Source organism: Lepidochelys olivacea (genome assembly GCF_965140295.1).
Source record: "Lepidochelys olivacea isolate rLepOli2 genome assembly, chromosome: 13".
Classification (NCBI taxonomy): Eukaryota; Metazoa; Chordata; order Testudines; family Cheloniidae; genus Lepidochelys; species Lepidochelys olivacea.
In genome coordinates, this window is record NC_140423.1 from 36889674 (window position 1) to 36956270 (window position 66597).

The 66597-nt window shown below is 51.1% G+C and overlaps 2 protein-coding genes and 1 pseudogene across 3 annotated transcripts; 1 reads left to right on the plus strand and 2 right to left on the minus strand.

The window, feature by feature from the left end:
- Positions 1 to 4995: 4995 nt before the first annotated feature.
- On the minus strand, positions 4996 to 8894 carry LOC311529914 (granzyme B-like; annotated as a pseudogene). Its single transcript has 4 exons — positions 8823 to 8894; positions 7376 to 7523; positions 6495 to 6630; positions 4996 to 5142 (listed from the first exon to the last, which is right to left on the minus strand). The product of its transcript is annotated as a granzyme B-like (transcript).
- Positions 8895 to 41654: 32760 nt separating this feature from the next.
- Positions 41655 to 44423, plus strand: LOC311529764 (mast cell protease 1A-like; the record flags this gene model as incomplete). Its single annotated transcript, XM_084645964.1, has 5 exons — positions 41655 to 41749; positions 42078 to 42225; positions 43153 to 43288; positions 43377 to 43646; positions 44262 to 44423. The coding sequence occupies exons 1-5, from the start codon at positions 41686 to 41688 to the stop codon at positions 44421 to 44423; spliced, it is 780 nt and encodes a 259-aa protein (XP_084502090.1). The 5' UTR covers positions 41655 to 41685.
- Positions 44424 to 50739: 6316 nt separating this feature from the next.
- LOC311529759 (duodenase-1-like) lies at positions 50740 to 60393 on the minus strand. Its single transcript, XM_084645958.1, has 5 exons — positions 60183 to 60393; positions 59072 to 59216; positions 56794 to 56929; positions 56253 to 56507; positions 50740 to 52082 (listed from the first exon to the last, which is right to left on the minus strand). Exons 1-5 carry the CDS (start codon positions 60373 to 60375, stop codon positions 51936 to 51938), a joined length of 876 nt encoding a protein of 291 aa, XP_084502084.1. The 5' UTR covers positions 60376 to 60393; the 3' UTR covers positions 50740 to 51935.
- Positions 60394 to 66597: the final 6204 nt, after the last annotated feature.

A 66597-nucleotide genomic window follows, 5' to 3' on the forward strand; every position in this document is an offset into this window, starting at 1 on the left:
AGGAGAGGCTGAGGGAACTGAGATTATTTAGTCTGCAGAATCATCATAGAATATCAGGGTTGGAAGGGACCTCAGGAAGTCATCTAGTCCAACCCCCTGGCTCAAAGCAGGACCAATCCCCAATTTTTGCCCCATGTCCCTAAATGGCCCCCTCAGGGATTGAACTCACAATCCTGGGTTTAGCAGGCTAAACCTCAAACCACTGAGCTATCCCTCCCCTCCAAGAAGAATGAGGAGGGATTTGATAGCTGCTTTCAACTACCTGAAAGGGGGTTTCAAAGAGGATGGATCTAGACTGTTCCCAGTGGTACCAGATGACAGAATGGGGAGTAATGGTCTCAAGTTGCAGTGGGGGAGGTTTAGGTTAGATATTAGGAAAAACTTTTTCACTAAGAGGGTGGTGAAGCACTGGAATGGGTTACCTAGGGAGGTGGTGGTGGAATCTCCTTCCTTAGAAGTTTTTAAAGTCAGGCTTGACAAAGCCCTGGCTGGGATGATTTAATTGGGGATTGGTCCTGCTTTGAGCCGGGGGGTGGACTAGATGGCCTCCTAAGGTCCCGTCCAACCCTGATATTCTATGATATTCTATTCTATGATTTGTATTTCAAATGTAGTTACACCTGGGTAACGCCAACTAGACATGATGTTTCCAGTCTAGACAGTGGGTGGGGAAGGGCCTGTTCGGGGCGATGGACCATTAGGAGAAAAAAAAGCAATGGGCCTTAGGAGAAGCTTTTCTCCCACCTGGGGAGCCTCCCTGAGAATGCTATAGACAGCCTCCAAATAATGGCTGCTATGACTCTGCAAAAACATGTGATGAGACCACATGTCTTTAGACTCCATCTTGGGATGTCTGTCTTTTTCCACAGACTGGTCTGGGAACCCAACTTTGAGAACAAAGGGTTCCCGCCATATGCAAAAGCTATATAAGGCAGGAGATTGACATCATTGGGTGTTCTTTGCTCCCTACTCAAAAAGACACCTGGAAACACCTGAGGGACAAAGACTGAACTGGGGGAAGTACTGGACCCGGGCTAATGGGATTTTTAGCCTGTGAATGAAACACCTGGGGATTCCAAGCTGTAAAGCAAGTGCAGCTGACCCCTTAAGAATCTGCAGCCTGCTTATATCCTCTCTTAGGGTGAGAATCTGCTATTCATATCCAATCTATTTAGCATATTAAGTTTAGTTTGTGGTTTTTGCTTATTTGCTAAGGAATCTGCTTTGATCTGTTTGCTATCACTTAAAATCTATCTTTTGTAGTTAATAAACATTTCCTTTATCTAAACCAATGAGTTGGAGAGAAGTGGAATCATAACTCAGGGGAAAAAGGCTGTTTCATATTCCTTTCCACATTGAGGGAGGGGGAGAATTTTATGAGCTTGCTTTGTACAGAGGGAGTGGATGCCTGTGGCGCTGGGAGTAGCCTTCCCAGGCAGGGGCTGGTCAGAGAGCCTGCATATAACTGCAGCTGGGTCTTCCCCTTCCTGTATGAATGCCGGTGAAAGTGCAGGCAGGAGGACTTTGCAGCTGTCACAGCAGATATCCAGGGAATCACATGGCTTGGTGACAGCCCAGTTCACATGGGAGAGAGCTGTGAGCCCTCCCTGGCTACCCAGTGATGGACTACACGGTGTGATGCTGGCAGGCCTAGGCAGATGGCATTAGCTAAGAACTAACAGACTCGTAGCTAGAGAAGAAACCTGTTGACCTGTGTGTTTGCTTTTCACTCAAAATAGGGATGAGTCTTACAAAAACCCATTTAGTGTTCAGACTCTGTGCAATGCTTGGAAGTTGCTGCCTGCATTAACCTCCTGTGCAACGTCTGTATTCTGGGCCATAGGCGCTGACTCCGTGGGTGCTCCGGGGATGAAGCAGCCACAGAGAAAAATTAGTGGGTGCTCAGCACCCACTAGGGTGACCAGACAGCAAATGTGAAACGTTCAGAAGGGGGGGGGGTAATAGGCACCTATATAAGACAAAGCCCCAAATATTGGGACTGTCCCTACAAAATCAGGACATCCAGGCACCCTAGCACCCATCAGCAGCCAAGCTTCTCCCTCTCCTCCCTCCCCCCAGCACCTCTCGCCCACCGCCAGCCCTGCTGATCAACTTCTCCCCCTCCCTCCCAGCACCTGCTGCAAACATCTGTTTCGCAACATACGGGAAGGAAGTGCTGGAAAGAGGCAGGGTGGTGGCAGAGCAGGGGTGGGAAGAGGTGGGGCAGGGGCTTAGGGTAAGGGGTGGAGTGGGGGCGGGACCTGGGGCAGAAGCGGGGGGTGTTGAGCATCCCCCGGCTAGAGAGGAAGTCGGCGCCTATGTTCCAGGCTATGGGAAACATGTAAGATTTGCTTTATAACATTGAAAGTGTTTGCTCTGAACTTGGGAACCCAGACCAGATTCCAGGCCTCAGCTCAGATGCTGCAGCATTAACTGAGCTTTTGTATCCCATTCCCTGACCCCTGAGCCAGCCAGTCCCCAGCAGCCAGTACCCAGATGGGAAAAGCCCCGTCTCACATTCCCCAATGTGACAGCACAGGCAGATGCAAATAGAGTAGCTGGATCCTAGTAATTTGTTGTTCCTTCTGCCCTGGTTTGACAGACAGTTCAGACTGCCAGGTTCAACCTCTGAGTGGCTGGGGCTCCCCTTGCCTGGATGACAGAGATCCAGGAGGGAAGGAAACACTCACAGGGATGGGATTTCATAAAACTCTGTGCTGATTCCAGAGGCCACAAACCACCATGTGAAATTAACAAGTAAAGAGGGCAGATGGAGAGGAGGGGACTTTAACTACCCAGACATCTGATGGAAAAGTAATACGGCAAGATACAACATTTCCTATAAGTGTTCGACCTTTTTCTGCTGGACTGAAGAAGCCATTATTAAATATTTGTTCCTCATGTAGGTACTTATAGACTGCAATCACATCACCCCTTAACCTTTTCTTTGTTAAGCTAAATAGATGGAGCTTCTTGAGTCTATCACTCGAAGGCAGGTTTTCTTATCCTTTAATCATTCTCATGGCTCTTTTCTGATCCCTCTCCAATTTATCAGCACCTTTCTTGAATTGTGGGCCCCTGATCTGCGCACAGGGTTCCAGCGACAGTCGCACCAGGACCAAATCCTAAGGTAAAATAACCTCTGTGCTCCGACTCGAGATTCCCCTGTTGATGCATCCCAAGATCACACTAGCTCTCTTGGCCACAGTATTGCACTGGGAGCTCATGTTCATCTTGGCCCCCAAATCTTTTGCGGAGTCCTTACTTCCCAGGAGACAGTCTGTAAATCTGGCCAATATTCTTTGTTCCTCGATGGATACATTGACATTTAGCTATATTAAAATGCATATTGTTTGCTTGCTCCCAGCTTACCAAACAATCCAGATCACTCTGTGTTGGTGACTTGTCCTCTGCATTATTTATCACTCCCCCAATTTTTGAGTCATCGGCAAACATTATCAGTACTGATTTTAAGTTTTCTTCCAGGGCATTGATAACAATGGTAAATTGCATAGGACAAGAATGGATCCCTGAGCCCACAAGAAACACATCCATTTGGTGATGATTCCACATTTACAATTACATTTTGAGATCTATCATTTAGCCAGCTTTTAACCTATATTATGTGGGCCATGGTAATTTTACGTAGTTCTAGTTTTCTAATCAACATGTGCAGTACCAAGTCTGATGACTTAAAGAATTATAAGTATATAGCATCAACACTGTTACCTTTATCAGTCAAAGTTGTAATCTGATCAAAAGGCAACAAGATCTGTGAGGTGATATCTTTTATTGGATCAACTTTTGTTGGTGAGAGAGACAAGCTTTTGAGCTTACACAGAGCTCTTCAGGTCTGGGAAAGGTTCTCAGGGTGTCCTAGCTAAGTACAAGGTTGAACAGATTGTTTAGCATAAGTATTTAGTACATATTTCTCTCCTTGCTCTTCATCAGAAGCAAGCTTTGCCCAGACCAGGACCCACCAACTCAAAGTAGTATCAGACCCTGCCAGAACAAAAGATGCAAAACTTGCAGACCTATCTCCACTGTTATGATGACAAACACCCCCTCCCCACAACGCATCTTTCTAGATACATGGGTCCTACGCATACCCATCAAAACATGTGGCATACCTTATCCAGTGCACTAAATGCCCCAATAACAACTAGATGGGTGAAATGAGACAACCACCCTTGAATGAACTCACACAGAAAAATTATGAAAGACAAAAACATCTTATCACCTGGGGTTGAACACTTTTCACAAAATGATCACTCCATAGCTGACCTCTCAGTCCTCATCCTCAAAGGAAACCTGCACAACACTTGCAAAAAAGTGAGCCTGGGAGCTTAAATTCATAACTTTGCTAGACACTCAAAAAACATTAAGTGAATAGATACACTGGATTTATAGCTTATTACAACAATCTGTAGCCCACCAAAACTCCTTCCCCACACCTTTCCCACCCTCTTTCTCCCCCTGTGACTGGAGAGGTGTTAACAGGCTACTTCAGCTTGAATGGTCCCTTGAAATATGTGTTAACGTCTTATGTTAAACAATCTGTTTCCACCTTGCATTGAGCTGTGACACATAGAGAACCTTTTCGGATGTAAAGAAGAGCTCTGTGTAAGCTCAAAGCTTGTCTCTCTCTCTAAGAGAAATTGATGCAAGAGGATATCACCTTTTCCCTCTATGGGGTGCTGGCTCCAATACCAGTCTTTCTATATGGTTTTTCTGGCACCATCCTATAGGGTTTAATAGAGGGAATCTGATCCCTGCTCTAGAATCCCATAGGATATTTCAAAAACTCATAGAGACACACAGGGGTTTTATCCCAACATCTATGAACTCCTTCCCCCACCCCCAATCCATTTTGAGACCAATCAATTTATAGCATTTTTCTAAAACTAATGAAGATAATCTGCATTTCACATGCAAAGCCTAATTAGCCCATGGCTGGTCTAGCCATGCAAAGAGCCAGGAAAATAGGTATCTCCTTTAATGCTGTTTCTGCAGAATGTTCTGGATCCAGGGAATGAAGGTGGAGAGTCTTGTAAACGCGCTTGGCTCACACAAATGCTTGTCAACGTATGAAGCGATGCCCTGGGCCTCTCCCTCACATACCAAGGGGCCACCAGAATCACCCTGGGATTAAGAATAACCACAATTACATCTTGCATATCTGTAGCATGACTGTTCATCTGCAGATCTGATTGCACCAGAGTAGGGGAGGTTTCAATATTTGGCACTAGTAGGGTTAGGCAGAGTTTGGTAGAGTTGAATTTGGGTTGGGTAGAATTGGGTAGGGTTTGAATTGGGTGGATGTGGGTAGGGATGAGTTTGGGTAGAGTTTAGTAGAACAGGGTAGAGCTGGATAGGACAGTGGTTAAATTTAGTAGAGATTGGGTAGTATTGGGAAGAGTTGGAGTTGGGGACAGTTGTGCAGGACAGGTTAAGTTTGTTAGAGTTGGGTAGGATTGTGTTGGGTGGAGTTTGAGGAAGGGTTGGGTACAGTTGTGCTGGGTGTTTGAGTTTTGGATAGTGTTGGGTTGGACTGTGTTGGGTGGGGTTTGAATTTGGGGTAGGGTTGGAAGGGTTGTGTTGGAGGCAGTTGAGTTTGGGGTGGAGTTGGTAGGTTTGTGTTGGGGGGGTTCAGTTTGAGATAGTGTTGCATAGGGTGGGGTTTGAGTTTGGGGTAGGGTTGTTTGGGAAAGGGATTGAATTTGGGGTAGTGTTGTGTTGGGGGTTCAGTTTGTAGAACAGTTGGGAAGGATTTTGTTGGGGAGGGGGGTTGAGTTTGAGGTAGAGTTGAATTGGGTTGTAGTGGCCGGGGTTTGAAATGAAAGAACATCAATAGCCGTGTGTAATAAAAGATCTTTGCCAAGCTAGTAGGAGCTGTGCTGAGCTGGTCTCACTATCGCTTCACCCTCTGGGCCAGCCTGATGTCTGCATCAACACTCCATCTCCTGAGTGGGGCTAGGTTAGTAGAGGATCACTGTGAAATTAGATATTTAGCCCTGGAAAACACCTCCCCATTCCCTCCCAGCAGTGACCTCCTGGAACCAAGGAGCCTCCAGGTCAGCAGGATACTTACCCGATAAGGTAATTTCCCCAGGCCGGGCTTCCCCACACACAGCATTGCTGAGGGGTTGTATCTATGGTTCCACTGACACATGTTGTCAGTCATGACCTCGAGGCCCACCTCATGGAGGGTATCAGTTCTTGAGTTCCTGCCAGTCCAACCCCATCCAGCCACTCTGCACATGGATCCTGGCCTCACCCTGGACTTGGCATTTGGCAGGGGGATGAGACGCACCCAGTTATTCAGCTTTGCGTTGTATGACAGCTGCCATGGAAGTGAGGGAAAACAGGGAACCAGATCAGCCCAGGGAGTGGAGCTGAAAGGGACCAACACGTCCCAACAGAGGAAAATAGAGATGTGTCTAGTGCGTTCATGTGAAGTCACTGGGGGCGGGGTGATGGGAAGTGGATGATACCTGCAGGAGCATGATGTCATTGTTAAGGGTCTTCTTGTCATATTGCTGGTGGGGGATCTGGTGGTGCACAGGGATATTCTGTTGGCTCCATTCCTGTTCACTAATGTTATGGGCTCCCAACTTGACAGTGATCTTGCTGTAGAAGTCAAGAGCAATACATGGGGCGTTAGGGGCAGGAGTGTACATGAGGTGACGGATGGGCACATGTGGGTCTCACTCATGAACAGTGATATGGAGGGGACAGGGCAGCCTGGGGCTCTCAGGCCAAGATCTTGGACTCATCTGCCAGCGTGCAAAGTGTATATATATACACACCACTGTATACATTGCCCACTGCGATCTGGCCCCGGGCTGGGGACTGGCTGGCGCAGAAGGCTAGGAAATGGCACAAGGGGCCTTTCCCCTCAAGAGGGTTCCTGCCCAGTGGCAATGTGGTCCTAGCCTGTGTCTGCACCAGCCCCTCGTGCGGTTCCCCTGAGCTGCTTCACTCCTCGTTGTCCTCGCAGCACCTCGCTCTCAGCTCCTGTCCAGGCCAGTGACCCCACCCCAGCTAGATCCAGACAGTGGGGTCTATGCCCAGCTCCCCCCATCCCGGAGCCCTGCAGAGCTGTCCTGGGGCTGTGAGCCCCTCCCTGCCCTGATCTGGGCACTGGGCCAGGCCCCAGCTTGATTTACCCAGGGCGGGATCTGGCCATGGTTTGCAGAGGCCCCTAGAGACACTGCAACGGCCCCTGAGCAGATCAGACCACTGGGCTCTGCTCTCCCAGCCTGTCACACTAACTGCTCCTTCCCTGCAACCTACGACAGCGCCAGAGCTCCCGGCTCCCCCATCACCCGCTAACCCCGACCTGCCCCGACATCCCCAGCACAGAGGCGCTTACTCTCCCTGGCAGTGAGCGGCCGTCAGCACGAAGTTTGTCTTCACCAGGAATCCGCCACATTTTTTTTTAACCTGCCCATCTTGTATTTCCAGATAGGCCATGTAGCGTCTGGAGTGGGGCTTGGCTTCCCAGCCCCCGATGATCTCACCTGTGGGGAGACCAGGTTCATATAAAAAACCCATCATCTCCCTGTGCCGGGCTGGGATCAAGTTCCCCATCCCGAAGGGGAGTCCCCACAACCTCAACCCCCCACCCCTTGGGGGATCCCTGTGCCTGGAACCCTGCCCCCTGCTCCGCTCTCCCTCACAGACACCCCATGGGGCCGGAAGGTAAATCTGAAGTTTATCTCTCGCTGGGTGGGGAATCGGTACCAAACACACTGGGAGTTGGTCAGTAATCGCACTGCCTTGAGGTAATGGCATTAGCGATCAAGGTCACCCCAGATGAGGCCAGACAGCCCCCAGAAGGAAACTGAAAGGTCTCCTGTGGATGCTTCTCCTTCTCCATTAGTCCACAGTGACCAACCAGGGCTGGTCCAAGACTGACCTGCCAGACATTTGGTCCAATGGAAAACTGTAGGTTTTACTAATAGTATTTGTTCTCAGAAAGCCTCGTCTCAAACCTGTCTGAATTATTATGGTGCAACTGATTCTTTCTCTCCAGCTGTGGGTAATATTTAGGTGAGAACTTTCAGGTTTTGGTCATTGTAAAAGAAACACTTTTGATGGTTTTTCCCATGGAAAAATAAAAAACGTTTTGTGATCAGCTCTGAAGAAGTCTCCACCCAGGTGGGTGGGTTGTTTGGAATATCCCACCTTTAACACACTGCTGTTAGTTACATTAGGGTGGCACCTAGGCTGAGATCCAGGCCCCCATTATACCAGGTGCTGTGCAGATCCCAGCCAAGATCAAGACCCCCTTGTGCCGGGCTTTGCACAGACCCCCAATCCCTGCCCCAAACAGTGTCCAGTTCAGACAGACACATGCATAATCTTTTCATTGTACAGATGGGGAAACTGAGGACCAGTGAGATTATTTCTAGACCTACCAAGGGATTTGGGTGCTCGGTTCCTATCAGCACTGCATGAAAATCCCAGACCCAGGGAACAGCCCAAGGTCCCCACAGGGAGCCTGGCCTGAGCTGGAAACAGGTCCCAAATTTCTTGGGTTCCAGGCCTGTGCCTTAGCCCCATAGCCGGGCTCCCTGTCTGGGACATGGATTGGCAGTGGGGTCCCAAAGGAGCCTGGGGGTGGGAATAGGCCACCCAACCTCTTGGGCTGCTCTGAGAGCCCCATCCACACTCAGGAGAGGCTGAAGGGTTCACTATAGCCCCTTGGCCCCAGCAGGATTGCGGGGAGACCCTCACAGCTGCTCACAGATCCCCCTGCTGGGTCAAGGTCCTGCTCCGCACAGGCCCCAACCCCCTTCCCCCCAGCAATCACCAGCCTAGGCCCCGGGGATCAGGAGAAAGGCTGCAGGGAACAGGATCAGGATCAAGAGCTGCATCATCAGAGCCATCCAGGCAGGGCACGGAGCCTCTGCCTGAGCCCTGGGGGGTATATGGACCAGGCAGAGGGAGGAGAGGGCAGGACCTGGCAACCACAGGGACACGTACGCTGTTGCCCGGAAACCCCTACCTGGGATGGGCCAGGGGCAGAGATGCCCACTGAGGAAAACTCAGGTCACAGACACGCCCGCGTCGGGGGCAGGGGTCTCCTTGGCTATGGTGCCCACCCAGCCTGGCTGGGGAAGTGGCTAACACTGCTCAGCCCTACCACTGGTGTAAGAAATGCTCTGGGGCTTCTCTGCACCTAGATACCCAGCCCCAGAGATTTCAAGGCCAGGAGGGATAATTGTGACCTTCCAAGTTGGCCCGCTGGATACTCCAGAGCCAGAACCCACCCAGCCACTCCACCACGGCCCCAAATCAGTTGTTCTCCTGGTTCCATGTTTAATGTTTGCATATTAGTCTTAGCCAGACCTTTGCTGACTCCAGCTCCCAGCCATTGGGTCTTGTCCTGCCTTAGCCAGTGAGGCTGAAGAGCCCCCTGCTCTCAGAAACCCCCACCCCATGGAGGTTCCTACATACGGGGGATGAGTCCCCTCTTCGCCTCCAATACCCTCTGGAAATCACTCTCCTTGGAGCTCTCCGCACGACTCAGGGTCTCCAAATCTTGGCTTGTTCTTATAGCGCTTTCCAATTTGCCAACATCCTGCTGGAGGTGTGGACACCAGAACTGGACACAGTTTCCAGTTGTGGTGTCTCACCAAGGCCATATCCAGAACTGACCCCACCTTCCCTGGCTTACACACCCAAAGATGGTGTTCAGCATCTACTTATCTAGAGCATTGCACCAGGAGCTCATATTGGCTGGTTTTCAAGGTTTAACCCAACCCCCAACAATAGCATTGGCCTATCTTTTCCCTAGGCGCTGGACCCTCTGGTTTCAGATGAATGGTTTCATCTCCGAGATGCCTCTGACAGTCTTGGCCTTAAGACAATCACCCCCAAACCCAGAGTTAGCCTGTGTGAACCCCAGAGGACAGCCTTGGGAGATAAAAGGAAGAATAGATCCGCTGGGGTTTAGTTGACAGGCCCCTGCCTCTGTCAGTGATGTGGAAAGTTCATGCTTTGGAAAGCCACATGGTAACAGCTATGCAATGTCTGGAACCCAGCACAACTGGGCTTCCTGTTTTCAATTTTTGATACCTGAGTTGCTGGAAGCCTTTCACCTCTAGGGGCCGTGGGCTCTGATATGGCCCGAAGGCAGGGGACTGGCTGGCTCAGGAGGTGAGGAATGAGACACGGGGTCTTTAGCCTTGAGGGCAGCTTGCTGCTGCTGTCACTGTTCCAAAGGATTATTTTTACCTTTCCCCAGCTCTTCCTTACATGGGCTGTTGGTGACACTGATCGGTATCAGTGCTGTGTGAGACTATATGACACAATCCCCTGTGACAGTCTCTACCCCTGTTTTCACCCCTTTACAGGACGGTGATAAATTTCATAGAAACTATGCCTCATGAAAAAAAGCTAATGTACTCAATGCTTTTTTTGCCTCTGTTTTCACTAACAAGGTCAGCTCCCAGACTGCTGCGCTGGGCATCACAAAATGGGGAAGAGATGGCCAGCCCGCTGTGGAGATAGAGGTGGTTAGGGACTATTTAGAAAAGCTGGACGTGCACAAGTCCATGGGGCCGGACGAGTTGCATCCGAGAGTGCTGAAGGAATTGGCGGCTGTGATTGCAGAGCCATTGGCCATTATCTTTGAAAACTCGTGGCGAACCGGGGAAGTCCCGGATGACTGGAAACAGGCTAATGTAGTGCCAATCTTTAAAACAGAGAAGAAGGAGGATCCTGGGAACTACAGGCCACTCAGCCTCACCTCAGTCCCCGGAAAAATCATGGAGCAGGTCCTCAAAGAATCAATCCTGAAGCACTTGCATGAGAGGAAAGTGATCAGGAACAGCCAGCATGGATTCATCAAGGGAAGGTCATGCCTGACTAATCTAATCGCCTTTTATGATGAGATTACTGGTTCTGTGGATGAAGGGAAAGCAGTGGATGTATTGTTTCTTGACTTTAGCAAAGCTTTTGACACGGTCTCCCGCAGTATTCTTGTCAGCAAGTTAAGGAAGTATGGGCTGGATGAATGCACTATAAGGTGGGTAGAAAGCTGGCTAGATTGTCGGGCTCAACGGGTAGTGATCAATGGCTCCATGTCTAGTTGGCAGCCGGTATCAAGTGGAGTGCCCCAAGGGTCGGTCCTGGGGCCGGTTTTGTTCAATATCTTCATAAATGATCTGGAGGATGGTGTGGATTGCACTCTCAGCAAATTTGCGGATGATACTAAACTGGGAGGAGTGGTAGATACGCTGGAGGGGAGGGATAGGATACAGAAGGACCTAGACAAATTGGAGGATTGGGCCAAAAGAAATCTGATGAGGTTCAATAAGGATAAGTGCAGGGTCCTGCACTTAGGACGGAAGAACCCAATGCACAGCTACAGACTAGGGACCGAATGGCTAGGCAGCAGTTCTGTGGAAAAGGACCTAGGGGTGACAGTGGACGAGAAGCTGGATATGAGTCAGCAGTGTGCCCTTGTTGCCAAGAAGGCCAATGGCATTTTGGGATGTATAAGTAGGGGCATAGCGAGCAGATCGTGGGACGTGATCGTTCCCCTCTATTCGACATTGGTGAGGCCTCATCTGGAGTACTGTGTCCAGTTTTGGGCCCCACACTTCAAGAAGGATGTGGATAAATTGGAGAGAGTCCAGCGAAGGGCAACAAAAATGATTAGGGGACTGGAACACATGAGTTATGAGGAGAGGCTGAGGGAGCTGGGATTGTTTAGCCTGCAGAAGAGAAGAATGAGGGGGGATTTGATAGCTGCTTTCAACTACCTGAAAGGGGGTTCCAAAGAGGATGGCTCTAGACTGTTCTCAATGGTAGCAGATGACAGAACGAGGAGTAATGGTCTCAAGTTGCAGTGGGGGAGGTTTAGATTGAATATTAGGAAAAACTTTTTCACTAAGAGGGTGCTGAAACACTGGAATGCGTTACCTAGGGAGGTAGAATCATAGAATCATAGAATATCAGGGTTGGAAGGGACCCCAGAAGGTCATCTAGTCCAACCCCCTGCTCGAAGCAGGACCAATTCCCAGTTAAATCATCCCAGCCAGGGTTTTGTCAAGCCTGACCTTAAAAACCTCTAAGGAAGGAGATTCTACCACCTCCCTAGGTAACGCATTCCAGTGTTTCACCACCCTCTTAGTGAAAAAGTTTTTCCTAATATCCAATCTAAACCTCCCCCACTGCAACTTGAGACCATTACTCCTCATTCTGTCATCTGCTACCATGGTAGAATCTCCTTCCTTAGAGGTTTTTAAGGTTTTTAAGGTTTTTAAGGTCAGGCTTGACAAAGCCCTGGCTGGGATGATTTAACTGGTTATTGGTCCTGCTTCGAGCAGGGGGTTGGACTAGATGACCTTCTGGGGTCCCTTCCAACCCTGATATTCTATGATTCTATGAGATCTCTCATGTTTCTGCAATCATGCTGGCTGAATTGCCTGTAATCAGGATCCCTTTCCCAGTACAATGTTGCTTCCTTTGTACTTCTGGTGTTGTGAATGACGTGGGTAGAGAGAAAGGGAGACATCATTTGGGGCGTCTGCTCCCCCTTCTTCTAGTTCTTTCTCTTCTTCGAAAATCATCTCCAGCTGAGGTTCAGGAGACTGAAAGTCTGTGCGGCCAAGAACCCAAGGTGTGTCTTTGACAAGATGTAAATTTTTCACCCATGTCCTCTTTCCTACCCAAAAATGGCCACTTAACTAGGTGATGGTCCATTTGAATACACTGACACCTGGCTGAGTTGTCGGTTGGCGTTTTGTCTCTAGGGAACTGTTTTGTGGATGCTCCCCAGACTTGGAACATGTTGTAGTAACACCATACAGTAGAAACTTATAACTTTACACACCACACATATTTTACCAGGACAATAATGATTAGCAAATTATGAGTTTTTAGATGATACCTCACAAGGCACGCGTAGTATAAAATGTATCATAGTCTGGTAAAAGGGGTGAACATAGGCCCCTCGATCCCACTCTCTGAGCCCCATCTTTAAGACCCTGCCATTGAACTTAAAGCCTCAGGGCCCCCGATCCCAGTCGTACTCACCAGCCCAAGTCCCGGAGGGCAGGAGAAAGGCCATGGGGAGCAGGAGAAAGATCTGTATCTGCATGTTTGCAGTCAGTACAGGGATGGTGCATTTGCCTCAGCCCAGGGGCCTTTATAGACTCAGCTTAGGGGAGATCAAGGGGGCAGGAAACCTCAGTGTCACCCACACACTCATCTAAATGCAGGGCTCAGGCCTCTCAGTTTCCAAACACAGCCAACCACATGGGCTGGGGGGAAGTACAAGCCGTGCGTCAGCAGGGGATCCTGCACAGCTGCCTGGATGCTACACAGCTGGGTCCCCGCACAGCTGGATGGATGATGTACCACTGGATGGAGAAGACCTTGGTGGGGACGTGTCTAGCAGGATCCAGGGCTACTCTGGGTGCTGGCTCACAGCTGGGCACATCTGGGGCTCTTAATCACCTGGCTCCATCCACGCTCAGCACCCTGCCCAGGTCTCTGTGGTGGGGGGCCGTGGGTGACAGCGACTGATCTCAGTGGTGGGTGGGATTGTGGCCTTGTGATCTTTCTCATGGTGGCCCAGCGTGAGCAGGGTGGGGCTGGGCAGAGCAGTCATGGGCCCCAATCATGGCGACTGCAGTGGGAGGGTTTCTGAGAAGCCCCACGGTGGGTCTGTGACCATGCAAAAGGGATGCGGCAGCCTCTGTGACACCGTATAGCTGGGAGCTCTGACTGTGCAGCAGCAGAGGGGAGATGACACAGCAGAGGCAAGGACAGAACCCAGGAGTCCTGGCTCCCATCCTCCTGTGACCTGTTGGTGCCAACCAGCAAAGTGTTCACTGTCCTTCACAAACCACTCCAGTCTCAGACCTGACAAACTCACTACACCTCAGACACCCCTTCCCTGGTATTTAGCCCTGAAGAGTGGCATGTGAGGGCTCTACTGAAAGCTTGTAACTTGTCAAGTCTCATACTCCCCACAAGCCACACATTTGGGTACCAGTTCAGGGCTAGCGTCCCTATCTTAACACCTATGGCTAGTGGGCGTGGAGTGACCGCCCAGCAAATCTCATGGTTTGGGGACAGTCTGTTCATACGAGAATGAAGTGTCAGTCCTCCCTGGACTACACCAGGGATTGGCAACCTTTGTCTTGCGGCTCATCAGGAAAAGCAGCTGGCAGGCCGGGACAGTTTGTCTACCTGGAGCATCCCCAGGTTCGGCCGATCGCAGCTCCCACTGGCTGCGGTTCACCATTCCAGGCCAATGGGGGCTACAGGAAGCGGCAGCCAGCACATCCCTCGGCCCGCACTGCTAACTAACTAGCTCATAGCTGGAGACCAGACGGTTCACCCGTCTGTTCATTTCGCTCAAAAGAGGGATGAGTCTTGCAAGAATGTAATGAGTGCTCAGACTCTGTGAAATGCTGCAGAGTTCCTGCCTGCAGCAACCTTGTGTGCAATGTCTGTGTTCCAGGCTACAAGGAAACATGGATGTTTTGCTTTGTAACGCTGAAAGTGTGTGCTCTGAACTTGGGAACCCAGGCATGGGAATTTCCCCTCCACCCCCTTCCCCACCCGTCCGGAAGGACCATCCGGATTAGATGGGCCAGCGTGAGCTGTCACTTTACAAAGGATTGCTGAATTGCCCTCTCCCTCCTGGAAACGCTGCCTGCAAGGAAGTGCTGTAGGCTTGCAAGCTGAATGACGAAAATAAAAGGAAGTCACAGGTCGATTTTTTAACCAACACAGGCTCTTTTCTTGATTGCGGTTTCTTGGGCATCGAGTAAAGTCTTCTGCAACCATTCCTGCTCCGAGGGGAATTCTGTGCCAGGGAAAACAAATTATGTGCTAAAAAAATTAAAATTCTGCAAAATTTTGCATATTTTATTTGTCAAAATAAAACAATGTAATCACGCCAGTTTCAATTATTCTGGTCATTCAGAATATTGGTCGGCCAGTAGGTCTCTAACAATACAGACCAAAAAGAAAAGAGTCAGGGAATATTGTTTTGGACAAATAGATTCCTTACTAGGCATAGTAATGCAGACCTGTTTCCCCTCACCGAATGCACGCTGCCCCCGAAGTGCTGCAGTTCCACCCTTTGACCACCAGAGGCTGCTGTGGTAACAGACCCGCCGCCTACATTCATGCCGCGGGCTGTTCTGGCACCAAAGCGGCCTCTGGTGGGTGAAAGGTGGAACTGCAGCACTTCTTGGGCAGAAATGTATTTTCTGCGGGGGAAAAAATTCCGTGGGATGCATGAATTCTGCCCGTCCACAGATGCGCAGAATTCCCCCAGGAGTAAATTCCCAATTAGTAGACACATTTTTCTGGTTAAACACTTGCAGCTGATTTGGCTCAGAATTGTTTTCAGCTTTGTCAAAATGGCCCTCTAAAAGCAGGGCACACTCATGTCACTGCTCTGGACTTTGCTCTGATTGCACATTATAAATGTGATCAAGCTGTGATCATCCGTACCTCAGGTATCACTAATTTCTAGTTCTGCGATCAGTTCCTCTTTATCTGTCAAGTCAAGGCCCAACACAGACTTCCCCCATGGTGAATGCAACAACTTTCGAGTTAGGAAATCACCATCTATAATACTTATTAATTCTGAGGATATTTTAGTGCCGGCAATATGAGCTCTCCAGAAAATGCACTCCAATTGAACAAAGAGTCTGGTGGCATCTGAAGAAGTGGGTTTTTATCCACGAAAGTTTGTGCTCAAATAAATCTGTTCGTCTTTAAGATGCCACCGGACTCCTGGTTGTTTCTGTGGATACTTCTATTGAAGTCACCTAGGGTGACACAGCTTTTTAAATACTCGTTATAGACAAATGCAGAAGCAGCTATTCATCCTCTCCCATGGTGTGATGTGGTTCTCTGTAGCAGACACCAACTAATATGCCCTCTTGTGCTTTATCTTCTAGGACATTGATCCGTAAGCATTAAGGGTCATTTTCCTCCATGGTATCTATGACTTGGAAACAGGTGGTGCCATTTTTAACATAGAGTGCCCCTCCCACCATCCTTTTGTCCACATGATCCTTCCTGAATAGGTTATAACCATTGATTTTGACCATCCAGTCATGGGAATCATCCCACCAGGTTCCAGTCATACCAACTAGCCCAACCTAATGCTCATAGATGAGCAGTTCCAATTCCTCATGTTTGTTCAACAGGTGTAGAGGCAAGTCAAGAATTTTTTCTCTTCAAGTCCTTGGGTTCCTTGATTAATTTTTTTCTTGATTTTGTGCTCGGAGCTCATTTCTTCCCTCTTTTTACCCTCCCCTTTGGCTATTTAGTTTAACCCCCTCTTGACTCGTTTAGCCAGCCTGTCCCCAGGGAGATTGGTCCCTGTCAAGGTTCCTTCCCCACTCTGAATTCTAGGGTACAGATGTGGGGACCTGCATGAAAACCAACCTAAGCTTACTCTTACCAGTTTAGGTTAAAACTTCCCCAAGGTACAAAATTATTTTACCCTTGGATTTCCACTGCCACCATCAAACTTTATCTGGGTTTACTGGGAAACGTGGTTTGGATGCGTCTTTCCCCCCGAAATCCTCCCAACCCTTGCACCCCACATCCTGAGGAAGGTTTGGTAAAAATCCTCACCAATTTGCATAGGTGACCACACACCCAAACCCTTGGATCTTAGAACAATGAAAAAGCATTTAGTTTTCTTACAAGAAGACTTTTAATAGAAGTAAAGGAATCACCTCTGTAAAATCAGGATAGTATATATCTTACAGGGTAATTAGATTCAAAACATAGAGAATCCCTCTAGGCAAAACCTTAAGTTACAAAAAGACACAAAAAGAGGAATATCCATTCCATTCAGCACAGCTTATTTTCTCAGCCATTTAAAGAAATCAGAATCTAACACATATCTAGCTAGATTATTTACTAAATTCTAAGACTTCATTCCTGTTCTGTCCCCGGCAAAAGCATCACACAGACAGAGAGAGAAGCTTTGTTTCTCCCTCCCCCCAGCTTCTGAAAGTATCTTGTCTCCTCATTGGTCATTGTGGTCAGGTGCCAGCGAGGTTATCCTAGCTTCTTAACCCTTTACAAGTGAAAGGCTTTTTCCTCTGGCCAGGAGGGATTTTAAAGGTGTTTACCCTTCCCTTTATATTTATGACAGATGGGCACTATATTTGCCCTTTTCCAGGCTTCTGGAATCCCTCCTGTCTTCCATGACTTTTCAAAGATAATCGCTAATGGCTCAGATATCTCCTCAGTCAGCTCCTTGAGTATTCTAGGATGCATTTCATCAGGCCCTGGTGACTTGAAGACATTTAATTTGTCCAAGTGATTTTTAACTTGTTCGTTCCCTATTTTAGCCTCTTCTGATCCTACTCCATTTTCACTGGCATTCATTATGTTAGATGTCCAATTGCCACCAACCTTCTTGGTGAAAACAGAAACAAAGAAGTCATTAAGCACCTCTGCCATTTCCACATTTTCTGTTAATATTTCCCCTCCCCCTTCCCCCGCATTGAGTAACGGTCCTACCCTGTCCTTGGTCTTCCTCTTGCTTCTAATGTATTTGTAGAATGTTTTCTTGTTACCCTTTATGCCTCTAGCTAATTTGATCTTGTTTTGTGCCTTGGCCTTTCTAATTTTGTCCCTACATACTTGTGTTATTTGTTTATATTCTTCCTTTTTAATTTGACCTAGTTTCCACTTTTTATAGGACTCTTTTTTGAGTTTTAGATCATTGAAGATCTCCTGGTTAAGCCAGGGTGGGCTCTTGCCATACTTCCTATCTTTCCTATGCAGTGGGATAGTTTGCTCTTGTGCCCTTAATAATGTCTCTTTGAAAAACTGCCATTGTCTTCTATTGTTTTTTCCCTTAGATTTGCTTCCCATGGGATCCTACCTACCAACTCCCTGAGTTTGCTAAAGCCTGCCTTCTTGAAACCCATTATCTTTATTTTGCTGTTCTCCCGCCTACCATTCCTTAGAATCATGAACTCTGTCATTCATGATCACTTTCACCCAAGCTGCCGTCCACTTTCAAATTCTCAACCAGTTCCTCTCTACCTGTCAAAATCAAATTTAGAACAGCCTCTCCACTAGTAGCTTTCTCCACCTTCTGAAATAAAAATGGTCTCCAATACATTCCAAGAACTTGTTGGATAATCTGTGCCCTGCTGTGTTATTTTCCCAACAGATATCTGGGTAGTTGAAGTCCCCCATCACCACCAAGTCCTGTGGTTTGTATGATTTTGTTAGAGGTGGATGAGGCTTTCTTTAAACAACTTCTTCCTGGTTAGGTGGTCTGTAGCAGACCCTACCAGGACATCACCCTTGTTTTTTACCCCTTTTATCCTTACCCAGAGACTTTCAACAAGTCTGTCTCCTATTTCCATCTCAACCTCAGTCCAAGTGTATACATTTTTAATATATAAGGCAACACCTCCTCCCTTTTCCCCCTGCCTGTTCTTCCTGAGCAACCTGTACCCTTCTAGACCAATATTCCAGTCATGCATATTATCCCACCAAGTTTCTGTGATGCCAACTATGTCACAAGTGTGTTTATTTACTAACTTTTTGAGTTCTTGCTTATTCCCCATATTTCTCTCATTAGTATACAGACTTCTAAGATACTGATTTGATTCCCCCACCTCCCCAGTTCTGTCTTGTCTCTCCTTTATCCCTGCTATAACAGCCCATACTCTCCCCAAATTCCAAATCTTCTCCCAGGTCTCCATGTTCTTGATTTACCTGTGGGCTTTGGTCACCTGCCCCCTTCGAAGCTAGTTTAAAGCCCTCCTCACTAGGTTAGCCAGTCTGTATCCAAATATGCTCTTCCCCTTCCTCAATAGGTGGACCCCATCTCTGCAGAGCAGTCCTGCTTCCTGGAACAGCATCCCATGGTCAAGGAAGCCGAAGCCCTTCTGGCAACCAGCCAGACATTCACCTCCAGGATGCATCTGTCTCTGCCTGGGCCCCTACCCTTGACCAGAAGGATCAAAGAGAACATCACCTGCACCCCCAACTCCCTCACCCTTACTCCCAGAGCCCTGTAGTCACTTCTGATCTGCTGAGGGTCATACCTCACCGTATCATTAGTGCCCACATGAATGAGTGGCATGGGGTAGTAGTCAGAGGGCCGGATGATCCTCGACAATCCCTCCGTAACATCTTGGATACAGCCCCTGGCAGGCAGCATACCTCTCAGGATGCCATGTCAGGGCGACAGATGGGTGCCTATGTCCTGCTCACAAAAGTCACCAACCACCACTACCCTACGTTTCCTCCTGGGAGTGGTGGCTGCAATCCTCCCAGCCTTGGAGGTACATGGCTTCTCCTTCTCCTCCTTTGGGGGTGATTCCTCATCGCTCGTTTCCAGGGCAGCATATTGGTTTTCCATCACCATGGTGGGTGGGTTGGGAGTAGGGGTGGAGCACTGCCTGCTGCCAGAAGTAACCAGCAGCCAGTGTCCTCCCTGTGACAGAGCCATACCCTCCTCCCCCAGAGATGTGCCAGCAGTCCTCTGTAGCTGGATAGCTTCCTCAGCCTTGGATGTCTCCATATGAATATATTCAAGGAATTCCTCATGGGCACGGATGCTCCTCAGCTTAGTCACCTCCTCCTGTAGCTCACTCACCTGCTTCCTGAGAGATTCCACCAGCAGGCACCTCTCACACTGGATGCTCCCCCCAGCCTGGGTTTCTGTGAGTGGGAAATGCAGGCCACAGTCTCTGCAAGTGCACATCAGGATCTGGGTAGAGGCATCCGTGGCCAGGTTCTCTGTCTGGATGCAGGCGGAGACAGACACAGCATTGGCACTGGTGATATGGCCTTTCCTACTATAGTGGTTATATTACAACTGCCTCCTACAAACTCCCTGTTTGCGGTCCCCTGGTTGCTAGCTCCCCTTGGTCATTTAGCCTCTGGCTTTTAAGGCCTTCTCCCCTAGGTCAGCCCTACCCCCTCATTAATCACATATAAAATCCTCTATGATAAAGTTTGCAGATGACACAAAAATTGGGGTAGTTTTAACTAATGAAGAGGACAGGCCACTGACCCAGAGACATCTTGATCCTTTGGTAAACTGGACACAAGCAAATAATGTGTTTAAATATGGCTAAATGTAAATGTATACATGTAGGAATAAAGATTTCAGGTCATTCTTACAGGATGGGGGATTCTATCCTGGGAATCAGTGACTTAGAAAAAGATTTTTGGGTCATGGTGACTATTCAGCTGAACATGAGCTCCCAGTGTGACGCTGTGGCTGAAAGGGCTAGTGCGATCTTGGGATGCATAAACGGAAACCTAGAGTAGGAGCAGCAAGGTTATTTTACCTCTCTGTCTTACTGGTGCAACTGAGGCTCAGATACCGTGTCCAGTTCTGGTGTCCAGTTCTGGTGCCTACAGGTTAAGTAGGATGTTGAAAAATTGGAGAGGGTTCAGAAAAGAGCCATGAGAATGATTAAATGATTAGAAAACCTGCCTTTCAGTGATAGACTCAAGGAGCTCAGTCTAAAGTTTAAGAAAGAGACAAGCCCAGTGGCATTAGCCATAGGTGTCAGGATAGAGGTAAAAAGAAAAGGAGTACTTGTGGCACCTTAGAGACTAACCAATTTATTTGAGCATGAGCTTTCGTGAGCTACAGCTCACTTCATCGGATGCATGCCGTGGAAACTGCAGCAGACTTTATTTATACACAGAGAATATGAAAAAATACCTCCTCCCACCCCACTGTCCTGCTGGTAATAGCTTATCTAAAGTGATCATCAGGTGGGCCATTTCCAGCACAAATCCAGGTTTTCTCACCCTCCACCCCCCCACACAAATTCACTCTCCTGCTGGTGATAGCCCATCCAAAGTGACAACTCTTTACACAATGTGCATGATAATAAAGTTGGGCCATTTCCTGCACAAATCCAGGTTCTCTCACCCCCTCACCCCCCTCCCAAAAACCACACACACAGACTCACTATCCTGCTGGTAATAGCTCATCCAAAGTGACCATTCTCCCTACAATGTGCATAATTAAGGTGGGCCATTTCCAGCACAAATCCAGGTTTTCTCACATCCCCCCACCCCCATACACACACAAACTCACTCTCCTGCTGGTAATAGCTCATCCAAACTGACCACTCTCCAAGTTTAAATCCAAGTTAAACCAGAACATCTGGGGGCGGGGAGGGGTAGGAAAAAACAAGAGGAAATAGGCTACCTTGCATAATGACTTAGCCACTCCCAGTCTCTATTTAAGCCTAAATTAATAGTATCCAATTTGCAAATGAATTCCAATTCAGCAGTTTCGCGCTGGAGTCTGGATTTGAAGTTTTTTTGTTTTAAGATAGAGGTATTATCCCTTAACTAGTAGCCGTGGGCACGTCTCACAGCGAGCATGAGGCTTGACAAGTTATCAGCCTTCAGTAGAGCCCTCACATGCCACCCTTCAGGGGTAAATACCAGGGAAGCAGAGCCTTAGGTGTAGTGAGTTTGTCAGGTCTGAGACTGGAGTGGCTTGTAAAGGACAGTGAAGCCGTCACTGGTTGGCACTAACTACCCCTGCCTTTGGGAGGGCAGTGGGGTATAGTGGTTAGAGTGGGGGGGTCTGAGAGTCAGGGCTTCTTGGTTCTATCCCTGCCTCTGCAGTGCTGTTTCCCCTCTGGTGCGGCACAGTCAGACCTCCCAGCTATATGGCATCCCACAGGCTGCCACATCACCTTCGCGTGGTCACACACTCAGGTCAGGGCTTCTCAGAAACCCTCCCACCACAGTTGCTGTGATCGGGGCCGATGGCTGCTCTGCCCAGCCCCACCCTGCTCACGACTGGGCCACCCCGAGAAAGATCAAAGGGCTACGTTCCCACCCTCCCCACCGACATCAGTCGCTGTCATCCACAGTCTCCACCACAGAGACACGGGCAGGGAGCTGAGCAAGGATGAGGCCAGGTGAGTAAGAGCCCCAGATGTGCACAGCTGTGAGCTGGCATCCAGATCAATGCTGGATCCTGTGAGACATGTGTCCTCCAAGGTCGTCTCCATCCAGTGGTGCATCATCCATCCAGCTGTGCAGGGACCCAGCCATGCAGTATCCAGCCAGCTGTGTAGGATGTGTGGCTGACACACGGCCTGTCCTTCCCCCCAGCCCATGTGGTTGGCTGTGGTTGGAAACTGAGACACCTGAGCCCTGCATTTAGATGAGTGTGTGGGTGACCCTGAGGTTTCCTGTCCCCCTGATCTCCCCCCACCCCAAACTGAGTTTATAAAGTCCCCACGTCTGAGGCAGATGTGCCATCCCTGTACTGACTGCAAACATGCAGTTACATATCTTGCTCCTGCTCCCCACAGCCTTTCTCCTGCTCCCCCAGAACTTGGGCTGCTAAGTATAACTGGACTCAGAGACTCATGGTCTTTGAGGTAAAAGGGGGGTCTCAGGGATTGGGTTCAGTGGTTGGTATCTAGGGGCCTGTCACAGTCAGTCCTGTAAAAGGGGTGATCATGGGGTACAATGATTAAGTGGCCACTCTTCATCGGGGAAAGGGGATATGGGTGAAAAATGTACATTTTCATCAACAAAGAGCTTGGGGTGCCTGTCTATGGAGTTTCTGTTTCCTCAACCCCAGCTGGAGACGTTTATTGAAGAAGAGAAAGTACTATCAGAAGGGGGAAAAGCTGCCCCAAATGATCTCTCCCTTTCTCTCTACCCATGGCATTCACAACACCGGAAGTACAAAGGGAGCAGCATTGGACTGGGGGAAAGGATCCTGCCTGAAGGAAATTCAGCCAGTAAGATTGTCATTGCCCATATGGGGGCTACCTGGCCTAATCTGGAGTGACTTTGGCCCCCATTGCCATTATCTTAAGGCAGTGCGATTACTGACCCACTCCCGGTGCGTTTGGTACTGATTCTCCACCCAGCCAGGTCAGAGTTTCAGATTTACCCTTCGGCCCCATGGGGTGTCCAGTCTGGGGGAGAGCTGAGGAGAGGGCAGAGTTCCAGGCCCAGGGATCCCCCAGGGAGAGCATCAGAGGGGGTGGGTTGAGGCTGTGGGGACTCCCCTTCGGGATGGGGAGCTCGGTCCCTGCTCGGCCTAGGGACACAATGGGGCTCTTTGTATGAAACTGGTCTCCCCCCGACTAGGTGAGATCATCGGGGAAAAGAAATTGAAGCCCCACTGCAGACCCTACATGGCCTATCTGGATATATGAGATGAAGATGAGAGTTACAGCTGTGGAGGGTTCCTGGTGATGGAGAACTTCGTGCTGACGGCCACCCACTGCAATGGAGAGTAAGCGCCTCGGTGCTGGGAATGTCGGGGCAGGTCAGGTGTTACTGGGTGATGGGGGCGTTGGGAGTCCTGGCACTGTCGTAGGTTGCAGGGAAGGAGCAGTTAGTGCGACAGGCTGGGAGAGCAGAGTCCAGGGCTCCAATCTGCTCAGGGGGCGTCACCGTGTCTCTAGGGGCCTCTGCAAACCATGGTCCAGCTTCAGCACTGGGTAAATCAATGGAGCTACAGGCATTGGCACCAGGTGGGGTCTGGCCCATTGCCCAGATCAGGGCAAGGAGGGGCTCACAGCCCCAGGACAGCTCTGCAGGGCTCTGGGCTGCAGGGAGCTGGGCATAGACCCCCTGTGTGGATCTAGCTGGGGTGCAGGGCAGCAGAGATCCAGGGGCTGGGAGGACAATGGGGAGTGAAGGAACTCAGGGAAACAGCAGAAGGGGCTGGGAGAGACACAGGCTGGGACCCCAACACCACTGGGCAGGGACTTTGTGCCGCAAATGGCACCCTCTAGCGGGGAGAGGCCTCATGTGCTATTCCCCCTCCCTCCCTAAGTCAGCCAGTTCCCAGTCCTGGGGCTGGATCTCAGTGGGCAATGTATACGGTGGTCTTTACGTTTTTCCAGGCCAGCGGCTGAGTCTGGGATCATGGCCTAAGAGACCCATGCTGCCCTGTCCCGTCCATATCACTGTTCATGTGACAGACTCACATGTGCCCATCCCCTGTCTCACATTCACTCCTGCCCCTGCTGCCTCATGGATTGTTCTTGGCTTTAACAGTGAGATTATTGTCAAGCTGGGAGCCCATAACATAAGACTAGGGGAATGGAAAAGACAAAAGATCCCCATGTGCCACCAGATACCTCACCCGCAGTACAACGAGGAGACCGATGACAATGACATCATGCTGCTGCAGGTACCGCCCCCATCCCATCACCCCCCCCCCCACACACTGAGACCATGGTTATGGGTTTTGTTGGGTATTGGGGTGTGTCTCTGCGTCCTTGAGTGCGACCTTCACATTGATCTTCATCGGTCTTGTGTCTCAGCTGGCAAAGAGAGCGAAGTTGAATAGACGAGTGAAAACCATTGCCCTGCCCCAAGCCAGCGAGAGAGTAAAGCCTGGGACTGTGTACAGCCTTGCTGGCTGGGGCAGGACTAGGTCAAAGAGTGAATCGACTCTGGCCATGCTCCAGGAGGTGGATGTGGTGGTGATGAAGGATGCCGCATGTCCAAAGAAACGTAATGGGACATATCATGACTATAACGCCTCAACGATCATGTCGGGGGGGGGATCCAAAGACTAACAAAAACTGTGCAAAGGTAAATGTGCTCCTGGCTTCAAGCATCCAATCATTATTATTAATGAGGCTGTTGGTGTTGCAGTCGAGCCTACAAGTGGCTATTGGGGATCAGTCCCCACTGCACTAGGAGCTGTACAAATGAATGGGAAAATAACTGTGGCTTGTTTCATTTCACAGGATGACTCTGGGGGTCCCCTGGTGTGTGGGAAACAGCCCAGGGCATCGTCTCTTGGGGAGCCCCCTGGGGTGTACACAAGTGTCTTCTCCTTCATCCCCTGGATACAGGAGACGATGAAGAGGCTGCAGCCCTGAGCTGCTCCAGGAATCGCTGCACTGGCCAGAGCTGCACCGCTTCTGTCCTTTGGAGAGGCCCAGACATAGGGCCGCTTTGCAGAAGGGCTGCATCCCCTCAGGCTGAGCCTCCCCCAGCCATCGCTCCGCTCAGGCAGCGCCCATTCCATGAGCATCAATGCAGGGAGCCTAGGGGATTTAGGAACCAGGTTCAAGGCCTGCTCCTGTCAGTTCCCTTGGGAATCCCAACCCTTAGGCTGCCTCTTCACTAGGGAATTAGCTGGTTTATTTCCCCCAGGGTAAAGGACATGGGCCAAACCCTGGAGCAGACCCGGTGGTTTGTAGCTCTCACCCAAGTCACCCTGTCGAGTGACCGTGTATGGGAGATCCTCGTCATTACCCGACCTGCTAAGTCGTGTTAAAACTGCAGCCTGCCCTGTCCTCACTGGGCCTTTCCCGTGTGTTAGTTCCCCCTGGGGGGCCACTTCCCATTCCAAACACACCTGTTCCCAGTGTGGACAAGGCCAGTGGGAAGGGAACACAGTGAAGGCTACCCTGAACGGATTGCAGATCAATCCCCGGCGCTGATCGCCTATTTCCTACCTTCCCTGCCCCACCCTGCCATGCGGCCTGCTGCGTTTCATTCACTGCTACATTGCCAGCAATGAATAAAAAAAGTTAAAAAAAAAAAAGTGATTCTGGGAGTGAGCGATCAACATGAGCCTCGATATCCAGAGCAGCTGCTGCATCTGCCAGGCCCAGGAGGGAATTTACCCCTATAGGGAAAGGTTGGGCTTGTGGTAAATGCACTGGCCTCGGACCTAGGGCACTTGGGTTCAGAGATTTCACGCAGCATGTCATACCGCTGGGGGAATTCTGCGCACAACATTTCAAAATTCTGGATATTTTCTTTGTCAAAACAACAAAATAGAATCACACCGGTTTCAATTATTTTGGTAATTGATTTCAAAATATGTGGCAGTATGTATATCTGTAACAATACAGAGACACACAAATTGTCCCCCAGCAGTAGAGAGTTAAAGCAACCCCTACAACAACCCAATTCCTGTTTCTCTGCCCCCTCCTGCCCAGAGCCCAGAGCGGGGTATCCCCCCAGCCCAGACAACCGCACCCCCTCCTGCCAAAGCCCAGCTGCGTGGCACCCCCCAGTTCAGACTCCTGCACCCTCTACCCCTGGAGCCCAGCTGTGGGCCCCCCAACCCAGACAACCCCCTCTTTCCCCCCAGAGCCCAGGGATCCAGAGGGGGAGACAGCCTGATGCTGGGTACTGGGCTTCTATGGAGTTTCCTGCCTGCTGCTGCCTTCCTCCAGGGCGTGCTGAGAACTTCAGCTGCCTGGAACCCTCCAGCTCCCTCCCCTCCCCCGGGCCGTGTCTTCTTTGTGCAAGCTGGGCTCTGCGGGGTCCAGCGCCTCCTTGTGGAGGCCAGCAGCTGTGCAGCCCATTTCAGGGTGGGGCGGGGCGGGAGGGGGAGAGAATTCTGTGCAAATATAAGCGGGGGAATAGTCCCGCTCTTGTGGGGAACTTTCCTGGCTTCTGCACTACCCTGGTGAAGTGGGCTAGCAAAAGGATCTGAGTCCTCGCTCCCACTTCCTTTACCCAGTGGCCTCCCTGCCCTTGAGGACTCCCCTTCCACTCTCCTGTCTGGCAGAGTCCTCGTAACCCCAACAAGGCTGGGCCCAGGATTCCTGGGGGGCTCGACCCCCAACCCTGCTGTGGTCACCTAGGACAGGGGCTAGGGTGTCCCCACTCCGGGGTACTCTCTCTGCACTGGGCACTTCTCTGACCCACTGACCATTACATACAAGTTAAAGCAAATGCAAGATATTTAATCAACAATTAATTTTAAAAAGAATCAGGAAAAATGGGAAAGGTTAAAGGAAACACATCAACCCGCTCTGTGGCAGGGAACATCACAAACAGTGTCTCTTGAACGTCAGGGCAGTTCACAGTCTGTTCCTTGTATGTCCCAGGCCTCCTGCTCAGGCCCTGGCTGTGCTGCAGGGATGCTCTGGGTTGGACACTTGCTCTGGTGGTGGCCACACGCTCTCAGGCTCTAAGTGGTAGGACCCTTCTTCCCAGTGTCGCCCCCACCCTGTCGGGGTTACGATCCAAGTCTGGCCTGCAGAGCCTCTTGGCTGAGGCGTCTCCCTGTGCTGGGCCCGCTGCCCAGGGTCCCCCTCGCTCTCCCCAGCTGCTCACCGCACCCGGCTCCGGACTGCTCCAGCCCCAGCCCCACCACTCGGTCTCTGCACTGCTGCTGCTCTGCCCCCAGCTCCCTGGGCTGCTTCTCTGGCCCCTCTGGCTCTGGTTGCTGCAGCTCTGCTCCCAGGACAGGTCTGCTCCGCAGGCTGCTTCTGTGACTCTGCTCCCAGCACTGACCTGCTTCCTGGGCTGCTTCTCTGGCCCCTCTGGCTCTGGCTGCTGCAGCTCTGCTCCCAGGACAGGTCTGCTCTGCAGGCTGCTTCTGTGACTCTGCTCCCAGCACGGACCTGCTTCCTGGGCTGCTTTTCTGGCCCCTCTGGCTCTGGTTGCTGCAGCTCTGCTCCCAGGACAGGTCTGCTCTGCAGGCTGCTTCTGAGACTCTGCTCCCAGCACTGACCTGCTTCCTGGGCTGCTTTTCTGGCCCCTCTGGCTCTGGTTGCTGCAGCTCTGCTCCCAGGGCAAGTCTGCTCTCTCTGGGCTGGGCCTCTGGCTTTGGGGCTGCAGCTCTGTCCCCCAGCTCAGCTTGGGCCCCTGCTTTCTCCTCAGCTCAACCCCACTCTGTCTGACCCAGGCAAGTCCAGCTCACACAGAGGACGGGACCTCCCTGGCCTCCTGACTCCGTGATTAGCCTGCCTGCCCTGTCATTCAGGCTGACCTGGAGCATTGGCCTCTCCCCATTGTTCTTGGGGGCTGTCAGTCTCAGGGTCCTGATTCCCCATCGACCCTTCCCCCTTTTCAGAAATGGGAGCTAGCCAACCAAAACACCCCCACTGAATGTTAGTAAGGGGGCAACAGTCCCCTTACACAAACAACATTAATTTCTGTGCAAATTCAGTATTGGATAGTGATACAGAATTCCCACAGGAGTAAGAATGAGGATCTGATGGGTGCCAGGAGGGAATTAACCCATTCAGGGCTGGACGAGACCCTGCTTGCTGGTACAGAGATGCAAAGTGTAAAAGCTGCCTAGGAATCAGCTGTCCTGACACCAGAGGGTCAACTTCTGGGACAAAAGTGGGACAGGTTTGAAACTATTCTAGTGACAAAATATCGAGCTGCCTCTTGCCATCCTCATCCATCTATCGTGACAAAGTTCCTCCTCTGCCTTGGTGGGTCCTGCGCTTATTGGGGGATTTGCTTGCCTCAGGGATTCATGGCAGCCTTCAGGTTGGCCACTTTTGCTAGTGGCTCAAACCTGCTGTTCACTCAGCTAACCTCATCACTGGCCAGCATGGGGAAAAGGAAGGAGAACAATCCCCACAGTCTCTGCTGGTCCACCCAGTGGGTTGGGGGACAGGCTAGAGACCTTCCCCTCTGGTGGGACTCACAGTCTAGGTCAACTCCTCCTGTATCCAATAGGGAATTGAGGATGGGGGGAACTCGGGCCCGCCCTCTACTCCGGGCTCCAGCCCAGGGCCCTGTGGATCACAGCTGTCTACAGGGTTTTGTGTAACACCTGTTTGACAGCTACAACTCCCTGGGCTACTTCCCCATGGCCTCCTCCCAACACCTTCTGTATCCTCACAGGACCTTCCTCCTGATGCCAGATAGCATTTGTACTCCTCAGTCCTCCATCAACACGCCCTCTCACTCTCAGCTCCTTGCGCACCCCTCACTGACTGAAGTGAAGTCCTTTTTAAACCAGGTGCCCTGATTAGCCTGCCGGTCTTAATTGGTTCCAGCGAGTTCTTGTTTGTTCTGGAACTGCCCCTGTTACCTTTACCCAGGGAAAAGCAACCGGCTTAACCCAGGACTCCTGTCTCTCCCTTCGATCACTCTCCTGTAGCCGCTGGGGATATCAGTTGGTGGCTCCTTCACGGGGCCGTGAGCACGGGCATGTACTTCGCGCGTTTCACCCCTATTCCGGACACCTGCCCCTTTTGCGGCGTGGGGGAAACCCGGGCGCACATATACCTGGAGTGCGCCAGGCTGCAGCCCCTATTCTGGCTCCTCTTAGACAGCTTGTTAAGATTTTGGTTGCACTTTTCCCCTCACCTTCTTATTTATGCACTCCCTATGCGTGGCCCCAGAAAGTCACGGGATCTCCTGGTCAGCCTCCTCCTGGCCCTAGCTAAAATGGCCATCTATAAAACCAGAGTGAGGAGGTTGGCCGATGAAGTCTCCTGTGACTGTGGGGCCTATTTCCGATCCTCGGTCTGTTCACGTATCTGGGCGGTGTCCACTGACTCCCTTGATGCCTTTGAGGAGCAGTGGGCGCTGTCCGGGGTTCTCTGCTCGGTGTCCCTGTCCGGTTCCCTTCGTTTGACCCTTTGACCACACTCCTGTCCCTGTTACTTCATTAGTTGTCCCCCGGATTTATTTGGTGCCCAGGTCCTGTGGATCCCCCTCTTAGGCTGGGGGGGGATCCTTTAGCAGTGGGCGGGCTTTGCTCAGGAGGTGGTGGATAAGGGCCTGGCGGTGGGGGGCATGTTTGTCCCCCTGGAGCAGCTGGAGGAGCTGGGCATCCGTTTGGTCCTGACCTCCGTCCCTCCCTTCCTCCCTAATGCTGCCCTATTACCCTCTACCCTGGGGAAACCCCTCCTCATCATCAGCCCTCTCCCACTGGGCTGAAAAGACCCCGCCCTCCGTCACATCCTCTTGTTCTTATGGCAGGAGTGGTGACCCTGTTCTCCCCTGACCTATGGCCGGAGGTGCTGGGCCGCCTGCTGCACCTCCGGGTCCGCATGGAGTTTGCCCCTTGCTACCTGCCCCATTTGCCCCTTGCAGCCTTTCCCCCCCTCCCTTTGCCTCAGCCCCTCACTAGCTTTAGTTTGTTTGTCTGCCCCACCCGTTTACCTCTGCAGCTTTGTTTGCCCCGTCCCAGCCTCTGAAGCTAGCCCCTAGGTCTCCCTGTCCTGCCTCCAACCTGGTTGTTTCCCTCCCCCTGTAGTCCACCCTGCCCTGATTAGCCCCTCAATCCGTGCGCCCATGCTCCACCCCCACACACTTGTGCCCCTCCCATTTTAGTTCACCCCGTGTCACTGCGCCCCCTTAATGCTATTATAACCCCCTCCCTAGTGCAGCTAGAGGAGCCAGAATCCTACCCTGGGTTGGAGACCAACCCCCCCTACCCACTACCCGAGAGTGCTGAAGGAATTGGCGGCTGTGATTGCAGAGCCATTGGCCATTATCTTTGAAAACTCGTGGCGAACCGGGGAAGTCCCAGATGACTGGAAAAAGGCTAATGTAGTGCCAATCTTTAAAAAAGGGAAGAAGGAGGATCCTGGGAACTACAGGCCAGTCAGCCTCACTTCAGTCCCTGGAAAAATCATGGAGCAGGTCCTCAAAGAATCAATCCTGAAGCACTTGCATGAGAGGAAAGTGATCAGGAACAGCCAGCATGGATTCACCAAGGGAAGGTCATGCCTGACTAATCTAATCGCCTTTTATGATGAGATTACTGGTTCTGTGGATGAAGGGAAAGCAGTGGATGTATTGTTTCTTGACTTTAGCAAAGCTTTTGACACGGTCTCCCATAGTATTCTTGTCAGCAAGTTAAGGAAGAATGGGCTGGATGAATGCACTATAAGGTGGGTAAAAAGCTGGCTAAATTGTCGGGCTCAACGGGTAGTGATCAATGGCTCCATGTCTAGTTGGCAGCCGGTATCAAGTGGAGTGCCCCAAGGGTCGGTCCTGGGGCCGGTTTTATTCAATATCTTCATAAATGATCTGGAGGATGGTGTGGATTGCACTCTCAGCAAATTTGCGGATGATACTAAACTGGGAGGAGTGGTAGATACGCTGGAGGGGAGGGATAGGATACAGAAGGACCTAGACAAATTGGAGGATTGGGCCAAAAGAAATCTGATGAGGTTCAATAAGGATAAGTGCAGGGTCCTGCACTTAGGACGGAAGAACCCAATGCACCACTACAGACTAGGGACCGAATGGCTAGGCAGCAGTTCTGCGGAAAAGGACCTAGGGGTGACAGTGGACGAGAAGCTGGATATGAGTCAGCAGTGTGCCCTTGTTGCCAAGAAGGCCAATGGCATTTTGGGATGTATAAGAAGGGGCATAGCGAGCAGATCGAGGGATGTGATCGTTCCCCTCTATTTGACATTGGTGAGGCCTCATCTGGAGTACTGTGTCCAGTTTTGGGCCCCACACTTCAAGAAGGATGTGGATAAATTGGAGAGAGTCCAGCGAAGGGCAACAAAAATGATTAGGGGACTGGAACACATGAGTTATGAGGAGAGGCTGAGGGAGCTGGGATTGTTTAGCCTGCAGAAGAGAAGAATGAGGGGGGATTTGATAGCTGCTTTCAACTACCTGAAAGGGGGTTCCAAAGAGGATGGCTCTAGACTGTTCTCAATGGTAGCAGATGACAGAACGAGGAGTAATGGTCTCAAGTTGCAGTGGGGGAGGTTTAGATTGGATATTAGGAAAAACTTTTTCACTAAGAGGGTGGTGAAACACTGGAATGCGTTACCTAGGGAGGTGGTAGAATCTCCTTCCTTAGAGGTTTTTAAGGTCAGGCTTGACAAAGCCCTGGCTGGGATGATTTAACTGGGAATTGGTCCTGCTTCGAGCAGGGGGTTGGACTAGATGACCTTCTGGGGTCCCTTCCAACCCTGATATTCTATGATTCTAAGTCTTTGATAGCCCACCCGCCCCCGCATCCAGCCCTCCCCTTCCGGCGCCCTCCTCCCCTGCCTGGCAACGGGGTGACTTCCGTTGCTGCCACGTCCCTCACCCCCTCAGAGGGGGAGCCCCCCCAGCTGGTGGGAAGGGCCAGGACAAAAAGAAGGGAAAGGGCACTGCCAAAAAGACCAGGTACTCCATGGCAGGGACTGCCCCCACTGCCGCGGCCCTGCCACTGGCTGTGGCATTCCTACCCGCTGCTCCCTCCACCAGCTCTGCGGGTGTCCCTCCCCCAGCCCCCAGAGCATACGCCCAGGTGGCGGTAGCCACTCCGCCTGCCACTACGTCATCTCTCCAGGCCACCATCTCTGTTACCATTCCCAGAGGCCGGGGCCCCTTCCCCACCTTGACCAGGAAGCATGGCATCCGTTGCCTCCTGGTGCCCGCCTCGCCCCACGTGGAGACCTACGTGCGGGCGTTGGCAAGGGTGGTGGGGCCCACGGCCATCATGGCGGCCTCTAAAATATATCGGAAGGTCGTCTTCTTCCTGGAATCAGAGGCCACCACCCAGGAGGTGGTGGAGAACGGCCTGGTGGTGGGTGGGGGTTTTCGTCCCCCTGGAGCCGCGAGAGGACGTGGGCGTCCCAGTGGTCCTGACCTCCGTACCGCCCTTCCTTCCCAATGCCACCCTACTCCCTTGTCTTTCTACCCTGGGGAAACTGATCTCCATTATCAGCCCCTTCCCGCTGGGCTGCAAAGACCCTGCCCTCTGTCATGTCCTCTCGTTCCACCAGCAGGTGCAGCTTCAACTGCCGCCGGCGGCGTGTGATGGAGAGGCGCTGAAGGGGTCCTTCTTGGTCCCCTACCAGGGGGCCTGCTACCGGGTGCATTATTCTACGGGGGAGGCCCAGTGCTACCTCTGCCGGGTGATGGGGCACGTCCGGAGGGACTGCTCCTTGGCCTGGCACGGAGGAGCGTCCGGGACCCCCGAGCCCCGGCAGGGCTCCGGCCCCATCATCACTGGCGCCCAAGGCTGTCCAGCGCCTGGAGCCCCCCTCCTCCCTCTCAGTCCACCACTGCTCCCGTCGGGCCCAACGGGAACCTCTCCCACTATGCCCAGACGAGCAGGAGAGCCCCGCCTCTGCTGCCTGCAATCTGGCGGGGCCTGTGGAGGAGGGTGCAGCAGGGATACCGCTGGGCATAGGAGGGCCCGCCTGAGGGGAAATCTTCCCTCCCTCATGCTGCCCCACCATTTCCTCCCCGAGTCCCTGAGCCATCACCCCTGCCCCCCGACCCGAGCCCTGCTAGCCAGCCCCCAGATGATGCCATGGAGGGCTGGGCCCTAGTACAGGGAAAGCGGGACAAGTGGAAGGCTCGAGCTCTGCTCCTGCCATCGGATGCGGAGGTTCCCCAGAAGACCAGGAAGCGGGGCACCGATGCCGAGCCTTCTGCCTTGCCCATGGGTGTACTCTATCCACTGGTGCCGGCTGGGGAAGACGTGGCAGCACCAGAGGGTAGCACTGCCCCTCCACTAGAGCCCCTCCTTGTGGAGGCCCCTGATGGAGCCCCTCCTGCCCCTTTGACTCCCACGGCCCCTGCAAGCCCCAAGGCGAGCGTCACTTTGGGCGCTAGCGGGGAGAACCCCAGGGTGGTGGGGGGGTGATCTCCCCTCCATTTTTGAAGAAATCAAAGCCCTGGTCTGACCCCGGTTAACCAGGGGGAGGACGACCCTCTGCCAGCGGGCCTCGATCTCAGTGACCTCACTCCAGCCCCGCTTTCCCCATGCTCCCTCCCCATAACCGTTGCTTCCGCTTCCGCCTCCGAGGGTCCCCTGGACTCTTCCATCCGCCCGGAGGCAGGTGACACCCCGCTGACGGCTGCCGAGCCCACTGAGGTGACGGCCAGTGCCTCACGGCCGGACCCGAGATACCAGGGGCATCCCTCGGCGGTGTGGGGCAACCAACCTCCTTCCCGGGCAGGGGCCGCACTGAAGATCGTTCATCTCCTGATGCCGTGGCTGTCACACCCTCCATAGAGCCTGAGCCCGGCATCATGGAGGGCCCCCTTCCCACCCCCCAGACCTCTGTGCCAGATCGAGAGGGACCACCTCCCAGCAGCCTGGCTTCTGGGGCCCAGGATCCCGCCTCTGCCCCCTCCCCAACCCTTTTCCTGACCCGTGCCCTGCCCCTGCTCCTGACACCTGCCCTGCTCCACCTCCCATGACGCCATTGCCGCTGCTGGGGCTGTCTCCTTCCCTTTCCCAGAGGATGGCCCCCAGGTAGCGGCCTTCATGTTCCCCTGTCCCAACCCACTCAGGGCTGCTATCTTCCCTCCACCGCCCCCCATTGAGCCGGGATCTGAGGCGGGCCATGTGGCACCAGCCTATTGGGCGCCACATTGGGAATCCGCTCCTTGCCTGCCCATTTCAGTGGGCCTTGGGGCTGTGCTGGGAGCCCCTCTGGAGGAAGGCTGGGGGCCAGTGACCCCGGACCCCATATGCTGAGAGAAGAGCGGTGGGAGTTTCTTGAAGACATCCGTGGCTCCCGTAACGAGGTGCAGCTCGCTTTCCAGCGATGGGGGGATTTCCATTAAATCCTCTGGGCCGCGAGCGCCCTTATGCGGGAGGGTAAAAGGACCGGGAAGCAGGCTGCCACGGCCTACCAGCGGGTCCGTGGCTTCCGTGACTCCTTACTCACCTACGGGGTAGGTCACGGTTTGCTGTGCAGCCCAATGGGGACCGTGAGTGACCCTGCCGGTGAGGATACCCTGCAGCCCCCCTCATGGCACCCATCATCTTTGCAACATTGAACACCCGGGGCTGCAGGATGGGTCTCCGCAGGTGCCAGGTGCTCCCCTTCCTTCGGGAGGGGGGGGACTCTGTGGTTTTCCTGCAGGAGACCCAAATGAATCTGGCCGCCGAAGACAGCTGGCGGCTGGAATGGGGGGACAAGGCCTACTTTAGCCATCTCACAGTTATGAGAGAAGTATGGCTGGAGTGGCGACCCTGTTCCCCCCACCTACGGCCGGAGGTGCTGGGGGTCGCCGAGGCTGGGCCGGGCTGCCTGCTGCACCTCCGGGTCAGCATGGAGGGGATCGTGGTCAATCTCGGTAACGTCTATGCCCCGATCACTCTCCTGTAGCCCTCTGGCCTGGAGGGAGGAAGGAGGGAGAGGGCTGCTGGGGCTGCTGCTGGGGCTGCTGCTCCCCTGTCTGGGCCAGACCCCGCCCCCCTTCTCTGCTACCTGGTTGCTGGCTGGCTGGTGAACCCCTCACCCCTGGTTGCTGCTGCTAGTCCTGATGCAGCCCCTTGGGGGGTGCTGCTGGCCCGCTCCCCACAGGAGAGGAATGAGAGACCCCTGCTCCATCCCCAGCCGCTGCTGTGGACACCATCACCGCCACAACCACCACCTAAGAGGGGTCCTTTCTGCCTGCCTGGCCACCGGATTGCCACCTGGAATTGCTGGAGTCAACCTCATTAATGTTTATGCCCCGACATCGGGCCCAGAGCGGCTGCGTTTCTATCAGCCGGCGTCCGCCTTCCTCAGCTCCTTGGATCCCCGTGAGTGCCTGGTCCTGGGCGGGGACTTTAATACCACCCTCAAGGAGTGGGACCACTCGGGGACGTCCGCCTTTGTCAAGGTTCCTTCCCCACTCTGAACTCTAGGGTACAGATGTGGGGACCTGCATGAAAACCTCCTAAGCTTACTTTTACCAGCTTAGGTTAAAACTTCCCCAAGGTACAAACTATTTTACCCTTGGACTTCCACTGCCACCACCAAACTTTATCTGGGTTCCTGAAAAAACGTAGTTTGGAAACGTCTTTCCCCCCAAAATCCTCCCAACCCTTGCACCCCACTTCCTGGGGAAGGTTTGGTAAAAATCCTCACCAATTTGCATAGGTGACCACAGACCCAAACCCTTGGATCTTAGAACAATGAAAAAAACATTCAGTTTCCTTACAAGAAGACTTTTAATAGAAGTAAAAAAGAATCATCTCTGTAAAATCAGGATGGTAAATACCTTACAGGGTAATTAGATTCAAAACATAGAGAATCCCTCTAGGCAAAACCTTAAGTTACAAAAAAGACACACAGACAGGAAATTCATTCTATTCAGCACAGCTATTTTCTCAGCCATTTCAAGAAATCATAATCTAACACATACCTAGCTAGATTACTTACTAAATTCTAAGACTCCATTCCTGTTCTGTCCCCGGCAAAAGCATCACACAGACAGACCCAGACCCTTTGTTTTTCTCCCTCCTCCCAGCTTTTGAAAGTATCTTGTCTCCTCATTGATCATTTTGGTCAGGTGCCAGCGAGGTTATCCTAGCTTCTTAACCCTTTACAGGTGAGAGGATTTTTTCCTCTGGCCAGGAGGGATTTTAAAGGGGTTTACTCTTCCCTTTATATATATGACAGCCTTCCTCGGCTTCTTGGATCCTCGTGAGTGCCTGGTCCTGGGCGGGGACTTTAACACCACCCTCAAGGAGTGGGACCGCTCGGGGACCAAGCAGTGCCCGGCCGCTGCGGACGTCCTCCGGGAGATTATCGAACATCACTCCCTGGTGGACGTCTGGTGCGACCGGACGACATCTTGACGTTTACTTTTGTCCGGGTGGAGGCCTATCAGTTGCGCCACTCCCAGTTGTACCGCATCTACTTGTCACGCTTCCACCTTTCACCGGCCCACTCCTCCAGCATCCTGCCGGCCCCGTTTTCGGATCACCATCTAGCCACCGTGACGGCCTCTCTCTGCGCAGAGAGGCAGGGGCCAGCCTATTGGCACTTCAACAACAGCTTGTTGGAGGATGTGGGCTTCATGGTGTCCTTCCGGGAGCTCTGGCTGGCCTGGCGAGGGCACTGGCATGCCTTTCCCTCAGCATGGTGGTGGTGGGACGTGGGGAAGGTGCGCGCCCAGCTCTTCTGTCCTGACTACACCCAGGGCGCCAGCCGACGGAGGTATGTGGCGATAGAGCAGTTGGAATGGGAGGTCTTAGAGCTGGAGAGGGGTCTGGCTGTCAGCCCCGAGGATCCATCCCTCTGCGGAGCATGCCGGGAGAAGGGGGAGGAGCTCCGAGCCCTCGAGGACCATCGGGCGCAGAGTGCCTTTGTTCGATCCTGCATCTGCCTCCTTCGGGAGATGGATCGCAGCTCCTGCTTCTTCTACGCCCTGGAGAAAAAGAGGGGGCCAAGAGGTATGTCACCTACCTCCTAGCAGAGGATAGCACCCCCCTCCCGGATCTGGCGGAGATGTGCTGGAGGGCCAGGGCCTTCTACGCGGATCTTTTCTCCCCAGATCCGACCGATCCTGACGCTTGCAAAGTGCTCTGGGATGGACTCCCGCTGGTGAGCGCGGGCGACCGAGACCGACTAGAGCTGCCTCTCACTCTGGCTGAGTTCTCGGAAGCCCTCCACCGCATGCCCACCAATAAATCTCTGGGCATGGATGGGCTGACTGTGGAGTTCTACCGCGTGTTCTGGGATGTCCTCAGCCCGGACCTCATCACTGCCTGGTCCGAGTCCTTGCAGAGAGAGGTCCTCCCTCTCTCATGCAGGCGAGCCATGCTCGCCTTATTGCCGAAGAAGCAGGACCTCTGTGACTTATGGTATTGGCATCCCATCTCGCTCCTCAGCATGGACTACGAAGTCGTAGCCAAGGCCATCTCGCTGTGGCTGGAGTCCGTGCTGGCGGATGTGGTCCACCCAGACCAGACCTACACTGTCCCGGGCCGTACCATCTTTGATAACATCTATCTGGTCCGGGATCTCCTGGAGCTTGGGTGTAGGGATGGTCCGTCGTTCGCCCTCCTGTCCTTGGATCAGGAGAAGGTGTTCAACAGGGTGGATCATGGGTATCTCCTGGGCACTCTGCGAGCGTTAGGCTTCGGACCACTGAATGAGCAGATCTCCTCTTGGAGCCCCTGCTACACAATCCCCAGCTACGTGTGCAGGTGGCGGAGTCCCCCTCGGTGCACCAGAGGTTGGTCCTGGCAGAAGTTACCAGAGTTGGAGACCTCCTGAACTATGACCGGGGAGACTGGCTGGATCCCCTGACGCTCGCTCTGCGCATGTGGCTCTCCAGACCTCGTACTCTCCAGAGTGTACTTCAGGAGGTGAGGGCCGCTTTACTGCCCGCTGCTCGGGCCTACTTCAATGGGGTCCTGCGAGAGGGCATGCCCTGCCCACTTGGTTTCCAGGTCCTGTGGACCCGCCCCCCCTCTTAGGCTGGGGGTGGGGAGGGAATCCTTTAGCAGTGGTTCCCAGTACTATCACTCTCCTGTAGCCATCTGGCCCAACCCTGTCACACTATCTATCCCCATCCATCCACTCCATCCATTGATTAATCCTATCCTGATTTATCTATCTCTCTAGCCAATCCCCATCTATCTATCTATCTATCTATCTATCTATCTATCTATCTATCTAATCCCAATTCATCTATATCCCCATCTATCCATCTGTTTCCATCCATATATCTGTCTATCAATTCACACCCCTATCCATCTATCCCCATCTATCTATCCATCCCAATTCATCTATCTTTCCAGCCCCTTCCCCATCTATCTATCCCCATCCCCATCTATCTATCAATAACACAGTTTTTCTAATCCATTAATCATTCTCATGGCTCTTCTTTGAACCCTCTCCAATTTTTCAACATCCTCTTTGATTTGTGGGCCCCCAGAACTGGATACAGGATTCCAGCAGCAGTTGCATCAGTGCCACATACAGAGGTAAAATAATTTCTCTGCTCCTGCTCTAGATTCCCCTGTTTATGCATCACAAGATCGCATTAGCCTTTCAGGCCACAGTGTTGCATTGGGAGCTCTTGTTCAGCTGACTATTCACCAAGACCCCAAAAACTTTTTCCAGGTCACTTCTTCCCAGGATAGAGTCCCTCAGCCTATGAGTATCACCTGTAATTTTTCTTCCTACATTAATACATTTACGTTTAGCCATATTAAAACACTTATTATTTTCTTGCACCCAGTTTACCAAGAAATCCAGATGGCTCTTTATCAATGACCTGTCCTCTTCATTATTTATCACTCCCCCAATTTTTGTGTCATCTGCAAACTTTATCAGTGGGGATTTTATGTTTTCTTCCATGTCACTAAAAAAAGTTAAATAGCACAGGGTCAAGAACAGATCCCTGCAGGACCTCACTAGAAACACTCCTTCGATGACAATTCCCATTTACAATTACATCTAGAGACCTGACAGTGAGCCAGCTTTTTATCCATTTAACTTGTGCCATCCTTATTGTATATCCTTCTATTTTTCCATCAAAATGTACGGTACCAAGTTAAACACCTTACAAAAGTCTATGTGTATAAATCAACACTATCACCTTTACCAGGGGCTCTTTACATGATTCTCCTTTAGTTCCTTATTAATTGAGTCCCATAAAAGCCACTCTGTCTTCCTTGGGATTGATATCAGACTGACAGGCCTATAACTACCTATGTCGTCCTGGTCACACTTTTTAAATATTGACTCAGCATTAGCTTTCTTTCAGGCTTCTGGAACTTCCCCAGTGCTCTCTGACTTCTTGAAAATTTGCTGCCCCAAAGAGCATCCAATGCAAACAGAGACATTCTTCTCATTGTACAGATGGGGAAACTGAGACCAAGGGAGATTGTTTCAAAACCTGCCTAAGGGGTTTGGGTGCCCATCAGTGATCCATGAAAATCCTTGCCTACTGGGATCCTGGGCACAGCTGGGAAGAGGTCCCAAATTTCTTGGGTCCCTAATGTCTAATCTCCTTGCTGCAGATTAAGCCCATTACTTCTTGATCTGCCTTCAGTGGACATGGAGAACAATTGATCCTCATCCTCTTTATAACAGCCCTTCACATATTTGAAGACTGTTATCAGGTCCCACCACTGCTTGGCATCTCTGAGAGGCAATACTTCTCCACTTGCAAGCACAGAGTCTGAGTGTAGAAAAGAAACTTTTAATTGAAAGGAGGGAAGTGACCTGACATTAATTAGGGAAAATTCCACAAGCAGGATTCAGAATCATAAAACTGTGAGCAGGACGCCCTAGCCCCGCATGTGTGAGGCAGTGTCTCCGGCCTCATGTTCTTGAGTTCTACAACCAGAAGTTCCATTTCTGTGCCCCTCTCTGCTCCTCACCACACCCCACTCACAGGGATTGTCATTGGTTGGTGAGGACCCAGGGTTCAGAGGTGCATCTGTATGAGTTCACCTCCCACCCAGGGAAGAAGGTTCCTTGCTTGCTCCACCATCTGAGTGCTGGTTCTGGCTGGCTGCCCAGCCAGCCACTGTTCCGCTCCACTGGCCGCTTCACCAGTTCCCACCACCCACCTTCACTGGCCGCTTGCTCGCTGCTCCCACCAGCCCCCTTCTCGCTGGTCACCTTCTGCTGCCACTTGCCTCTCTGCTGTCACCTCTGCAGCTCAGTCTCTTGAGATTCCACCCAACTCTTAGTGATTGTCAGCTCTTAATGGGGGAACCTGAAGCAAGCTGGGCAGAAACGCTGTCCCACCACAAGTGATTTCAACTCTTGTGAGCACTTAACAAAACAAAAGACTCCTAATGGAGCCTATTTAGCTCTATCTTTGAAGAGTGGGAAGGAACAGGTTAAATCATACCAGGGACCCTTAGGCAGAAGCCACATCTTCTGGCAGAGACACCTGTCCCCACCCCCTCTGACTTTCACAGGGGTCTGGCATTTGAGCCCCTGGCTTAGTGAGTTCCTTTCAGCTGAGGGTGACCCCCTCAATAGGGCCAGGCTAAGCACAGTTCTGCTCCCTTTCCTCATACAATAAAGATAACAACACTGATAACAACACTTCACTACCCCTGCATTCAGTACTAAAATTATTTGAAACCCAACACCAGCCAAAGATGATCACTTTGAACAACACAGCTTCTGTCTGCCGGATACCTAGGAAGAGTAGGTGTGTTCATCTACATACAGTTTGCTCCTGAAGTCTCCCCCTGTCCCACCTAGCTGTCAAGGGTGAGCTCATTCAGACCCTGCTTACACAGGTATCAAAGGTAGGCTGACCCACTTCACTCCAGTGGGTCCCTAGACACCCACCACAGTGCCCCCATCCCAACAGTCTATCATTCCCTGGGTCCTCTTTGTTCCTCTTTTTAAAGATAAGTTCTATGTTCGCTCTTCTCCAGTCCCCTGGGACCTCACCTGTCTGCCAGAGGTTCTTGAAGATAATTGCTAACAGTTCTGAGGTTGCTTCAGCTAGTTCCTTAAGTACCCTAGGAGGAATGACATCAGGTGCTGCTAAGTTGAATACATCTAACTTATTTAGATGTTCTTTAACCTGTTCTTACCCTATTTTCGCTTGTGTTCCTTCCCTCTTGCTAATATTAATTGCATAGAGTATTTGGTCTAGTGGTTACAGCAGGGGGCTAGGAGCCAGGACTCCTGGGTTCTATTCCTGGCTCTGCTGTGTCATTGCCCCTCTGCTGCTGTACAGTCATAGCTCCCAGCTGTAGCATGTCACAGAGCCTACCGCATCCCCTTTGCATGAAACCCGCCTGTACGGTTGCTGTTATTGGGGTTGATGGCTGGTCTGCCCAGCCCCAGCCTGCTCACGGCTGGGCCACTGTGAGAAAGATCAAAGGGCCGTGTTCTCACCCACCACTGAGGTCAGTCAGTGTCAGCCACAGAGACACAGGCAGGGAGCTGAGCGAGGGTGGGGCCAGGTGAGTAAGAGCCCCAGATGCGCCCAGCTGTGAGCCGGCACTCAGAGAAGCCCTGGATCCTGATAGACCCGTTCCCAAAGGGGTCTTCTCCGTCCAGTGGTGCATCATCCAGCTGTGCTGGGACCCATCTGCCGGGTTGATGCACGGCCTGTCCTCCCCCCAGCCCGTGTGGTTGGTGCGGCTGGAAACTGAGACGCGTGAGCCCCACATGCAGATGAGTGTGTGAGCGACCTTGAGGTTTCCTCCCTTTTATCTTTCCCCAGCTGAGTCTATAAAGCCGCCAGGCCTGAGGCCAATGCACCGTCCCTGCACTGACTCTGAACATGCAGCTCCAGATCTTGCTCCTGCTCCCCATGACCTTTTTCCTGTCCCCCGGTGCTCATACTGGTGAGTACGGCTGGGATCGGGGGCCCCTGGGGCTTTGGGAGCTTTGGGGGGGTCTAAGGGATGAGGGCACTGTGGTTGGTGTCTAGGGACCTGCTGGAGTGAAGTGGGGGGGGGGTTCTCAACATCTGGATCGATGCAGAGCTGGACAGCAGTTGCTGGGGCTGCATCCAATGGACCTCAGTCCCGATGGATGCCAGGCGAGGGTTGGGCAGCTTGGCACATCTGGGGAGTGGGGTTGCCAGCACTGTGGGTGACAAGGCCGCTTCTGCTGGAGTTTTCCATCTGCGCCTGCTCTAATCTATCCCCTCATCTCTCCCCGGGGTTCCAGGGGAGATCATCGGCGGCCAGGAAGCCAAGCCACATTCCCGCCCCTACATGGCCTATCTCAAGAAAAAAACCTGCACAGGTGAAGAGATGTGTGGGGGGTTCCTGGTGCGGGAGGATTTTGTGCTGACAGCTGCCCACTGCGGCGATGGGTAAGAACCTGTGTCTGCGCCCCAGTGTCTCCCCCAACCCGGAACCCAGCTGTGCAGAGCCCCAACTGTGCAGGGATCCAACTGCGCAGCACGCTGAGATGTGCAGGGATTTAGTTGTGCAGCATCCATCCAGCTGTGCAGAAGTCCAGCTGTGCAGAAACCCAGCCATGCAGGAATCCAGATGTTCAGCATCCCCAGCTGTAGAGGGATCCAGCTATGCGGGGATCCAGCCATGCAGCACCCCCACTTGTGCAGAGATCCAGCCATGCAGCATCCATTGGGCTGTGCAGGGCTCCTTTTGTGCAGAGATCCAGCGGTGCAGCACCCTCAGCTGTGCAGGGATCCAGCTGTGCAGGGATCCAGTCATGCAGCATCCCCCACTGTGCAGGGATCAAGCTGTGCAGCATCCATCCAGCTGTGCAGCGATCCAGTTGTGCAGCAGCCCCCCCCCCCTTACTTTAATGTTTTTCTGTGTGAAAGGCAAACAGAAGACTAACGACCTTCAGACCAATAACTGGATCATTCGTAGTCTATTGACACATTACAATTTATTTAATTTGTTCGATATCAGTTAAGTCATTATTTAATATCTGCATCATGGTGGTATTTGGGGGCAGGTCTCCGGCCTGTGTTCTCCAGGGGGCCAGATTAGACAATCGTATGGTCCCTCCTGGCCTTGGAACCTAGGAAACTCGAGGAGCTGACTGAGATCAGGGCCCCCAGTGTGCTGGGCACTGCACAGAGCCCGAGCGAGATGGGTGACCTAAGAGAAAGAGACAGATTGCAGTTTTTACAGGCGAGCAACCCCATGCTGAGCTCCACCCCACTCCCTGCAGCACGGCACTCCCTACTGAGCCCCCCATCTTACCCACTGCAGCACTGCCTCCAAGGACCTCCAGATCTAGCCCAATCTCTGTCTGGCTCCAGGAACATCACCGTGCTCCTTGGAGCCCACAACGTCCTTCGGAAAGAGAAGACCCAGCAACGAGTCTCTGTGCTGCAGAAGATCCCCCATCCCAGATACAACAAGATGAGCATCGAGAATGACCTGATGCTGCTGCAGGTACCTCCCCCCGCAGCTCCCAGCACCCACCCCGGCCTGGCTCCCACCCAGGCAGTGCGCTGACCCCTCTGCCCTCCCCCTATTGCAGCTGGCGGAGCCGGCGGAGCTGGACGATGCCGTATACACCATCCCTCTGCCCCAGGCTGGCCGCACTGTGGATCCGGGGTCCGTGTGCAGCGTGGCAGGATGGGGCAAGACCAACCACGATGCTAAGCTAACCACCAACATCCTCCAAGAGGTGGAGCTGGAGGTGATGTCAGATGAGACCTGCCAGAAGGACACGAAGCTCCGATACTACTACAAGCCCTCGAAGATGATGTGTGTGGGGAACCCTAATGAGGACAAGGCCACATTCTCGGTAAACGCCCAGTCCCTGGCGGGTGGCTGCGCTGGGAGCTTCCCCGGGAGGCCAAGGGAGTTAGGGGATCAGTTAGGGTGACCTTCAGTGGGCAACACTGAGACTGGGGTCTGTCTATCTGCCTGTCTGTCCATCCCCATACACTATCTATCTATCTATCTATCTATCTATCTATCTATCTATCTATCTATCTATCTATCTATCTATCTGTCTATTCCTGCCCTGAATACAGAGAAGGAAACACCGTGAAGGTGGGAAGGTTTCTATCACGTGGATGCTGAGCTGTTCGTAGAGCCGGAGAGATGATGGCCAGCGGAAACCATCATACCATCTTCTCTGCCCCCACCCCCACACAGTGCGGGCCAGAGCACCCAGCCCAAGGGATCTGAATGACATTGCCTGGGAATTGGCCATTTGAATCCCTTTAGTGGCTGGGCTAGCATCAGGCTCGGAGACGCTGCTGCCAAGGCCTGGGCTGGATTCTCTATCTATTTATCTAGCTAGTTAGGTGGGGCAGTGGGGGACTGCAATCCCTGCTATAGAACAGTTCAAAAAGGACAGGTGAATGCTGTGCTTTGAGCTCATATTTACCCTCTACCTGCTTTGGTTTCTCAGGGCGACTCCGGGGGCCCCCTGGTGTGTGACGGGACAGCCCAGGGCATCGTCTCCTTTGGCAAAAAAGACGGGTCCCCTCCGAGGGTGTTCACTAGGGTCTCTGCGTACGTCCCCTGGATCAAGAAAACAATGGGGTCTCAGCAGCCCAGGGTCCCACGCTGAAAGCCCTGCATCCCTTCATTGAAGGGGGCAGAGCTGGGTTTGGGGAGTTTTCTGAGTACGAAGGAGTCCTCCCAACCCAGAATGGTGGTGCCAAGCCCAGCGGGTGCTTGAATAAAAGCCCAGCTTTTTACTCCCCCCACGTAATAAAATCCTACCTGAGAAGAGACTCTTTGGGGAATCATTGTCTGTCTGTACTTTGGCGTCCCCTGAGGGTGAGTGCCCTGCACTGCTGTCCCGGATGCCTGGGTCCCATCCCATCTCCCAGTCTCTACCTCCCAGCATATGCTAACTCAGGGAGCCCCCTAGGGGTGAGTACCCTGCTGTCCCAGACACCTGGGTGCCGTCTCTGTAGAGCATTTGCCTTGCACCATCCGTAGCACCTCTCCTGCCTGACTCCCTGCCACCAATTTTAAAAGGCAGGACCCAATTTTATCCCCCTGCCTTTCCACTCCGCTCCCTCCCCCCACCCACACACACATGAAGGTTCACGAAGGGCAGCATTGACTCGGCCTCAGCCACATGCCTCGCAGGACAAGCTGGAGCTGGGTGTGATGAATGTGGGACTAGTCGTCATATTTTTATGATGCCTGGTCATGCCTCAGTTTCCCCTCTGTGCTTTGCATTGCTGGGCATGGAGGTTAAAGGGTTAAAAAGCTGCTCTTGGAATAGAGCAGAAGACAGGAGGTGCTGGGATATGTCATCATCTGGGGGGTGGCGTGAATGTGTCATTAACAACTAGCTGAACCCGACCCAGATTGTTGGAGGAGCTGGAAAGCCAATGGGAGTTCCACACTCTCGTGATGGGAAATCCCGGCAGGCCATGCAGGAGGGCTCAGCAGGAGGACAATGGCCCAGATGTGCTGGGGGGCTGGGGAGAGAGCTGGCCTTTGCAGAGACATGGGCGCTGTCCCCTGGGACAGACAAAGAAACAAGGACGGGGAGAGGGAGCAGAACTGGGGTGTGCCCAGCATGGCTGGCTCCGTGCACTAGCGGGGCCAGATGGACTATGCCTAACCCAGGCTAAGCCGAGGACATCCCCAATGTGTGTTCAGTCCAGGGAACCAGTAAACCCGGCTCTTTTTGGAATAGGCGGCTGGGTGTCACTGCCAATCCCGGCTGGGGTGCACAGGTCCCTGGGGAGCGTAGATACCTCCGAGCAGGAGTCTCTCTCAGTTGGCTTCACCGGGCAGAGCTCACGGTGTGAAGCAGGGAGGCTGGAGCCCAGGGGCTCAGTCTTGGAGGCAGTGAGGCCCTGGGACCCATTCTGAAGGCAATGTGGCACCCCAGGGGGGTCAGCAGAGTGACGGGCCTACACCGAGCAGCGGTTGGAAAGCCAGGGCACAGCAGAGATCCTGTGGAGGCGTGACACCAGGCAGAGGTGAAATGCATCAGCGGGGAGATGCACAGGCCGGCCTGGCCCGGCCCTGGTGATGGATGTGCCTCAGAGGGGGATGTGGAGTCCCCGGGAAGGGGAAGCATGGCAACAAAACTGAGTGCTGGGCTCCAGATGTGCACATCCCCCAGGGTGTGCTGGGCCCCAGCTGTGCACAGCCCTAGGGGTCAATGGGCCAGACCCTGAGCAGGTGTGAATGGGCAGTAGCTCCACTGGAGTCAACGGGCCAGATCCCAGCTGGGATCAGTGGGGCGTAACAGTGCAATAACCTGCAGAGTAACTGCCAGCGGTTAGGGGTCTCCCCTCCCAAGTGCTGGGAGAACCCCGCGGTGTTTGTTACACGGCCAAAGACAGACTCTGTTTAACAGGAATTGCCCTGAATACAGAGAAGGAAACACGGTTGTCAAGGTTCCTTCCCCACTCTGAACTCTAGGGTACAGATGTGGGGACCTGCATGAAAACCTCCTAAGCTTACTTTTAGCAGCTTAGGTTAAAACTTCCCGAAGATACAAACTATTTTAACTTGGACTTCCACTGCCACCACCAAACTTTATCTGGGTTCCTGAAAAAACCTCCCAACCCTTGCACCCCACTTAGAATCATAGAATCATAGAATATCAGGGTTGGAAGGGACCTCAGGAGGTCATCTAGTCCAACCCGCTGCTCTAAGCAGGACCAATCCCCGACTAAATCATCCCAGCCACGGCTTTGTCAAGCCTGACCTTAAAAACTTCTAGGGAAGGAGATTCCACCACCTCCCTAGGTAACACATTCCAGTGTTTCACCACCCTCATAGTGAAAATGTTTTTCCTAATATCCAACCTAAATCTCCCTCACTGCAACTTGAGACCATTACTCCTTGTTCTGTCATCTGCTACCATTGAGAACAGTCTAGAGCCATCCTCTTTGGAACCCCCTTTCAGGTAGTTGAAAGCAGCTATCAAATCCCCCCTCATTCTTCTCTTCTGAAGACTAAACATCCCCAGTTCCCTCAACCTCTCCTCATAACTCATGTGTTCCAGTCCCCTCATCATTTTTGTTGCCCTCCGCTGGACTCTTTCCAATTTTTCCACATCCTTCTTGTGGTGTGGGGCCCAAAACTGGACACAGTACTCCAGATGAGGCCTCACCAATGTCGAATAGAGGGGAATGATCACGTCCCTCGATCTGCTGGCAATGCCCCTACTTATACATCCCAAAATGCCATTGGCCTTCTTGGCAACAAGGGCACACTGTTGACTCATATCCAACTTCTCGTCCACTGTAACCCCTAGGTCCTTTTCTGCACAACTGTTGCCGAGCCATTCGGTCCCTAGTCTGTAGCAGTGCATTGGGTTCTTCTGTCCTAAGTGCAGGACTCTGCACTTGTCCTTGTTGAATCTCATCAGATTTCTTCTGGCCCAATCCTCCAATTTGTCTAGGTCCCTCTGTATCCTACCCCTACCCTCCAGCGTATCTACCACTCCTCCCAGTTTAGTGTCATCTGCGAACTTGCTGAGGGTGCAATCCACACCATCCTCCAGATCATTTATGAAGATATTGAACAAAACCGGCCCCAGGACCGACCCCTGCGGCACTCCACTTGATACCGGCTGCCAACTAGACGTGGAGCCATTGATCACTACCCATTGAGCCCGACAATCTAGCCAGCTTTCTATCCACCTTATAGTCCATTCATCCAGCCCATACTTCTTTAACTTGCTGGCAAGAATACTGTGGGAGACCATGTCAAAAGCTTTGCTAAAGTCAAGGAACAACACATCCACTGCTTTCCCTTCATCCACAGAGCCAGTTATCTCGTCATAGAAGGCAATTAGATTAGTCAGGCATGACTTGCCCTTGGTGAATCCATGCTGACTATTCCTGATCACTTTCCTCTCCTCTAAGTGCTTCAGAATTGATTCCTTGAGGACGTGCTCCATGATTTTTCCAGGGACTGAGGTGAGGCTGACTGGCCTGTAGTTCCCAGGATCCTCCTTCTTCCCTTTTTTAAAGATGGGCACTACATTAGCCTTTTTCCAGTCATCCGGGACCTCCCTCAATCGCCACGAGTTTTGAAAGATAATGGCCAATGGCTCTGCAATCACATCCGCCAACTCCTTTAGCACTCTCGGATGCAACGCATCCGGCCCCATGGACTTGTGCTCGTCCAGCTTTTCTAAATAGCCCCGAAACACTTCTTTCTCCACAGAGGGCTGGTCACCTGCTCCCCATGCTGTGCTGCCCAGTGCAGCAGTCTGGGAGCTGACCTTGTTCGTGAAGACAGAGGCAAAAAAAGTATTGAGTACATTAGCTTTTTCCACATCCTCTGTCATGAGGTTGCCTCCCTCATTCAGTAAGGGGTCCACACTTTCCTTGACTTTCTTCTTGTTGTTAACATACCTGAAGAAACCCTTCTTGTTACTCTTAACATCTCTTGCTAGCTGCAACTCCAGGTGTGATTTGGCCTTCCTGATTTCACTCCTGCAAGCCCGAGCAATATTTTTATACTCATCCCTGGTCATTTGTCCAATCTTCCACTTCTTGTAAGCTTCTTTTTTGTATTTAAGAGCAGCAAGGATTTCACTGTTAAGCCAAGCTAATCGCCTGCCATATTTACTATTCTTTCTACACATCGGGATGGTTTGTCCCTGTAACCTCAATAAGGATTCTTTAAAATACAGCCAGCTCTCCTGGACTCCTTTCCCCCTCATGTTATTCTCCCAGGGGATCTTGCCCATCAGTTCCCTGAGGGAGTCAAAGTCTGGTTTTCTGAAGTCCAGGGTCTGTATTCTGCTGCTCTCCTTTCTTCCTTGTGTTAGGATCCTGAACTCGACCATTTCATGGTCACTGCCTCCCAGGTTCCTGTCCACTTTTGCTTCCCCTACTAATTCTTCCCGGTTTGTGAGCAGCAGGTCAAGAAGAGCTCTGCCACTAGTTGGTTCATCCAGCACTTGCACCAGGAAATTGTCCCCTACACTTTCCAAAAACTTCCTGGATTCCTGGGGAAGGTTTGTAAAAATCCTCACCAATTTGCATAGGTGACCAAAGACCCAAACCCTTGGATCTTAGAACAATGAAAAAGCATTCAGTTTTCTTACAAGAAGACTTTTAATAGAAGTAAAAAAGAATCATCTCTGTAAAATCAGGATGGTAAATACCTTACAGGGTAATTAGATTCAAAACATAGAGAATCCCTCTAGGCAAAACCTTAAGTTACAAAAACGACACACAGACAGGAATATTCATTCTATTCAGCACAGCTATTTTCTCAGCCATCTAAAGAAATCATAATCTAACACATACCTAGCTAGATGACTTACTAAGTTCTAAGACTCCATTCCTGTTCTGTCCCTGGCAAAAGCATCATACAGACAGACACAGACCCTTTGTTTTTCTCCCTCCCAGCTTTTGAAAGTATCTTGTCTCCTCATTGGTCATTTGGTCAGGTGCCAGCGAGGTTACTTTTAGCTTCTTAACCCTTTACAGGTGAGAGGTTTTTTCCTCTGGCCAGGAGGGATTTTAAAGGGGTTTTCCCTTCCTTTTATATTTATGACAACCGTGAAGGTGGGAAGGTTTCTATCACATGGATGCTGAGCTGTTCGTAGAGTGGAGAGATGACGGTCAGCGGAGACCATCAGACCATCTCCTCTGCCCCCCGCTCCCATACAGTGTGGGCCAGAGCGCCCAGCCCAGGGGATCTGAATGACATTGCCTGGGAGTTGGACATTCGAATCCCTTTAGTGGCTGGGCCAGCATCAGGCTCGGAGATGCTTCTGCCAAGGCCTGGGCTGGATTCTCCATCCCTGGTGACGTGTAACGCAAGCCGGGACATTTCTCTAACAGCTCTGTTCTAGTTCAAGCCAGGATTAGCTCAGGGCCGTCCCAGGGCCACGGCTATGCAGGGGTCAGACGGGACCAGCACCGTGGTCCCTTCCGGCCTTGGAATGGACGAATCTATTGAAGGAACGTGGGTCCCTTATTGCAGTGGATCGGGGTGGAGGGACCCAGGATATCTGCAGGCAGCTCTGGGAATCTCTGTCATCCCTCTGGCTCAGACAAATCTGGTCTTTATTCAGCCAGGGATCAGGAACACGGCATTGCTCGGTACTGGGGAGCACTGGCCAGCACTGCCCCTGTTAACAGGTGGAGAGAGAGCCAGACGGAGGGGAGTGTGGAGACACACAGATCAATTCCATCTGTATCTGCTTGTCAGCTACTGGATTTGGGTGTCAGGGTGGGGGTTGGGCATAATTCCAGCCCTTTAGGTGTTACAGCCCCACAACCTGTAACCAGAGACCTACCCTGCCTGAGTGGAGTCAGCGCTTGCCCCAGATGACACGGGTCAGCAGGGAACTCAGTGCTGGAGACACTGGTATCAGATCTGTACTGATTCCAGAGTATACAAGACAGGAAGTGAAATTTACAAGCAGTGTGGCGGAGGAGTTTGGGGCGGCCGCAGGTCCTAGAACCATCGGACTGAGGTGCTGCAAGTTGTGGCGAAGCAGTGTGGCCTAGTCGCGAGACCACAGGCCCGGACCTCAGGATACCTGGGTTCTGTTCCCAGCTCTGCTGCTGGATGACCTTGGGCAAGTCATGGCCCCTCTCCATGCCTCAGTTTTCCCATCTGGGGCTAATGAGCCCAACCACCTTTGTAAAGTGCTTGGAGATCTGCTGATGGGAAGAGCTAGGGGCCCAGATCCTCAAAGATATTTAGGCTCCTGGTGATTTCAATGGGAGTTTTGCACCTAAACACTTCTGTGGATCTGGTCCTAGATGTTCATATTTAGTTCCAATTTTGCTAATTGCTCAACCCAGCTTCCCTGCATCCTGCCCACCGCCCCATTATCCTTACCCAACCCTGGTTCACTCACACACACAAAGTCCAATCTACAGGCCAGTAATGGAAAAGGCAGCACGAATTGTTCAAACAAGACTGTTTTTATTCAAAAATGGCTTTTTTCCCCCTCAAACAACCATCCGTTTTCAATATTTTCCAAATATTTGGAAATACACAATTCTTCATTTTGTCCCAGTCTATGCTTTCCAGGTTCCCAGGATTTTGGTTTTACCAACCTCCAGTTAGTATCAGGTAATATATAATAAATAATTAAATATTTGTGGGGCGGGGAGAGGAAAAAAGAAAAGGAAATACTGAAAACAAATAAAAGTCAGGTCTGGCTCAAACTGTGCGAAACAAAACATTCGAAATTTCATATGTTTTCATGCAATTGTTTCAATGTTCTATTGTCATGGGCTGTTTAATTTGACTCGCCACGCTTCGTGGTGATAGGTTGCCCACCTAAGCCACATGGCCCCATTCCTGCTCTCTGGTTGGATGAAAGAAAGTTTTTAAGCCAGCCAATGACACACTGCCGCTAGGAATTTTGATGGTGGAAAACTCCTGAAGAATGGATTAGGTATAAAAATGATCAGCATTTGTAGAGGGTCTATAAAATTCAATAGAAAAAAATTTTACCCTTGCTCCAGAATCCCCTCTGCTGAAGTAAATCCCTGTACACATGGGGGAATTCTAATGACTCAGGAGGAAAGTTTTTCACCAAATATTGTTCTGGGGGTAATGGGGCATTTGGATCGGACAGACACAACACAAATGGAGAGATACGGGGACAGAAGCAAGTCAGACACAAAGTAAAAAGCCAGGCAGAAACAACCTGGAAGCAAAGAAATATGGCCCTGAGAGACAGCTAAGAGAAGAAGCTTTTTGGGCACAGAGATGGAGATGCAGGCTGGAGATGCAGGCTTGGGACAGTGAACAGAGTTGCTGTCTGCTGCTGTTTGATTCCAACTGTGTTCAGGGAAAGAGGACTTGGGATATTCCTTGTAAATAAATAGATCACAGCAAAGGAAATACCAGACTGCATCATCAATTTCTGCTTCCAACTGGAACACCCTCAGGGTCCCAAACATTGACTAGCCACTTGGGGTGAAAAAAACATAGAATGAAATTTCAAACATCGATGGGGTATTTCTAGCCACAAAAGGATTTCAGGACTGAGCCATTCGTAGCATTTCTCTAACACTAGGAAAAAATACTCTGATCTAAAGCACCGCGGGGGTTCCACACAGGCACATTGCCCAGTATGGCAATATTTGCCCTTTAAAGGGGAGCGTCTCCTTTAACGCAGCTTCTGCAGAGTTTCGTTGATCCAGGGGATGAATTTGGAGATTCTTGTGTATATGCTGGGGGGGCGTCCGTCCGGATCTCCATTGGAAACAATGCCCTGGACCACCCCGTTGCACACCAGGGGCCCGCCGGAATCACCCTGCCAATAAGGAGAATAACATCAGTGACTGACATTACCCAGCCCAGCCTGTCCTGCGGAGATCTCAGACTGCATGTGGTACAGGTGTTCTCTGCAGCTGAAGGCCCAGCCCTTTCCACCACACAGAACAGTCCTCTCAATGGGTGGTCAGAGAGAGAAATCTAGAGCTGGACAGAATGATGTAACCGTGGAAAAGGTAGTTCCTACAATACTGAAATTTTCCACAGCAAACAATCAATTTTCAATTTTTGCTTTAGGCAAATTGAAAGGAAATATTTCATTTTGGATCAGTTCCACCTGAATCGGAATATTTCAGTTTTTTAAAATGAACTCAAACATTTAGTTTGGAATCAGTTCAACAAAATATTAAACTGCTTTTTCCTATCTGTGCATTGCCTTTCCAGCGTAGTAGTTCAGGTCTGTATTCTCTCCTAAGGGGTTGGCTCCCTTGAGGACTACATCTCCCAGCTCCCAACCTGGAGTTGCCTCTGATTGAATGTTCAGGGCATCAAGGGAATCACCTGACTCAGTGCATTGTAGGAGTTGTAGTCCAGACAGGGCCTACATAAGGGAAAACAGAGGCCTGAACTACAGCTTCCAGAAGGCAATGTGCTGATAAGGAACTGGAGTTTAATGTTGAACTCACTTGAAATGAAGCATTTCAGGTCAGGTCAGCAAACCAAAATCCTAGAATTATAGAAATGTCAGCCTGGAAGTGACTTTGAGAGGTCACCTAGTCTACCCCTTTTCACTGAGGCTGGACCAAATAAACCTAGACCATCCCTGACAGGTATCTTGGCAACCTGGGCTTAAAAACTTCCAATGATGGGGATTCTGCAACCTCCCTAGTTAACCTGTTCCAGACCTTAATGACCCTGAGAGTTAGAAAGTTTTTTCCGAATACAGTAACTCCTCGCTTAACGTTGTAGTTATGTTCCTGAAAAATGCGATTTTAAGCGAAATGATGTTAAGCAAATCAAATTTCCCCATAAGAATTAATGTAAATGGGGGGGGGGTTAGGATCCAGGGAAATTTTTTTCACCAGACAAAAGACTATATTATATATATACACACATAGTATAAGTTTTAAACAAACAATTTAATACTGGTACACAGTGATGATGATTGTGAAGCTTGGTTGAGGTGGTGAAGTCAGAGGGTGGGATATTTCCCAGGGGTTGCCTTGCTGCTAAATGATGAACTAGCACTTGGCTGAGCCCTCAAGGGTTAGCACACTGTTGTTAATGTAGCCTCACACTCTACAAGGCAGCAGGAATGGAGGGAGGGGAGACAGCGTGGCAGACAGAGACAGAGACAGAGACACACACCCTGTGTGTGAGAGAGAGATGTACATTGCCCCTTTAAGTACGCTGACCCTACTCTAAGCTCATTGCCTTTTTAAGTAGATCAGCAAGCTGAGACAGCAGCTGCTGCCAGGAACCTCCTTCCGTCCTGAGCCCTGTTGTGTGTCCTGCTCTATGGAAGATGGGATAAGTGGGGTGCAGGAGCAGGAGGGAGGGGGACACCCTGATATTAGCTCCCCTCTTCCCCCCCACTCCGCACAGCAAGCAGGAGGCTCTGGGGAGCAGCTACAAGGCAGAGGGCAGGAGCAGCACATGGCAGTGGGAGGAGGGACAGCTGAACTGCTGGCAATTGATAGCCTGCTGGGCGGCTGCCCCACAGGGAACTTAGGGGAGCGGGGAGCTGATGGGGGGCTGCCTGCCCACCCTGGTTCCAAGCCCCCACCAGCTCGCTGCAACGGGCTGCTCTTCCTGCAAGCAGTGGACAAAGGAGGCAGCTGCCAAACGACGTTATAAGGGAGCATTGCACAGCTTTAAACGAGCATGTTCCCTAACTGATCAGCAATGAAACAACGTTAACCGGGACGACTTTAAGTGAGGAGTTACTGTATCCAACATTAATCTCCCTTGCTGCAGATTAAGCCCAATACTCCTTGTCCCACCTTCAGTGGACATGGAGAATGTTTGGTCACTGTCCTCTTTAGAACAGCCCTTAGCATATCATAGAACCATAGAATCTCAGGGTTGGAAGGGACCTCAGGAGGTCATCTAGTCCGACCCCTGCTCAAAGCAGGACCAACCCCCAACTAAATCATATTTGAAGATGGTTATCACATCCCCCCTCCAGCCTCATCTTCCCTAGCCTAAACACGCCCAATTCTTTAGCCTTTCCTCCTAGGTCAGCTGTTCTAAACCTCTGATCATTTTGTTGTTGTTTCTCTCCTCTGGACGCTCTCCAGTTTGTTCACATGGAAGCAGGGGTGAAGTGGGCCGGTACCGGCCAATACGGTGTAGCGGCAAAAAGCCGGTACCGGCCTGTATGGAGCCAACGTTAAAGCGCTGCCACAGCAGTGCTTTAACGTCACTTCCCCTTTTGCCCCCACTCCGGGCTGCTGCCGGGGGGCAGGGCGGGGGGGAGGGGGGCAAAAAGGGAAGCTGCCCCAGAGCTGGCGATTTAAAAGGGCCCGGGGCTCCCAGCCATTGCCGCTGCTACCACAGCAGCAGCCTGAGCCCCGGGCCCTTTTAAATCACTGCCGGAGCCCCGGACGGCACAGGCCAGGCAGTGCGGATGGGCTGGCTGGGGGAGGCTGACCCCCAGCCCCTCCCCTTCAGCCTGAGGCCCAGCCCCTTCCAGGGGCCCGGAGCTGGTCCCCTGCACCGGTAAGTGTTTCATATTACTTTCACCCCTACATGGAAGGAAACATTTCAATCTGTTCACATCTCAGCATGTTTCATTTCCCTTTAAAATGTTGCAATGAAACATTTTGACTTTTCTGAGTCAAACCAGATTTTGGAATTTCTGCTCTGCCAAAAATGTTGAAATCTCAACTCTTCCTCAAAAACAAAGATTGAAATGTTGCCATTTCCTGTGAGATGGGAACACTGATTCTCCCTCAGCTCCAGTGACATCCTGGCCCTATGGATGTCAATAGCAAAGCTCCCATCCACATGTATGGGGCCAGGATTTCACCAGGGTCCTGTCTGTTGCGTGGCCTCAAGGTTGAGTTCACCAGTAGAGCCTCCAGGGAAGGTGAAGAGTAGAGACATGAGAACATGTGGTGGTGGTGGGGGGTCCCCATGTTTTATTAACATTTTCCCTAGAACATGTTTAAAAAAATCAAAGCCCAAAAATGTCTACTCATGAGGCATTATGGGAGTTGTATTTCAGGGGCCTCATGCCATTATGGGAACACAGGATTGGAAGGGGCGTACTGGGTCATGCAGTCCAGTTCCTGCTATCCCAGTCAGCCCTGTCATATCATCCCATCCATAAACTTATCAAGCTCTGTCTGCATCCTTGTTAGGTTGTTCCCCTTGCCCACAACTGCTGCCGTTGGAGGTTGTTCCAGAACCTCCCACCTCTGATGGTTAGAAATCTTCTCCTCATCTCCAGGCTCCATTGATCCCTGCCCCATTTATCCCCATTTGATTTTTCCTGTAGCTTCCACAGCTTGTCTCCCTCCCTGCTGTCCACTCCTCTGCCCACCCTGATGTATTTGTAGAGCAATGAGACCCTGCTCAGCCTGTGTTTTAGGCTAACATAGCTCAGTATTTTACTCCCCTCTCATGAGACTGGCTCTCCATTCCCCCGACCGTCCCACCAGCCCTTCTCGGCACCTGGTCCAGCCGGAATCCCTCTTTTTGGGACAGGGCTGCCCAGAACTCTGCACCGGATTCCAGCTGAGCTCTGTCCGGTGCCTTCTCTGCTGGCATTAAACCCTCCCTCTCTACTGGAGACACCTGAACTGCTCCATCCCAGGATCGCATGGGCCTTTCTCCTGGAGGCCCGTAGTCACCCTGCAATTGACAGACACACCCAGGTCTCCCTTCCGCTCTGTTGCTTCGAGCTCATGAGCCCTCAGCTCAGAGCAGCAATTTTCTTGTTTCTTGTCCCTATGTGCATGAGCCCATGTTAAATTTCAGCCCATTTCTAACAGCACCTTGCACAAGGGCACTAACACCGGAGATACCTCTCTGGAGACGTCCTAGATACTGGTTTCCCTGGGTGGGCTGCATCTCCCATGACGCACTATGGGCTCCCTTTGGGAAGTGGAGCATGGGAGGGGCACGGCCATACTGGTTTCCACCAGCTCCTTCCCCTGGAGCAGCTTGCTGCACCCCCAGTGGCTCTGGGCCGGGGGGTATTTACCTGGAAGGCTGATTTCTTGGCGTGGGGGCTGCCGGCACACAGCATGGTGGTGGGGTCGTAATGCCAGTACCGCTCTCCGCACAGCCCGTCCGACACCACCTCTTGCTCCGCCTCCTGCAGCCTGTCGGAGGTGGTGTTCACTCCGGTCCGACCCCACCCGGCCACGCTGCACTCGGAGCCTGGGCTGACGTGGTGATCGGCCTCCGGCAGGGGGATGGGCATCACCCACTCGGTCAGCTCCGCGCTGTGCCACAGCTGCCATGGGGAGGAGAGAGAGAGAGAATGGACCCAGATCAGCGCTGGGACTGGGGCTGGGAAGGGGCAGCACCACCCGGCCAGAGTATGGATGTGAGTCCAGGGAGTGAATGTGAGGTCACTGGGGGAGGGATGATGGGACGGGAGTGCTACCTTCAGCAGTGTGAGGTCACTGGGGGAGGGATGATGGGATGGGGGTGGTACCTGCAGCAGTGCGAGGTCACTGGGGGCTGGCTGATGGGATGGGGGTGGTACCCTAGCAGAATGAGGTCACTGGTGTTGGTACCTTCAGCAGCATGATGTCATTATCAAAGTTCTCATTGCTGAAGTCAGGGTGCTGGATCCAGCGACGGGCCCGGATCCGTTGCCAGTTCTGTCCTGGCTTCATGAAGTCTTGGACTCCCAGGTAGACAAAGATATTGCTGGAAACGAGAAGGAGAGAATATGGGGATGTTAGTACCCTTTGGACAGTGAGGTCGGGCCATCACAGCCCCTCGAATAGGGACACCAACCCTGCACCTGGCCTGTGCAAATTTCTATCTATAGTTGTGCAACTGAGTAACACAGAGACCCTCTTATGCACCTAGATGTGGATGGACTTCCTCCTTCTCCCCTCTTGTTGGCTAAAGAGACCCCAAAAGACTGACCAATGGACTGTTCTCCTATTCAGAGTGACCCATTGTCCAGTTCTTGTGTCCATGATTCAAAAAGGATGTTGATAAATTGGGGAAGGGTCAGAGAAGAGCCACGAGAATGATCAAAAGATTGGAAAACCTGCCTTATACTGACAGGTTTCAGAGTAACAGCTGTGTTAGTCTGTATTCACAAAAAGAAAAGGAGTACTTGTGGCACCTTATAGACTAACCAATTTATTGTAGCTCACGAAAGCTCATGCTCAAATAAATTGGTTAGTCTCTAAGGTGCCATAAGTACTCCTTTTCTTTTTGCCTTATACTGAGAAACTCAAGATCAATTGGTTTCTAATTTAGAGGGACTATAAAGGATTCTGTTTGTTTTTCTTTCTCAATTATTGTTTCATGGTATGAATTATTAACAAGGACTGTAACTAACCATTGGGAGAATTTACCAAAGGTCATCATGGATTCTGATTCACTGACAATTTTTAAACAAGACTGGATTTTTTAAAGATCGGCTGTAGATCAAAAGGAATTATTTGGGAGACATTTTCTGGTCTGTGTTATACAGGAGGTCGCACAAGGTGATCACAATGATCTTGTAATCTCTGAATCATTGAACTGCATACGGCAGAAGAAGGAAAATACCCATCAGAAGGTGTAAGGACCTTACCTGGGTGTAACTTTGAAATATTAAAAGAAATTTCTTAAAGGGGGAGAATCCCAGACGCCTTGGCTGGGCCGACCCAGAAATAAGGTTGCTGGAGTGAATGAAACATACAAATAAGAAAAGGATCAAATAATATTTTATGCACCGTCGCCATCTACTGGGTATGGATGGAAGTAGGAAGAAGCCCAAATCTGCGAATGATCCTGGAGAGAGAGAGGTCATTATGTGAGATGAAAGAGCTTGCTGAGTGCCTCAGAGAAGATGCTGAAGTCCAGAAGGGTTCCCGGACACTTGGCCCAGCACCTCTGCACAGCCCCTTCCCTCCTCCAGAGTTAGCAGGACATGAGAAGTAGTGGTGAGACTTGATGGCAGAGATTGAATCTCTTCATCTTTCTTTAACCTCAGTATCTGGGTGTTCCCCTGTTGTCTCTGCTCTCGGCCTAGAGAGACCTCAAGGAACCATAACTTGGATTTTAACTAAGCTACGCTCTATGCCTGTTTCTCCTTCGTCAGTCCAAGTCAACAGCCTACGACAACCTCCAACAAACAACTTGAGGCAACTGCTTTTGATGCTTTAAACTAGTGTCCCCCCTCCAAACTAGAACTATCAGGGACCACATTCACAGAGCACCTTAAGGCAAAGTGCAACTTTAGCGCATGGAGAATTAATGACAGTGTGAGAAATGTGCTAGAGACATGAAAGTATGGATGGCTGATGATCGTAAGTGAATGTAGCAGGAAATCCTGGGGATTGGATCAGTCTCTGGTGCAACAGCTGAGCCCCAGCGCTGATCTACATCAATTGCTTACAAGGTTGTTGGGTTTGGCAGGGCTCAGATCCCCAAAAGGCAATTATGGGATTTCTTGATTGGTTAAGAAAAACCAAGTGCCTGGGTTTGTGAGGTGATGGACAAGGGAAAAGACCAGAGAAGAAGCCACATTTCAACTGAGTGAAGTGACTCAATCACAGGGATTTGAATACAAAGGTCAGCTGGGATATTCACCATGCTAGTTTGGTGGGTTTGGGCTTTAAAATCTAACAGGCACCCATGAAAATTCATAATTTTCACATCCCATAAACGTCTAGTCTTTGGGGCAACATATTTCCAGCTCTGATCCTGCCCCAGGGTGGGGGACTGGCTGGCTCGGTGGATGGGGAATGGGACAGAGGGCCTTTCCCCTCTAGGGGCACCAGCCCCAATCCAGCCCCAGGGCAGGTGACCAGCTGGCTCAGGGGTGCGGGATGGCATGTTTCTTACCCCAGGTTGCAGTTACAATGAGCCGCCGTCACCACCACGTCCTCCTGGATCAGGAACCCTCCGCAGCTTCCCATTGACCCGATTTGCACGTAGGCCATGTAGGGTCTGGAGCCGAGCGGGGCTTCCTGGCCCCTGATGACCCGATCTGGAGAAAGACAGGGAGGGGTTCAAAAGGGAGTCTGGAGAGTGGGACCAAGAGCCCAGTGCAACGCAGACCCTAATCCATCAGCGCCACCTCCTGCTGGCCTGGATCAGCCCCTTGCCCACCTCCAGCCCGGCCTCCCCCTGGATCATCCCCCCAGCCTGGTGTCTACCCATACATGTACCCAGTGTAATCCACATATTCCCACGTGGACATGTCCATCCATCCATCCCTAATCCCACACCCAGCCATCCATTCATCTGTCTGTGGGGCTGCACCAGGCCATCTCCCCACGCAGAGAAGTAGGCCAGGGATTCCCTAGCATTCTCCAGCCCCATTGCCCCCTCTCCTGACACCTACCTGAGCCTGAGGGCTAATCCCAAACCCTGCCCCTGATGTGGGCTGCCCATGAGCCCTGGTCTCCCTAATCTCACCACTAGAACTGGGCAAATTTTTCTAAGCAATTGGTAAATTTGCCAAAAAATGCAACTTTGGGGCATCAGAAGAACCTGCGAATTCCGGTGGAATTCTGAGGATTTATTTTGACTACCAAAAAAGGAAATTTTTTTCTGGAAAAATGAGGCAACTTTAGTTCTTGGCATTGGGAAACAAAACAGCTCACCTTTTTCTTTTGAAATGTTGATTTGTTTAGAAATGGAGTGAATTATTTTTGAAAACAGCGGGAAAAAACCCCTCTAAAACAACCTGAAATCAAATGAAAAAACACCCCCAAAGTGTTGTTGGGATTGAAGTAAGCACATGAAAGCAAATGAAAAAGAAAAAACAATTGGTTCTGGATCAACTTTTTTAGTGAGAAAAACCAAATAAAATCATTTTTGGGTTGAACCCAATTTCCCCCAGATTTTATATTTCAGCCCCTGAACCAAAAACTCAGCGATTCGCTCAGCCCCACTCTGACCATTAGCCCCCCAGGGCTGGGAAATCAACCAGTCACTCAGCTCAACTCACCAGCATGAAGCCTCCAGGGCAGGAGAAAGGCTGCAGCCACTGGGAGAAAGGCCGTGGGGAACAGGAGCAGCAGCATCCTTGGTACAAATCCAGGGGCTGGGTCTGGTGGGTCTGTCTCAGCCCCAGGGTTTATATAGAGCGGGTGGTAGAGAGGGGACCCTGGGAAGAGGTGATCCGGGAAGTGCAGGGTCATGGACCCAGCTACCAAGAAATGCCCCATCAGCGATGTGTCAGGGGTGGAGATTCCCCAAGAGGAAATGCCTGCATGCGGGGGGGGGGGGTGTTCCTTCCTGCACTGGTGCCCTCCCTGCCATTGGCTGGGGCCATGGATAACGCTGCTTTCTTCCTGCCCCTGGTTGGGACAGAGCCAGTGCTGAGGCCTCCCAGCTGCAGATGGCAGAATCCCCCCTGGTCTGTTCTTCCCCTGGATACCTGTGTAAGGGAACTGTTGACCCCTCACTAACATTCATGGGGGTGTTTTAGTTGCTAGCTCTCAGTACTAAAAAGGGGGAAGGGTCGATGGGGAATCAGGACCCTGAGACTGACAGTCCCCAGGTATAATGGGGAGAGGCCAGTGCTCCAGGTCAGCCTGAATGACAGGGCGAGCAGGCTATTCAGGGAGTCAGGAGGCCAGGGAGGTCCCGTTCTCTGTGTGAGCTGGATTTGCCTGGGTCAGACAGAGTGGGGCTGAGCTAAGGAGAAAGCAGGGGCCTGAGCTGAGCTGGGGAGCAGAGCTGGGCCAGATCCAGAGAGAGCAGACGCTGTCCTGGGAGCAGAGCTGCAGCCCCAAAGCCAGCACAGCCCAGAGAGAACAGACTTGCCCTGGGAGCAGAGCTGCAGCAACCAGAGGCAGAGGAGCCAGAAAAGCAGGCCAGGAAGCAGGTCAGGGCTGGGAGCAGAGTCACAGAAGCAGCCTGCAGAGCAGACCTGTCCTGGGAGCAGAGCTGCAGCAACCAGAGCCAGAGGGGCCAGAGCAGCAGCCCAGGAAGCAGGTCAGTGCTGGGAGCAGAGTCACAGAAGCAGCCTGCAGAGCAGACCTGTCCTGGGAGCAGAGCTGCAGCAGCCAGAGCCAGAGGGGCCAGAGAAGCAGCCCAGGGAGCTGGAGGCAGCAGCAGCCGTGCAGAGACCGAGTGGTGGGGCTGGGGCTGGAGCAGTCCGGAGCTGGGTGCGGTGAGCAGCTGGGGAGAGCGAGGGGGACCCTGGGCAGCGGGCCCAGCACAGGGAGACGCCTCAGCCAAGAGGCTCTGCAGGCCAGGCTTGGATCGTAACCCCGACAGGGCGGGGGCGACACAGGGCAGAAGGGTCCTGCCACTTAGAGCCTGAGAGCGTGTGGCCATCACCAGAGCGAGTGTCCAACCCAGAGCATCCCTGCAGCACAACCAGGGCCTGAGCAGGAGGCCTGGGGCTTACAAGGACCAGACTGTGAACTGCCCTGACATCCAGAGACACTGTTTGTGATGTTCCCTGCCACAGAGCGGGTTGATGTGTTTCCTTTAACCTTTCCCATTTTTCCTGATTCTTTTTAAAATTAATTGTTGATTAAATAACTTGCATTTGCTTTAACTTGTATGTAATGGTCAGTGGGTCAGAGAAGTGCCCAGTGCAGAGAGAGTACCCCGGAGTGGGGACACCCTAGCCCCTGTCCTAGGTGACCAGAGCAGGGTTGGGGGTCGAGCCCCCCAGGAATCCTGGGCCCAGCCTTGTTGGGGTTACGAGGACTCTGCCAGACAGGAGAGTGGAAGGGGAGTCCTCAAGGGCAGGGAGGCCACTGGGTAAAGGAAGTGGGAGCGAGGACTCAGATCCTTTCGCTAGCCCACTTCACCAGGGTAGTGCAGAAGCCAGGAAAGTTCCCCACAATAGCGGGACTATTTCCCCGCTTACACCTGGATCCATAGATGTTCGTGCCCTCCTGAGTGACCCCAGCCAGAGAAGCTCACCGAGCTCCCCTGGATTGAGCCCGGTCACTGGTGTTTGACGAACGCCTCTTCCAGCAAGGCAGCAAAGCTGGGTCTGCTGCCACCTGGAGATGGAGGAACCCCCCTGCTCTGTGGAGCTGGTTCCCCTGGTGAATCCCCCTCCCTGTCACATACTGGGGCCTCCTTTCCCATTGGATTGGATCAGGCTCCAACTTCCCCTGTTAGATCTTGCTCTGCCTTTCCCTTCTGGATTGAAGAGCCCCCAGCACCCGGCTTTGTCTCCCCGCGAAGGTCCTTGTGCCCTGAGCGCTGGCATCTCGCCACAGACTTGTGGAGAGGCCAAACAGAGTGAGTGCTTTCAGTCTCTTCCTGCCAGGTGTTTTCTCCAGCCCTCCAATCATTTGCCTGGCGCCATCCTGCCCCATCTCCAGTTTGGTGCCAGCCCTTTTAAAGTGCGCAGCCCTGAACTGGGCGCAGGATCCCTGGATCCCCCGGGAAACACCCTCCCTGTTCCTGCTCACCATGGCCCTGTTGGGGTCTCAGCAGCAGTGCAAGTCCAGAATCTATCTATCTATCTATCCCCATCCACCCCATCTATCTATCTATCTATCTATCTATCTATCTATCTATCTATCTATCTATCTATCTATCTATCTATCTATCTATCTATCCCCATCCACCCCATCTATCTATCTATCTATCTATCTATCTATCTATCTATCTATCTATCTATCTATCTATCTATCTATCTATCTATCTATCTATCTATCCCCATCCACCCCATCTATCTATCTATCTATCTATCTATCTATCTATCTATCTATCTATCTATCCCCATCCACCCCATCTATCTATCTATCTATCTATCTATCTATCTATCTATCTATCTATCTATCTATCTATCTATCTATCTATCTATCTATCTATCCCCATCCACCCCATCTATCTATCTATCTATCTATCTATCTATCTATCTATCTATCTATCTATCTATCTATCTATCTATCTATCTATCGCCATCCACCCCATCTATCTATCTATCTATCTATCTATCTATCTATCTATCTATCTATCTATCTATCTATCTATCTATCTATCTATCGCCATCCACCCCATCTATCTATCTATCTATCTATCTATCTATCTATCTATCTATCTATCTATCTAAAGAGATCTCTGAGCCGTTAGTGATTATCTTAGAGAACTCATGAACAAAGGGAGAGATCTCAGAGGACTGGAAAAGAGCAAAGATAGTACCTGTCTATAAAAAGGGGGAATAAGGGTAACCCAGGGAATTATAGACCAGTCATCTATATTTTGGTACCTGGAAAGAGAATGGAGCAAATAATCCAACACTCAGATCTCCATCCTTAGAGGCTTTTAAGGTCCAGCTTGACCAAGCCCTGGCTGGTATGATTTACTTGGGTTTGGTCCTGCTTTGAGCAGGGGGTTGGACTAGCTGACCTCCTGAGGTCTCTTCCAACCCTAATCTTCTATGGATCTATGATTCTATAATTTGAAACATCTAAAAGAAAAGAAGGTAATAAGTAAGAGTTAACATGGGTTTGTCAAGAACAAATCATGTCTAACCAACGTAGTATCTTTTGACAGGGTAACAAGCCTAGTTGATAGGTGGGGAGCAGTACATGTGATTTATCTCAAGTTTAGTAAAGCTTTTGTTATGTCTTGCATGACCTTCTCATAAACAAACTAGGGAAATATAGCCTAGAAGAACCTACTATAAGGTAGGCACATAACTGGTTGGAAAACTGTTCCCAGAGAGTTGTTATCAGCGGTTCACAGCCAAGCAGAAGCAGCATATCGAGTGGAGTCCTGCAGGGATCTATCCTGGGTCAGGTTCTATTCAATAACTGCATAAATTATTTAGATAATGGCATAGAGAGTACACTTATAAAGTATGCAGATGATACCAATCTGGGAGGAGTTGCGCGTGGTTTGGAGGACAGGATTAGAATTCAAAATGATCTTGACAAACTGCAGAGATGGTGTGAAATAAATAGGACACAATTCAATAACGATAAATGCAAATCACTGTACTTAGGAAGGAACAATCTGTTTCACACATATGAAATGGGAAATGACTGCCTGGGAAGGAGCAGATCAAAAATTGAATATGAGCCAACAGTAATCCTGTTGCAAAACAAGTGAATGTCATTCTGAGATCTATTAGCAGGAGTCTTATAAGCAAGACACAAGAAGCAATTCTTCTGCACTACTCAGCACTGATTAGTCCTCAACTGGAATATTGCATCCAGCTGAGGGTCCCGCATTTCAGGAAAGATGTGGAGAAATTGGAGAAATTCCAGAGGAGAGCAACAAAAATGATTACAGGACTAGAAAACATGATCTCTGAGGAAAGATTGAAAAGATTGGGTTTGTTTAGTCTGGAGAAGAGAAGGCTGAGGAGGACATGATAACAGTCTTCAAATACCTAAAAGATTGTTATGAATAGGAGGGTGATAAATTGTTCTCCTTAATCACTGAGGACAGGACAGGAAGCAATGGGCTTAAACTGCAACAAGGGAGATTTAGGTTGGGCATTAGGAAAAACTTCCTGACTGTCAGGGTGGTTAAGCACTAGAACAAATTGCCCAGGGAGGTTGTGGAATTGCCTTCTTTGGAGATTTCTAAGAGCAGGTTAGACAAACATCTGTTAGGGATGGTCTAGATAATACTTAGACCTACCTCAGTGCAGGGGACTGGATGAGATGACATATCGTGGTCCCTTCTAGTTCTTTCTTTCTTTCTTTCTTTCTTTCTTTCTTTCTTTCTTTCTTTCTTTCTTTCTTTCTTTCTTTCTTTCTTTCTTTCTATTTTTGAGTTGTTCAGAGCTTATTTGTTTAGTTACATTTGTTTGTTGATGTTGATTTAATTCTGGGTAATTGTTTGCGGTTAGGTTGGGCTTACTAAGGCAGGAGGGTTCGTCAATGTTGCAAGTGTCATCCTTATGGTGGAAAAGACCATCCCTCCATCCAACCATCCATCTCTCTACCTGTCCATGTGTCCATCCGACCATCCATCCATTCATCCTTCCGTTCCTCCATCTGTCTATCCATGTATCCATCCCTGCCTATCCATCCATCCCTCTATCCATTCCTGCACTATCCATCCATCCACCCATCCATCCATCCCCATACACATCCATCCGTCCATCCATCCCCACACCTAAATTCATAGATTCCAAGGCCTGCAGGGACCATGGTGATCATCTGGTCTGAACTCCTGTGTAACTCTGCCCAGAAAACTGCCCCACAATTATACCTAGAGTGAATTGTTTAGAAAAAACATCCAGTCTTCATTTTAAAATGGTCAGTTATTAAGAATTGACCATGACTCTTTATTAAATCTTTGTTCTCTGTGTAGATACTTATAGACTGTGATCATGTCACCCAATAGCTTTCTCTTTGTTAAACTAAACAGATTGAGCTCTTTGAGCCTATCATTGTCAGGTATGTTTTCTAATCATTTGATCATTCTCATGGCTCTTCTCTGACCCCTCCCCAATATATCAAAATACTTCTTTAATTGTGGGCCCCAGATTTGGACACAGGATTCCAGCAGAACTTGCACCAGTGTCAAATCCAGAGGTAAAATAACCTCTATACTCCTACTCGACATTCCACTGTTTATGAACCCCAGGATTGCATTAGCGATTTTGGCCACAGCATCACACTGGGAGATCATGTTCAGCTGCTTATCCACCATGACCCCCAAATATTTTGCAGAGTCTCTGCTTCCCAGGATGGCATCCCCCATCCTGTAAATATGGCTGACATTTTTTTTCTTGGATGTCAAAATGCATAATGTTTGTTTGCACTCAGTTTACCAAACAATCTAGATCACTCTGTATCGGTGCCCTGTCATCTTCATTATTGAACACTCCCCCAATTTTTGAGTCATCTACAAACGTTATCAGTGATGATTTCATGTTTTCTTCCAGGGCATTGATAAAAATGGTAAGTGGCATAGGACAAGAACCGATACCTGACCCCACAAGAAACACACCCATTTGATGATGATTCCCCATTTACAATTACATTTTGAGACCTCTAATTTAGCTATCTTTTAATCCATTTCTTGTATGCCATGGTAATCTTATATCATTCTCATTTTTAATCAGCATGTGCAGTACCAAGTCAAATGCCTTCCAGAATTATAAGTATATAACTTTATCACCAAAGTTGTAATCTGATCAAAAGGAGACAAGGTCTGTGAGGGGATATCTTTTATTGGACCAACTTTTATTGGTGAGAAAAACACACTTTTGAGCCTACACAAAGCTCTTCTTCAGGTCTGGGAAAGGATATCGGGGTGTCACAGCTAAGCAGAAGTGGAACAGGTTGTTTAGCATAAGTACTTAGTACATATTTCTCTCCAAATTCATCAGAAGCAAGCTCCACGAAGATCAGGACCAGGACCCACCAACTCAAAGTAGCATCAGACCCTGCCAGAACAAAAGATGCAAAACATGCAGAAAT

What these genes read in the sequence shown, in the direction of transcription:
- LOC311529759 (XM_084645958.1), bottom strand. Translation starts at nt 60,375, where the DNA reads ATGACCCTGCACTTCCCGGATCACCTCTTCCCAGGGTCCCCTCTCTAC. An exon ending in GCCCTGGAGGCTTCATGCTG is followed by an intron (nt 59,217 to 60,182) that starts GTGAGTTGAGCT and finishes GTCTTTCTCCAG; the next exon opens with ATCGGGTCATCAGGGGCCAG. An exon ending in ATGACATCATGCTGCTGAAG is followed by an intron (nt 56,508 to 56,793) that starts GTACCAACACCA and finishes TCCCCATGGCAG; the next exon opens with CTGTGGCACAGCGCGGAGCT.